This window comes from Amborella trichopoda, chromosome 4 (genome assembly GCF_054954075.1).
Source record: "Amborella trichopoda isolate Santa Cruz 75 chromosome 4, AtrichopodaSantaCruz75HAP2 v2.0, whole genome shotgun sequence".
NCBI lineage: Eukaryota > Viridiplantae > Streptophyta > Magnoliopsida > Amborellales > Amborellaceae > Amborella > Amborella trichopoda.
Genome location: NC_142339.1, coordinates 28215116 through 28287204, shown reverse-complemented (window position 1 = coordinate 28287204; position 72089 = coordinate 28215116). Strand labels below are relative to the sequence as shown.

The following is a 72089-nucleotide window of genomic DNA, read 5'->3' as shown; positions in this document are numbered from 1 at the left end:
CAAGGTGATTCTATTGAACTCCTCCTCGTGTTGATCCAAAGCTTGGACATTGAGCTATGCATCACCGAATCTGAAGCTTGATGAACCTTGTTTCTTCCTCAGTTTCTCCGGTCACTTTCTTCTTCAGTGCAATGAGGGTTCTCAGTCACACCATAGTGTGTGCCATAGGTCAAAATGACGGGGCTGGCGTGATCTAGAACATGTCAACATTTGAGCTCTGTCTGACTTCAGAGGAAGGCGTCGTGGGTTGATAAAGTTACTGCAAAAATACATTATTGCAAACCCCATTTTCGGGACTGGTTTGGTGAAACCGCACCGCATAAAACTCATGAGTTGCGAGGCGACATGAGCCCAAATTTGGTCCTCGAGGGCTCTTCGACGTTCTGAGCACAATGACAGCAGTTTGGTGCCTAGTTGGAGGCTTTATTTTCGACACAATCTTAGCCTGCAGGTGTTTCATAAACTTGTGAGACCAGATTGTCGCCAGCTCTCTCCTTATTCATATGGGCTTATAGAAGTACGTCAAAAATGATGTACAACAACTTGCTCTGATGGATGTTGTGCTTCAAGAGCAGCGAGAAGTGCAGCATTCAAAAAAAATTAACGTCGTAGCTCCTCTGAAGAATCCTTGCCAAGACGTGTTTATTGCCTCTCAATCAATATTTTTTTTCTTGATCACTGGCACAGCGCAATCCTCAAGGGGTGGACCTTGCTAGGCTTTTCCCTTGATGCAGAGGCTACCAAAGTGGTTTTTAATGGTCTAATGCCTCTTTGAGGGGATTTCTCCGAGTTCTGCCACAATCCTTTTTTTGTTTTTGGTGGTCACGATGATGGTCTGCCTTCGGTGGGCTTATGACTTTTTTCTCAACGTGAATTCCTGATGTTCAAGCCAATGGGGGCCCTTCTTGTGAGCTTTATCCCATTCTGACTGAGGAGATCATGGCATTCTAGTTGAAGGTGGCCCTTCTTGTGAACTTTATCCTTATCCAAATAGAAACGCCAGGAGGAAACAAGGTACCTCTTAGCTTACGTCCTATTGGTCTAGTTGAGGAGCGCCCGAATTACCGAGACTTGATAGGACGATGGCCTTCGAGGTAGTCCCATTTTAGGGGACTTCACCCTAGATGCTTGAAACTTGATGGAGGAAGAAAAGGCAGGTAAGATACCTCTTCGACTTACGTCTTACTGGTCCAGTTGGGAAGCGCCCGAATTACCCAGACTTGATAGGAGGATGACCTCTGAGGCGGTCCCATTTTAAGGGACTTCACCTTGGATGCTGGAGTTTGATGAGAAGAACGACATGCAAGGCACCTCTTTGGCTTACATCCTACTGGTCCAGTTGGGGAGCTCCCGAATTAACCAGACTTGATAGGAGGATGGCCTCTGAGGTGGTCCCATTTTAGGAGACTTCACCCTAGATGCTGGAGTTTGATGGAAGAGAAGAGGAGGAGAAGTTTTTTTCGTTTTTGTTTTTTTTGATGTGGCGGCAATAAAGCCAGTGATCAAAAAAGGTGGCACTAGGTCCGAAGAATTTCTTTGAAATGCACTGGGGCCTAGATGTTTTTTTGAAAGGCAATTTTTGGAAGGCATTGGGGCTCGAATGTTTTGGAAGCCACTGGGGCCGGAATGTATTTTGAAGGCACTAGGACCCAAATTTTTTTTAGAAGGCACTGGGGCCTGAAGTGTTTTTGGAAGGCACTGAGGCCTGAATTTGTTTTGGAAGGTACTGGGGGCCGAATTGTTTTTGGAAGGCACTGGGGCCCAAATTTTTTGGAAGGCACCAGGGCCCAATTTTTTATGAAAGGCGCTGGGGCCTAAATGTTTTTTGGAAGGCACTGGGGGCCCGAATGTTTTTGGAAGGCACTGTGGCCAGAGATGAGAAGATTTGGCCCATAGGCCGGAAGAAGGAGGCCTGGTTCAGGCGCCCTTTGCGGACTTTCACCTAAACCGAGTGGATATGGTGCCAACATAGTGGTTTTCACCATATCCTTTATTAGGGCGCTTTTACTCGTGACTTCGAGGTCACATCCACCCATTGATTTCTACGTTTACTCATGGTGCCCTTTGCAGGTTTTCACCATGCCCAGATTTTTTTCTCAGAACTCTTTGACTAATGGCTTTGTGGCCATGCCTGCCTGTCATTTTTACTCATGGCGCCCTTTGCGGGTTTTCACCATGCCCCTGTTTCTTTTTATTGGGTGATTTTACCCATAGCCCCTTTTCGTTTTTGGCTATGTCTGCTTGAAGCTCTTTTACTTTTACTCACGATGGTGGCCAACGTGCCCGGCTTCTCTTTTTCTTTTTTTTTTGAGGGGGAAGGAGGTCACTAATGTAGTGAGCCTCAATGGAGGAGTCTTGAGAGTCTTGGGGGTGCGGCCCTGCCTCGAGTTGATTATAGCAGCTGGTGGCCGAGGCAAGGTATCTTTTTGCCTCTTGAGATGTTGCCCTGAATAGTAGCTTTATTGTGACTCAGGCGGTTTGCGTTCGCACGGGGTTAATGATGGTGGTTTCCGCGGGGGTTGTTAGATGGCGCCCGTGGTGGTGGAATGCTGAGGCACCCACGGGGGGGAGGGGGGGGCGTAGAGTGAAGTGGTACCCACGGGGGCTGGAGTGAAGATGATACCTGGGGGGGTGGAGTGAAGATGGCACCCACGGGGGGGTGGAGTAAGGATGGCACCCACTGGGGGTGATGTGAAGTGGTACCCGCGGAGGGTGGTATGAAGACGGTACCCGTGGGGGGTGGAGTGTAGTGGTACCCGTGGGGGGCAAAATGAAGCGGTACCCATAAGGGGTGGAGTGAAGATGGCACCCGCAGGGGGTGGTATGAAGATGGTACCCACGGGGGGTGGAGTGAAGTGGTACTCGTGGGGGGTAGAATGAAGATGGTACCCATGGGGCGTGGAATGAAGATGGCACTGCGGGGGGTGGAGTGAAGATGGCCCCTGCGGGGGGTGGAGTTACCCGCGGGGGCTGGAATGAAGATGGCACCCGCAGGGGGGTTGAGTGAAGTGGTTCCCGCGGAGGGTGGTATGAAGATGGCACCCGCGGGGGGGGAGTGAAGTGGTACCCGCGGGGGGTGGAGTGAAGATGGTACCCACGGGGGGTGGAGTGAAGATGGCACCCACGCGGGGGTGGAGTGAAGTGGAATCCATGGGGGGAGGGGGGGGTGGAATGAAGATGGCACCCGCAGGGGAAGCGTGCTTTGAGAGGCAGCGTTCGACGAGGTGCCTGCATGCTGGGACGAGGTTAGATGAAAAGTTCCACGTGGATGGCGGTGCCTTGTGCAAGATCCTTTTGCATGATCTGTTGATGACACCAGGCTCGTAGAATGGTGGCACGAGATTTAATCGTGACGCTTCATGAGTAACGCCTGGAAGGTGAGGCATGAGAACGTTTAAATGTCGCGGTCAATGAGGCGCTGTTGTGGTGACACGTGGCCGAGCAGCTGGGCAGCATGGTGCTCAGGAAGCAGCAAGCTTTGATGAGCCTAGGTCCTTTAAAAAGGGGCAAGCCAGGAGAGCGTGAGGGCAGCGTTTCCCCTTTGTGATGAAGTTCCTTTTCTTGATGCTCCTTCATGCACGGAGACTTTGTTTTCTTTGAAGAACTTGGCCGGTGAGCGATGCTCGCTGCGGGGGCTGACTGCTTGACACCGGCCGTTTGGGTGTGTGCGGGCGTTGCGCATCCTTGTGAAGGTATTCGCCCGTATCGAAGCGATGATTGACCCATGACAGAAGGCGATCTTGTTACTCAGAAGCTCATCTATTTGTGCGGGACCCATGGCTTGACACCCACGGTCGTGTAGAAGGCGTTCGGGCCTATCATCCTCATCAGAGGATGGGTTGAAGGAGGAGGCGCTCGTTGTTCTCTTCAAGCCTTACTTGAAGAGATGGACGCAACCTCTTGGCAGTCACCACCACTACGAGAAAGCGGTGGACCCTTGAATGGCAGAGGGTTTATTTTGGAACGGATGTACTTCCTTGTAGTTAGCGGTTTGTTGTAACGACAATTCTGTAGTCCTTTTTTTCACATAATAAAAACCCTTTGTTGCATTGATATCTCCTTGTTTGCCTTGCGCCGCTGTTTGCTACTCCTTTTTTCTGTGGGTCGGCGCAGTCCTTATCCCTGCTGGTGATGGGGCTACAGAATGGTCGATGGATTGCCCATTATGCCCGTGGGGCGATTGTTATTTTCTGTGTGATGGTTGGGATGCCCTTGTGGGTTTTCATCCCAACCCTTGGGGAATGTGTCATTACTTATTTTCGCAAGTCCCCGCATCATCATCGTTTTGTTTTTTTTTTTTTTAGGACCGCTGGGGGTCCTGTATGTGGGCGAGACAAGGAACGAGGTTCACTTGCCAATGAAGGAGAGTGGTGCAAGGGCATGCTCCGGGGACTCTGAATGGGCCCGTGTTGTAAGTAGACCGAGTGGGGTTGGATTGCATGCATGAGCGACGTTTGAGCAGCGGCAGTCATCTCGTTCTCGATGGGCCGCATTATGCATCCATAGAAATTAATGTTGGGCAAGATAGGTGGCGTTGATGTCGTACGATGGTTCGATTACAAGTCCTTAGTGCTTCCTCAAGACTGAGCATAATCTTTCACACGTGTGGCATGTCACTTCGTGTGCTGCTCGTATGACCGTACCTTCGAGACACGTGGTGATTGCTCATGTGATGTTTCGATTCTCACGTCAGTGGTGCTTCGGTGTTCTTTGGTGCACTGCTTCTAATGCTTCGCTTCGTGTGCCGTTGGCATTCCTCTACGATCGAAGGGTGGGTTGCCCGTTGAATGGCTCTTTTGCTGTCTAGCTTTATAAAAGGAGGGGTGGTTGCTCTTTGCTCTCACCCAGGGTTTGCATCCCAAGTAATGGCAAACACCCTTTGCACCTTCTGCTCAAGCCTCCTTTTTAGCATTCGCCTCTTTTTGAAGCAGCACTTTTGAGCAGGGACCATGGCTCGCCGCAGTCCGTCTCCTCCTCCAAGTAATGTTGTTTGTTCGGGTTTGAGAATGTGACTGGTGCGCTGCTCCTGATCTGACCCCTTTGGCTTTTTCTTTTGTACAGCCAAGCATATAAAAGCAAAATATTCATTGATCTTGTCTCCTAGCCTAGCGGCATCACCGCTATCGTCGGACTCTGAGGCTTCAAGGGTTGAGGCAGGAGAGCCCTTTTGCGAGCATTGTGTGACTCCTCTGGATGCTGAGTTGGGGCTTGACGCTCAGCCTCAAGTTCTGATGAAACCGCGATTAAAGCTTTATCAAGTACCAGGTTCCGAGGGCTCGATCCTGGGGTGAATGATCCGTGCCAGCCTCTAGGTTTTGCACGAATGCCCCCCTTTCCGACCTCAAGAGAGAGCTTGAGGCCATCGAGACTGGTGTAGTAGGCTTAGGGGCCACGTATCTTGGAGAGAGGATGCTTGGTCATCTGAAGGACCTATTGAGGGATCTCTCAAACTGGGGTCGGTGGCTGTCCTCAATAGGGTCATGAGGCCAAGGCTCTTTGACGAGCCCACAGCTTCCTTACGTGGGCTTTTGGCAAAGAAACGCTCCTTCCTATAGGAATATGAAGAAGAGATAAAGCGACTCATTGTCAGGGGTGTCCAGTCAGCACATGAAGAGGTTGAGCTCTCCCGTGAGATAGCGAGGGTGGAGGTCATGATCGCCCTGCTTCAAGCTTACGCATCTGCCTTGAGGGATCGCTGAAACTAGAATAGGGAGGGAATGGCCTTATGGTCCGAACGACTGGCGTGCGTGAGTTCGGACATGACAGAGCTCCTGAACTCATTTGTGAGAATAACAAGAAACATTTCTCTCTTCGAGCAGCAAAAGCATGCAGCATTAGATGAGGCGCTGGCGTTAAGAGAGAAGATGCATGAGGCGCTTGACCTTTTTTTACGGTCTCTCCCCTCTTCCTCCCCCTTTTTTTTTACGGGCCTTGATGGCCCATTCGCTTGTATATTGTAACCTCTTGCGCATGTGAATAAAGTGGAGCCCCATTTTTATTCTGTCTATTGTGTCGAGATTCTCTTCCCCATTTTTTTTGGGGCTTTAGTTTTGAATTTTGCCTTCCCACCATTTTTTAGGAATCCTGACTCGAACAGGAATGGCGAATGTGGCGAGTTTGGTTACCTCGAGTAACCAAGGACCTGCATTTGATGGTGTCAAGCTGACATGGCCTTCATTACGATAAAGGGGGCTAACATCCCCTTACCATCGTTCAGACCTTAATTACTAGAAGGATCATAGTCCATTTTCCTCATAATCTGATGGGACTTAGATCCGTACAAATCCACCTGGGCATAGCCACCTCCTCCAGCAAGGGTCGCTCCACCTGCTTGTCTGTCTAGGTATCCCACGAGATTCTGAGACAAAGCTAAGTAGTGGGGAGGGAGCATTTTCCTTTGTTTCCACCTCTTCTTTCCCCATTACCTCAACTTGGTCATGCAGAGTCGGATTCTACTCCTTTGTCATGGGTAGCGGGTCCTGCTAGATGAGCATAAGAGGTTGGTCGGGGGAGGCTGAACCATTCTTTGCTTCCGGGTGGTCAAGCTGAATACCTGACTAGGTAGCCGATAGATCCGGCACACTCCAGGAGTCGAGCCTGTGACAGGATCGTGCTGTAGGTTTATTCTTGCTTCCCTTCTTTCCTGCAGTGGTGAGGGACAAGACTTTGGGGATTTGTAGGGTCTTACCCGATCCCTGCTGGTGTAGCATAGAGGGCTGGTATTGGTCACTCTTGCCTCATTTAATGCACATCACCTTAGGTATCTAGTGTACCTTGAGGTGATTTGGAGGGATGTTGGCCCGAAGGGTCAAAAGGTCACCCTATTTTCTTAGTAAAACAGGTATTTGTAACATCTTTAGGCCGGTGGTCAGTTCCTTTCCAGCTGTCGACGTCGTCTTCCCTTTGGGTAAGGAGGTGGGGATGTATAGGATCTTCATCCCCGCCGCGTTGCGCATCGATGCAGGTAGGGGCAAAAGGGAGGTGGGGATGCTCAAGATCTTTGTTTCCGTCGTATTGTGCAATTGTGCAGGTATAGGCGAAAGGGAGGTGGGAATGCGTAGGATCTTTGTTTCCACCATATTGTGCGATGGTGCAGGTACGAGCGAAAGGGAGGTGGGGATGCACAGGATCTTCATCCCTTCTACGTTGCGAGCAGACGTGGACGCTGACGAGCTTGATCTCGTAATCGTGCTACAGCCAGGTCTATTTAGGGTTTCTATCGGGAGAACTTCTTGCACAAATGCGGAGGGGAAGAATGCTTCCTACTCTTCTGATGGCGTGGGGAGGTTTTCACCAATCGACGTTAGAGGGACAACTTTCCCGCATCTCTGTTCCTCCTAAAAGAGGTGATGCAGGGACTTTGTCATGTCTTCGACATCTTCGTGAAAGGTCCAAGCGGTCTCCCTCAGCTTGGCATCCGTCAGGGATTTTACTGACTGTTCGGACCTTTGAGATTGAGGGGGGTTCGTAAAATAATACTTTGTGTCTGCGTAGTGTGTTTCGACGATCGGGAATGGCCTCTTGTCAACATAGACTGCGCACTGGCTCCCATCCCAATTGTATTTAAAGCACTGGTGAAGTGTGGATGGGACCAAGCCATGCTCATGGAGCCAAGGGAGGCTCAATAGGATGTTGTACGAGGTGTCCGTGTGGATTACATGGAAAAGGGTGGCGGCGTTCAGATCTCCGATCTTAAGCTTAAGCCATATTTGTGCCCACCGGTTTCCTGCCTGGCTGATTGAATCCCTGCACTATTAAACTTGTGGGTTCAAGCTGGTCTATACTCGGGCTGATCCGGGAGAGGACCCTCTTGGGCATCAGGTTCACCGCAGACCCCCCATATCATGATGTGATTGATTGGAAGGGCATGTAGCTCGTCGGACATGAACAACGGGTGGTTGTGTGACCTTTCCCCGAGTTGCAAGTCATCGTCAGAGAATGTAATAGTCATGCAATTGTAGAGTATGGCAGGGTCCACTTCAACTCATTCGACCTCTATTTCATACACTTCGGGGCTAGAGAGTGCTTGGACCAAATCCATTCGGAAGTCTTCGAACAACATAAGGGTGTCGTAGATGCTTAGGAGTGAAGGGAGTTACATCGTACTTGACCTTATCGGCCTCGGGCAGGGTGGCCTCTCGGTGCTCCCTCACCTTGAGGGGGTGGGTGTTGCCGGGATGACCTTCGACCAAAGTGGATTCACCCCAGATGTTGGGGGGATGACAGCCTCCCCAGGAGCCTCAGATGGGGTAGCTCAGCCGCACTGCGTGAGTGGGGGAGGTGCAGTGGGAGTGGGGAAGCACCGAAGCTCTGCCGACATGGTTGCTTGCAAAGGGATGGCCTCCACGCCAGCCTGAGGGGCCAGGGCCACCTGAGGCTGTTTTGACAGAGGAGCGGACTCCGCATGGGGGTGGGCTAGCTCGTGGTTAGGGGTCAGTGGTGGCCTATGATGTTTCAGGGCTTTTGATGGAGGGGCCTTTGATCCAACTTTAGCCTCCTTCCGGACTGTAGGTGCATCCGACCCGCTTGGGTTGTCGTGCATCCCCAGTGAAAGGTCAGCATGTGACATGCCTCATGATTGAGAGGGGAGGCACGGTCAGAACTTGCGCCTGCTCCACTGAAGCAGGCCTGAGGGGCTGCTGGCCTTGCGTCGGCGATGGCCTTAATACTTGAGGGTACTGGGGGTGTACCTCGAGTAACGATCGGACTCGAGATAGCTTTGGGGTCGTAATTTGGTCGTGCAAGGCATTGTGCTTCGCTCCCCGGCTGTGCAATAGTGGGTGGCATTGTGGGCCTTGTCCTTCTTTAAACCGCACGACAGCTTAAATCTACTAAGGCTCCTCAAGGCGGCGGCCTCCACCTTCCGCTACAAGAGAGGGACCTCCATACGCGTCGCTTGTTTGTTTCGTAAGTCACGGTGGACCTTTTTCCATAACCAAAAGCAGCTCTTATCTCCTTCCTGCCTAGCCCGCTCTGTTGACACATGGGCGGAGCTGATCAAATCCAGCAAGGAAGGGGCGGTTCCAAAAGCGACGCCCTCTCTTTTTGGGCTCTACGCCAAGAGTCGACTCGCGCTCGCACAGGGCGGGGAGTGGAGAGGATGGTGCTCGAAGGGAATTCATTCGAGTACCACGTCGTGAGTGGTATGGGAGTGGTGGGCGGAGCGAGGGATGCTCGTCCCTCTCCGCGGCGGGGACTTTTCTTGAACCTGCATGTGTGTGCACGATCCACAGTGGGGTCTGGGAAGGCCACAGGGCAGCTCCCTTGTGTGGTGAGGGACGAGGTGCATGTAACAACCACCCGTTTAGCTGGTGAAGCCGTGAGGCCTCCTAGATGCATGTGTGTTTGCTTGGGGGACTTCTGATTGTCTTGGAAGTCGCGTGTTGGTCAGGGGTCAATCTTTGGGCTGCCCTGAGTCGTCAAAGCCACTATTACTGCGCTCGGGTCGAGAGCAACCCGAAATGGTTTGAGAGACCAAGGTATTCTTCCACCTACCCCGATTCATTATTATGGCGGTTGGGTGGTATGTGCGCGAGGGTGACAGTGTTGACAATGCCCTTGTGTGACGCAGGCGGGGTTGCCTTTTGGCTATCTGTGGCGATGGCAGTCCTGTAAGATTTTTATGACTGGAGCGCGAACACTCTTATGCTGCTTTGGGAATTAGGGGACACACCCGCTCAGATGGCCCTCTTAGAGAAATTACGAAGCCCTCCGGCTGCTTGTCAGTGTAGTTTGGACGGGAGCCCTCTTCAAGCTCGCAACCTCACTCCTCTCACTCTCTCTACACTATTGGGATAGGCTCCGAATGTCCCTCGTCTTTGGTCGCCCTCTTGGAGGGATTTGCTGGCTGCTAGGAGGCATGGGGAAACCTAAGGGTCGAGGCCCGTGGATTTTCTCACGTCCGCAGGCTTGCAAATGGATGCAAGCTGCCGCACGGGCAGGGTCACATGCGTGAAGGTGAGAGTGAGAGATAGAGAGAGGGGTGACCCGCGTGACCGAGGCGCCCACTGGACTGCACACTCAGGGGTATCCTCACTCCCTCAAAGTTTTCTCTCTCTCTCTCCTCTTCAACAGAAACTAGGGGCTCACAAAGAAAAACAAGCTAACAAGCGAAATCTAGCCTTGATTCTTCCCAGCCTTTACGGGAGCTTGAAAAATGGTGTTTTTCTACAAGTGAGTTAAGCTTGCTCATATAGAGGATTCACCAAACGAGGGTGAATCCTCAAAATTCAAGCTTAATTACAAGTAAAGAAATTCAAAACAAATCCAAAAATTAAGCGCAAATGACCAAAATGTCCCCATGATCTTTTGCCCGAACGATGAGAACGTCCCTGTATGCAGGTTGCTCCATCATGGGAAGACCTTGGAAGCTGGGCCTGCAACTTGCGGAAATTGATCACCTGTTTCAACAATATATCTTTGTTCTTCTCTCGGTTGTAAGCATTTTGATTCCCTTTAATCATGATATGGTGGCCTTTTCCCCCGGGGTGAAAGTCCGGCCAGTTTTGTGAACTTTGTTTGCCAATGCATCTTCGAGCTGCATTGTTTTAGCTCCTGGCTCTGCTTGCAAGTCAGAGAGAATGCTTTTGCAGACATTTTGCACTAAGTTTGGGCTGATTTGGTGTCGATTTGTGCATTTTCCTAATTTGAAAGGTTGCTAGAGAAAGGGATTTTGGCAACCGGCTATATTTGCTTCTTTGGAGACTTGGGGACTTGCATTCATCAAACCACAGATTGAATGCAAGAGTTGTACCATAATGTAGCTTTGCGCGAGGTGATTCTATTGAACTCCTCCTCACGTTGATCCAAAGCTTGGACATTGAGCCCAAATTTGGTCCTCGGGGGTTCTTCGACGTTCTGACCACAATGGCAGTACTCTGGTGCCCTGCTGCAGCTGTTAGCATAGGGCTACAGCGAAGAGTCTTTTCTTGGTTCGAGGGCACCGTACCTAGGTCACTAGGCTGAAGGCTTTATTTTCGACACAATCTTGGCATGCAAGAGTTTCATAAACTTGCGAGACCAGACTGTCGCCAACTCTCTCCTTATTAGAATGGGCTTGTGGAAGTACGTCAAAAATGATGTACAATAATAGCGAAAACCCACAAAGGGGGCAATGAGTAAAAATGACAGGTGGGCATGGCCACGAAGCCATGAGTAAAAGAGTCATGAAAAAATAATCTAGGCCTGGCAAAAACCCACAAAGGGCGCCATGAGTAAAAGTGGAAACCAACAGGTGGACGTGACCTCAAAGTCACTGGTAAAAGTGCCCTAATAAAGGATATGGTGAAAACCACTCTATTGGCCCCATATCCACTCTGTTCAGGTGAAAACCCACAAAGGGCGCCTGAATCTAACCTCCTTCTTTCGGCCTTCGGGCCAAATCTTCTCTTCTCCGGCCCCAATGCCTACAAAAAATTCAGGCCCCAGTGCCTTCAAAAAAATTCAAGCCCTAATTCCTTCAAAAAAATTCAAGCCCCAGTACCTTCAAAAAAAAAATTTGGCCCCAATGCTTGCCAAAAATTCAGGCCCCAGTGCCTTCAAAAAAATTCAGGCAACAGTGCCTTCCAAAAAATCCAGGCCCCAGTGCCTTCAATGAAATTATTTGGCCCCAGAGCCACCTTTGTTTATCTAGGGCCTTAGTGCCGCCACGTAAAAAAAAAGAATTCCCCTTCTCTTCTCTTCCATCAAACCCTTGCTTGCCAGGGAACTCTTCAGAGGCCATCCTCCTATCGAGTCTGGGTAATTCGGGTGATACCCAACTGGACCAGTAGGACATAAGCTGAAGAGGTACCTTGCATGTCGTTCTTCTCATCAAACTCCGGCATCCAGGGTGAAGTCCCCTAAAATGAGATCACCTTAAAGGCCATCCTCCTATTAAGTTTGGGTAATTCGGTCGATCCCCAACTGGATCAATAGGACGTAAGCTGAAGGGGTACCTTGCCTGCCTTTTCTTCCGCCATCAAGTTTCAAACATCCTGGGTGAAGTCCCCTAAAATGGGACCCCTTCGAAGGCCATCCTCCTATCAAGTCTGGGTAATTCGAGAGACCCCCAACTGGACCGGTAGGACGAAAGCCAAGAGGTACCATGTTTGCTCTTAACGTTTCTGTTTGGATAGGGATAAATCTCATTAGAAGGGCCCCCGCCATTTGGAACGCCAGGATCTCCCTAACCAGATTGCGATAAAGCTCACAAGAAGGCCCCCACTGGATGGAACATCAAAAGTTCACGTTGAGAAAAACTTCGTAAGCCCGCCAAAAAAAGACCATTAACGTGACCTCCCAAAAATAACGGATTATAACGGAACCCAGAGAAAGCCCCTCAACAAGGCACCAGACCACTACAAACAACTTTGGTTGCCCCTGGGTCAAGGGAAAATCTCAACAAGGTCTACCTATCGAGGATTGTGTTGTGTCGATGATCAAGAAAAAAAACATTGATCAAGAGGCAATAAACACATATTGGCAAGGATTTGTCAGAGGAGCTACTACGTTAAATTTTTTCGAATGTTGCACTTCTCGCTTCTCTCGAAGCGCAACATCTGTCGAGGCAAGTTGTTATACGTCATTTGAGGCGTGACCATGCAAATAAGGAGAGAGCCAGCGATAGTCTGGTCTTGCAGATTCACGAAACACCCGACTAAGATTGCGCCAAAAATAAAGCCTTCAACCTAGTGACCTGGGTGCGGTACCCTCTCACCAAGAAAGGACTCTCCACTCCATCCCTATCCTAACTGTTGCAGCAGGGCACCAGACCACCGCCATTGTGCTTAGTGCGTCGAAAAATTCCCAAGGACCAAATTTGGGCTCAATCGGACCTCCCTAGAGGGGTCTACGCTCATGTGGCCTTGCAACTCGTGGGTTTTACCATGGCACGGTGCAGCTTCACCAAACCAGTCCCGAAAATGGGGACTCAATGGTTTCCGGCAGTAGCTTCGTCAACCCATGTCGCCTTCCTCTGAAGCAAGACAGAGCTCAAACATTAACATGTTCAAGATCACGCCCAGCCCAAACATTTTGACCTATGGAACACACTATGGCGTAACTGAGAACCCCCATTGCTCTGAAGAGGAAAGTGATCAGAGAAACCAAGGAAAAAATAGGGTTCAGCAAGCTCTGGATTCGGTGAAGAATAGCTCAATGTCCAAGCCATGGATCAATGCGAGGTGGAGTTCAATATAACCATCCCACGCAGAGCTCCATTCTGGTACAACTCTTGCATTCAATCCGTGGTTCGATGAATGCAAGTCCCCAGGTCACCAAAGAAGCAAATCCAGTCGGTTGTCGGAATCCCTTTCCTCGGCAACCTTCCAAATTAGGTAAATGCATAAATCGACACCAAATTAGCCCAAACTTGTAAAACGACTGCAACAGCCTCCTCTCTGACTTGCAAGAAGAGCCAGGAGCTAGAACAATGCAGCTCGAAGATGCATTGGCAAACAAAGTTCACAAAACTGGCCAGACTTTCACCCCAGGGGACAAGGCTACCACAACACGATGAAAGGGCATCGAAATGCTCACAATCGAGAAAAGAACGAAGATATATTGCTGAAACAACTGAACAAGTACCGCAAGTTGCAGAAATAGCTTCCAAGGTCTTCCCATGGTGGAGCAACCTGCATGCAGGGATGTTCTGGTCATTCGGGCAAAAGATCATAGGGACATTTTGGTCATTTATACCAAATATTTTGATTTTTTTTTAATTTATTTAATTGTAATTAAGCTTGAATTTTGAACATACACCCTTGTTTTGTGAATCCTCTATATAAGCAAGCTTAACTCACTTGTAGAAAAACCCCCTTTTTCTAGCTCCAATACCCCTAAAGGCTGGGAAGAATCAAGGCTAGATTTCTATTTTAGGTTGTATTTCTTCATGAGCCCCCAGCCTCTATCGGAGAGGAGAGAGAGAGAGAAAAAAAAAAACTTTGAGAGAGAGAGGATACCCCGAGTGTGTAGTCTCGCAAGCACCCCGGTCGTGTGGGTCACCCCCCACCTCTCCTAAGCTGAGTCGTTCTTCCTCTCTCTCTCTCTCTTTCTCTCTCTCTCTCTCTCTCTCTCTCTCTCTCTCTCTCTCTCTCTCTCTCTCTCTCTCTCTCTCTCTCTCTCTCTCTCTCTCTCTCTCTCTCCTCTCTCTCTCTCTCTCTCTCTCTCTCTCTCTCTCTCTCTCTCTCTCTCTCTCTCTCTCTCTCTCTCTCTCTCTCCTCTCTCTCTCTCTCTCTCTCTCTCTCTCTCTCTCTCTCTCTCACACACCTCCGCGCGCGCGACTCTGCCCACGCGACTCCACCCATGCAGCAGCCCGCGTCCATCCACAAGCCCGCGAATGTGAGCAAATCCGCAGGCCTTGACCCTCGAGTTTTCCCATGCCCCCCCTAGCAGCAAGAAAATCCCTTCGAGAGGGCGACCAAGGTGGAGGGACATTCGAAGGCCATCCAAATAGCATAAGAGAGAGTGAGAAGAGAGAGGTTGTGAGCTTGAAGAGGGCTCCCGTCCAAACCTCACTGACAAACAAACAGAGGGCTTCGTAATTGCTTTAAGACGGTTATCCACCCGGGTGTGTCCTCGAACCCCCAAAGCGGTGTAAAAGCACTAACTCTTCAGTCGCAAAAATCTCTCTCATCGTTGACCTCCTATCTGCTAGCAGGAGGGCCCGTGCATCCACCACGTGCCGGACCTCCTCGGTTGTTCGAGAGAGGGTTTCTGCCTCCTCATCCAAAGGGAAACCAGGACCCCACTGACATCAATCACCATATGGCGAGGTTTCCCTTATGCTCCATCTGTTAAATCCTATATTCTTAACTGACAAGTTAAAAGAGTCATATTTCATCTCACCCAAAACTCTTCTAATATCCAGTGGAGAGGTATGCATAGTCCATGAGAGTATGTGCATCTCAGAGTTCTATCTCAAATTGAAACAATTTTATGACCACTTATCAAAGACCGTAAGTTATGATGAACATGTATAACTGACGATGTATTCAGGATCATGTTTCTGTACATATATATCAAACCGCATCATGGTTCTCTCCATATCACATGGATAGGCATATCAGGGCCTTAGGAGTATATGTATCCTTGAACATGTCTCACAGTGAGATGGCTTTCATGTCTTCTATCATCGATCGTAGGTTAAACTTGAACATGCTTTACTGACACGCTATTACTATCATATATTTTATCGGTCGTAAGTCATGACATATAGGGACTGACTAACGAGTCAAGACTCTGAAGGCATATTGGGGCCTCCATGTGATGAATCTTTGGCATATCACATCTTTCATATCTTCATATCATGGTGCATATCTAAGTAGGTGTTAACAAGAACTGTACTTGTATCTTATCGACCGTCTGTTAAGACAATTATTCAGCATGCGTTACGAACTTCACTATATTTTGACATCTTCGTCCTATCAATAGTTCGTGAACATACATAGTCTTATATGGTGACTATGAAACATGTTTTTCACCCAATATATATCTTCAAAGGCCAAGCTTGTTAAGATCATATGTCTTTCATTCAACATCTGTTAAAACAACTTGTCCAACATTCGTTCACGCTTTTATTAATACCTCCATCGAGCATCGGTTTAACACTTTTCATATCGATATCTTTGTCAACCGTTGGTTAGTATACACTTCGCCGTATATGAAGACTAGAAGCATACTCAACCCAAGGCATATCTTTAACCATCCATCTTTAAGACTTTTATCTCCTCAATTTCTATCAAACATTTATTAAAATGTATTTAGCCTTGTATGTAACTAAAAAAACACCCAACACAAGCCCCCTACTTTAATTATTTAGTTATGTTAAAATGTGTTTTTAAGTTGAAATGATAATATTCTTAAAAGAAAAGATTGTGTTATATTTTTGTGGGAGTTAGTTTTGATCAAGATTATATTATCTTTGACTTCCTACAAGTTTTGACAAAGATATTTGTAAATTCTAGAAGGATTTTGACAAATATATTAGTAAATTCTAAAAGGATTTTGACAAAGATATTAGTAAATTCTAGAAGGATCTAGAGTATTTTAAATCCTATTTTGATTAGAATTGGATATGGTTCAAATATTAGATAATGTTCCTAATTGTTCTTCCTTAAATCTTGTTGACTTGTTTAAGGGTTGGATGGCTCAGGTTTTATTCTCTCTCACCTCATAGTTTTTCAAAATTCTTATTGGTCAAACTTTTTCATTAGATAAGCATACCTAAAAGACTTGTATCCTATAAACAGCAGGTGTTTCTCAATTCTCTACACAAAAGAGGCCTCTCTCTCCTTCATGCCCCAGATTTACTCTCTCTCATTTTTTTTGTTGATAGTTCTCTCTCCTCTCACTCGTCAAGGGCGCAAGCCACCCTAAAAGAAAATCCAAGGGGTTGCAAACCATGTGAAAAAAACTCCTAGTTAGGGTTTGATGGAAGAGTGAGGCAAGCCCACCTTAAGAAAAGGGAAGTTTTTTTTTGTGGCATTGCCCTAAATTTGTTCCCATAAAATCCTAATTGTGTTTTGATGCTCTTTAAACCCTAGATTAAGAGGTAGTGCTTATAAAAGCTTCCCATCTCTAAAATTCTAATTAATAAGATAAAAAATTTGTCGTGGTCAAGAAATCAGGTGTGAGGTGTGCTAAGTCCTGTGGGGGTAACGCTATGCACTATCCGATAAGTCTTCCCATCTGTTTTATTTAATTTCAATTAACTGTATCTGTATTGTGATTTTTCAGGGACATAGTTTGTACTTAAATTGATAGTGGAAGATTCTTGGGTTGTGTATTTGTTTTTTTTGCTGTAAAAATAATGGTCAATTTACAGTAGTATAGTGTCGCACTTGTAAGTGGAACTTGGTCTTATTAATAAATAAAAAAGAAGCAATTTTTTATTTTATTATCTTAAATTCCACACAGCTACACCTTCATGTGTGAATAGATTGGAATTCCATCATTTTTCTTGCCATTTAGATAGATAGGTTGCAATGTTTGGAACGTATTTGTCTTTGACATTTACATTAATATTATCATAGACATGATCTCCAAAGGCAAATGCAACAGCCTTCTTATCATCATTTTGATACTCGAATGTCTTCTTTTCTTTTATATTTACCTTGCATGAGAATTTCTAAGATTGAGAATTACAAGTCCAATCTCTAGAAAGGTTGATGTCTATCTTTCTTGTAATATCAGCTACAATTATTTTCCCTAAGCAAGAGATGTAATTCCGCTTTATTTCACATTGATTTTAAGATTCTCTCGTGAGTAATATCAAAACAAATTCTATTATCAAGTCTTGTTCCATTGCAGCAGATCTGAACCCTTCCTTCTCTTCCGTTGGTATGCAACTTTGGAGAATCATGGTTGCTGCCTTACTATGAATCTTATGGAAAGAACGCAACCTGAGAAACTTTGAAGGCATTTCCAGAGATGTTGATTCTCTTAAGATGGATATCCAGCGCACGACAGTCTCCTGGGCCTACATTGTGCTCCCTCTCTCTGTTGTGCCCAATCTTTCTCTCTATGCTTATTTCCGTGACCTCATCACATTTAAGAAGTCTCGCCTGTCACTTCATTGCGTCTGGGTTAAACTCTCGTCTGGCTGGTTTAAACTTAACTTCGATGGTAGCGTTCAAGGTTCCCACTCGGGTGGAGGGGCGATATTGCGGGACCACCAAGGAGTGACTCTCTGGTCTTTATCGGAGACCTTCCATTTCTGTGAAGTCAATGAAGCAGAGTTGTATGCTCTTAAGATGGGGGAGTTACGTCTTGACCCTTCATTCTCCAAGATTATCATCGAAGGAGATACAACTAATGTTATTGGCTAGTGGCGTCCTCCTGCTGCCCTGGAGGCTTAGTGGTGCCATGGATGTGATCTTGTGGGCTTTGAGAGATTGGGAAACTTCCTTCAGACATGCAAATTCTGAGGCCAACACTTTAGCTGTCCTGGCCACTGCATCTTAGGGATTCCTTTGGCTGTCCCTTTGCTTTTATGTTTTGTTCCGGTTTTTTTCCTTTTTGCCTTTTTCTTCTTTCTTTCTTCTTTGTAACTAGCTCCTTCCTTATCTAAATGAAATATCACCTTTTCTCAAAACAAAAAAAGAAAAGTCTTGTTCATGATCTCTATTTAAGTTGCTTTAAATATGAAATTAAAGTAGATCACGTTTGAAAGCTATGAAATTCCAATGCTTTTTTTCTTCTTCATGGTTTGTTTGGATGCCCAACTTCCTTGGTGTGTAATATGTGATATTGACAATCTTGGGCTCCATCAAACTTTGTGTTATTTTAGTTCACATAATGAAGTTCTGATGGACACTAGGTGCGTGTGTGTTTTTATATAGCAGGTTGATCTAGAATTAACAACCCCTCAAAATGTAAAAATTAATGTTAGATTGGGCTATGATGGGTATATTTATCAAAATATAATTATTTTTTATTTACAAAAATTATTCTAATAGATAACTAATCATTAAGGATAAATATGAAATTTTTATGAAAGTACAACGGTATTTTTGAAATTTAGTGTGTTGAAACTTTATTTGTATAATACCCTTGTCTTTTAATAAAAAATTCAACTTTACCTCTTGCGAAGATGACTAAAATATCATTGTATCTTTCACTAATAGTTACACATATACTCTTACTTGATTAACAATATACCACAAAAAGAAATTTTTTAAAAAAAAATTAAAAGAAACACGTAATTAATAAATCTATATTTCACAACTCATTTTGACATAGAAAATTGTTTCACGAGTCAATAGGTGCAAGAGCCTATTGACATACAAATGTCCATCCTAAAGATGGACGTTATCTAAAGTGAATTGTCCATAAATAAGATATGAACAGTGCATAAAAAAATACTAAAAATTATATTTTTAATTTTAAAATTTTATTTTTATTTTCATACTTATGATTATCTTGGCCTAGGTGATGAATCTACAAAAAAAAAATTAGAAAAAAAAAATCATCTAAAATAAATTTTAATGGGGGACACATATGCACATACGAGTCGAGCCGACTCGTAGAAACCATATCCTTCTAATATTAACCGTTGTATTTTGACGAGTGATATCACCGCCTCTAGCCAGTCAAGATATTAGTTTATGTTGAGATAGTCACTCTTTAAGTCATTATCCAAATCTGCCCATCGGGTGATTAAAAATCAACGAAATAACCCTTTACGCTAGCTATAAATAGGAATCAGATTCTGATGACTTCGTAAATATAGATCATAGTAGTTTCTTTCTCATCTCGTATTCGTCCATTAGATTATCCTTTTAAGCTTTGTTGAGAGCCTAATATGCTGCCTCATAAACACCATCATCAAGCCAAAAATTTGTTATGGTAATTTGGGGAATCGGAGCTGAAAAAAAAATTTGCTAGTAGATGTCATAAATCCAATATTCAAATCAAATCATTCGTAAACGTGCTCTTCTATGACAAGTACCAAACTTCCTTATTGACAAAAATTTCAAGCAATAAGAACCATTCGTTCTGAAACCCATAAGTGAATTTGGAATGTGTTTCAAGATTTACATTACATCACAAATCCTAGTCTCTGTTGTTGGTTCTACAACTAGTCTAGAACGACACACCAATGTTCTCATGAATGAAGCATATAGAACTGTTCATGAGGGTCGCCTAAATATCACATTTGTAAGCTCCTTTAATGCTTGAAACCTTATGAGCAGTAGTCGTGCACCACATGATTTCTATGACGATTTAAAGAAGATTGTACCAAAAAGAAATCACTAGATTTAGAGTCTTATAGATGTGTTTTATATTTTGGTGAACTGCATAATATTAAGGGAAAATAATGAGTTCTTGACATCTATCACAGGTTTACTTTGTGAAAAACAAAAAAAAGCACTTTTCAGAGGTTTTGTCTACGACAGCAGCAATCATTTTTGCACATAACAACCACCCATGCACTTCTTTTTCATGGAAAATAAACTTCCTCCAGTGCTCAATAAAGAATAATTGAGCTCCATCCCCAATATGAGCTTATGCGCCCCTACTCTCTCCATGAGAAAGGAATAGTCCAACTTCAGTGCGTGCGCTACTTGTAGCCTCTAAAGTATGAGCATCACAAACAAATCCAATTCCATCATAAGGGAAGAAAGCATGCTGCAAAATTTACATACAACAGATCCATCCAGTTCACATCACAGTAATACAATGCTCCAACACAAGAATCGCGGACTCAAATGAGCTCCCCAAACTTGCTAGTACTTTCAACCAAAGATACTGCAATGGGTTACCTCATTCCGCTGTTCCAGCAATCTTCTTTTTGAGTGCTTCAATGTCTGAGGCTAGTTCCTTCCTGCTTGACTACGGACAAGAAACCAGATTTATTTTATTGAGGATAAGAAAATTTGATGAATAAAGAGATGAACAATATCCCACTGCAATACGTTAAATAAAAGAAAATCAATAATCATTCTCAAGAGCCATTCCCTACCTTAAACAGGAGGTAACGGTATACAAACCATCCGGTATAGCCAAGCCCAACTAACTCCATAATCTTAGGGAGCTGCCAAGGATATCAAGACTGGGTATGAGAATATGTAGACATATTGGGTTTTATGTGTTTTGTTAGGCTGCTTCATTCATAGTGTATTCTAAACATATTCAATATTTATGGACACTGATACCCTTCCTCAATTCAGTAATTTTTTCTTGGGATACTTTAGGTAACTAAGTGTGAAGTATGTTTCCAGAAAAACAAAAGGTGTAAAATAATAATTTCACAAAAATAAAAGTATTTATGGTCTATTGTAGAGAATGACATTACCCACATTGAATATGACATCATTCACAAGGGATATAACAAAACCCACACAAACATAAATTGCTTTTCAAAAACCCTTATGAAGTTACCCTTAAAAAATAACTTTGTATGAAAAGGCAAGGTCGTAAGTGCCTAATGAATTTTTAGTTGGTTAAGGGAGTCCTCCACGAGGAGTCGCTTAGCAAAACCCACACATACACACACACACACACACAAGAAAATCAACAAGGGATACAACTAAAAAGATCACAAGAAACAAACACCGACTGCAAACAGAAGTATATTGGTTAAAAGGCATACCAAGGGAACTGAATTGACTGCACCAATGACTACAGTAGACAGCCAAAGAGCCACCAGCGCGCCACCCCCATAGAGAATAACCGTAGACTTGTTTTCAACTGCATCCCACTATAAACAGATATCAAATCAGAGGAATTCCCTTTTCTTTTTTCTTCTTTTTTCTTCTTTTTTTTCCTAGGCCAAATTTAGAGAAATTATATGATTTACGGGCTAAGGACGACAAAAAAGTATCAATAGTTACATTAGAGAATGACAACCTTCTCTTTCAAATCAGAAAAAACCTCTTCCACTTGAACAGAACTAGATGTCTCTTCAGAAGATGAGGCTCTCACTAGTAGTGAATAAGACCTCCGTAAGTCTGCAAAGAAGAAAAACAATGCCTATCGCATTCAAACAAGAAACCAAGGAGCGAAGAAGTGAACAAGGAAGTAGAAAAGTACAAGTACATATCGCATTCAAACATGATATTTAAGAGGGTCAGAGAGAGAGAGAGATAATGTGTGCTGTGTACATATCCACATAAAAATATATGGTGATAATGTGTGCTGTGTACATATTCACATAAAAGTATATGGCTAAAGCTTTTCAGATTCTACCCAATTGGAAGAGAATGTGTCATACATGCAGTTCTTAATTGCGAAACAGATGGACCAATAAATATGACTTCAAGTCCATCATAAAAACTATGATGGAAGGAAATAGTTGGTAATTCTTATGATTATTACAACACAAGTTACTAGTTAATCCTGGAAAGCCATCAGACCAAGATTTGCCATTAGAATTAAATCCCCTTGGACTGGATTGTAAAAGTACTGTTGAACTTGATAGAAGTGAGACAAATTGAATTCCTGAACATAGTTATGACTTCTTCAAATAATTATAGAAATATTGGACAAATTGCAGAGTTTTGCCTAAAATTGAGAACCAATACATAGACCAATAGATAGTAAAACGGAAGAAAATATTTCAAACAAAGAGTTACCTGACTAGAATATTGAAAAAATAGACATGCCTCGACAGCCAAAATATTGACAATGACACATAGTCAACATCAGACAACATTCTCAAACGTAGATCACAATCACATCACCATATAGACGTCGGGGACTATTTTCCTAAGACTAATATTCATCCAAACTCTCCTTGAAAAGCCTTGGGAACCATTGCAGTTCTTAATCCCAAACCTACCAGCTTAAGATGTCCAAAAGAGTTTCCTTGGGCTGGGTTGTAAGTTTCATGTTGGAGTTGGAGAAGCAAGATGAGCATAGATCTTGAAAAATCTTTAGCAGTCAGGTAAGATGTGTGATCAACAATTGAATGAGGTTTCAAGGATACACACAAGACAAGGGCCAAACATAAAAATGATAATCTCTTTTGGGTGTTTCTTGGCTAGCAATCTTAACTACTTCCTCATTTCTACTCCTATTATTACTAAACTTACATTCTATATCTAGCTAATTTTAAAACCTTTAGATTCTAAAGCATCTTTCCAAGTTCTAACTTTACATTAATGTCGCCTCTAATCTCATCAATCAAAACTATGTTATCCACGAACAACATACACTACAATACCTCATCCTATAGATTCCTGGCTAACTCGTCTATAACCAAAACAAAGAGATATGGGCTCAACGCTGACCCCTGATGTACGCCAACTGTAACTGAAAATTCATTTGTATCTCCACTAGTTGTCCTCATACTAGATAGCGCTCCCTCGAACATGTCTCTCATCATGTCAACATATCCTCTAGAGACTCATTTCATTTCCAACATCTACCAAATTAACTCTCTTGGTACAATATTGTATGCTTTCTCTAAATTAATAAAGATCATGCCTGTCGTATGCTTTCTCCAAATCAATAAAGACCATGCCTATCATAGTTCTCTAAATCAATAAAGACCATGTGAAGGTCTTTTCTCTTTTTCCTAAACTTATCAATTAGTTGCCTAACTAAGAAAATAGCCTCAATTGTTGACCTCCCTGGTACAAACCGAACTGATTTTTGGATACACTTGTTTCATATATTAGTCGTTGCTCAATCATTCTCTCCCACAGCTTCATAGTGTGGTTCATAATTTGATCTCTCGATAGTTCGAACAATTTTGTATGTACAAACTATGAGAGAAATAAACAAAAATATGAGAGAAAAATAAGGTATATCCCCAGCCAAAATGAAACCTCGATTACTCCTACCAACATGCAACTTTTCCTTTAAAACTCCAGATTGGGGGCTCGTAATGCCCCCTTAGGGAAAAATAAGCCCCCAAAGGGAAAATAATGGGCCCAACATTGGCATGTTTGACTCCCCACACATGAGAAAAAATACAAAGCTTAGATCTATTTTTGTCTGCCATAACCCTAAATTGGAGACTTTCTTAACTATAGGGGCCAAATTTGATGAAACAAGTTTCAATAGACTTGATATCAAGGTGATTGACTAATATGTTGCCCAATACCAAGGCTTCGATAGTGATATCAAATTCAGTATTGGATTTCATAGATTATAGCAAGTTGACAACTTATGATGGATTACAGCAGATGGGGCGATGCGAAAATGTGGCTCGATGTGGTCCAGATGAGGGTGCATCACCCCGATGCGGTCAATAAATACAAAAAAAACCAAAATCTCAAAAAATAGGTTAATGCATGGAAAAATATGAAGGTGATTTATGTGATAATCAGTATTTAATTTATTCATTAACTCCAATATTATCGGTTGTCGAAGACTCTGAATCCCCTAATAGATGACATTAGAAATAGAAAGTAGAAACTTGCAACTTGAAACTAACTTTATAAAGGATATTAGAACTTAGAGGATATCATATAATCATAATTTATAAACATTCAAAACCCATAATCACAAATTCGCATTTGTAAACTTTTAACTTACGAACTCCAAAGCAAAGATACATACTACTAAAAGGGTGTGGTTTCCATGAGGTTGCAACCTTAAACAATCTAAGGTGCACCTACAAATTTTATCATAATATATAATTTTGATGTAAAATGTTTTTAGGATTATCTCAAAATCTATTTTTATATCTAATTATAAAATTTTAAATTCCAAAATGGTTAAAATTAAGTAGATCTATAAATATATGAAAATCTTGAAAATGGACAGTGCAGATAATATGTTGTAAGATGCACTATTTCTAAGACTCAAAATCTTTTTATTTCTCATAGTCATACATCTCGATGTCGAAATGATCAATCACAGGGTTTTTCAATATTAAAATAACTTTTTCCGATGGATTTTTTAGGTGCATCCATAGTTCTACATTTTAAGGTTGCAACCTTATATAAACTTTTTGCCTACTAAAATTCTGTGAAGAGTTCAAGATATCTAAAAATTTTCAATATCTTTTCGGCACTAGAAACCCTCAATATGTTGAGAAATCTATGCTCAATGTCTTCAAAACAAAGCCCAAGCTAATCCTAATTGATAACCCAACCAACACCAAGAGCAAATCAACCATTTGTTTTTAGGAAAAATGTCCGCCAAATTATTTTTCCTCTACGTTTGATCCAAAAAAAGCTATATATATATATATATATATATATATATATATATATATATATATATATATATATATATCCTCTCAGAGTTCTATCAGTTCTATCAGTCTCCTCTCAGAGTTCTATCAGTTCTCTCAGTTGTCTCAGTCTCTCTTAGTCTCCTCTGCCTGCAAGCCTTGCAACCTTCTTCTACTTCTGCAGCCTGTCTCTGCAGAAATAACTCTGTAAGCTCTCTGTTACCACTCTATTATCTTTGTAACCCTCAACTACCTCTTTACCTCTGTAATATCTTATTGTTACTCTGCTATCTCCCTACTACCTCCGAAACTCTTTGATCTCTGTAAGTCTTACTGTTACTCTGTTGTAATTGTTATTCTCTCTACAACTTTGTAATAAGGGTAGGCGAAATCACTGTTCATTTTGCGCCTATAGGTGTTGGGAAGACTTTTCCATATATATATATATATATATATTTGTTTTTAGGAAAAACAAATATTTATTGATTCCTTACAGACTATATAAGTAGAGTCTGTCATATTGATTCCTGCTTCAGGCGGTGAGATTGGCACCTTCTTCATTTTTATATTTTCCGGGTAAAGGGCCTTATTTTCATATACATCCCACCATTTTATATATATTGTCTCCCTAATTCTGGGATGTATTCCCAATTATTTGTATAGTTATCTGATATTTGGTAGGACCATTTCACGATCCATGGTATTTGATATAATGCCATAAAGTACATATATGTAGGTCTATTCTTGTACCATTATTGTTGTATTCAATGAATTTCCTCTGTGAGGCTTGAATATTAGGTGGTAATATTTCAATTCCTGATCCCCATAGTTGGAACTAGTTTTGGAACCAATTGGGAAAGTCTCCTATTACTGGTATTTTTATTTGAATGAACCATGTATGGGAATTATTATTATTTTGGAAGGTAAAGACTTTATGCCATGCCTCAACATATTCAGAATATCTAAAATATTTATTATTGAATTCCTCCGTTTGCAACCTTCTGGGCTTTATTGTATCCATATCCCATTCCTTATATGATATTATCTTCCGTATTTGGAATTTGGAGTATGCTATTGTATTAGTATTTTTTCTATAGAAATGGACCAATGTTATAGACCCTGTTTCCAGGAGGATGGCGTCATACCATTCTCGGGTTTTATCATTATTGGAAGGGTGTAGATGATTATTTAAATAGATATTTGCTATTTCATATGGATCTTTATCTTTACGAATATCTTCTATTATTATAGCAGATATGAAAAAGGTTTCCAAAAACCTGGTTTTTTCTCCACCTAAGGTATTAGTTACTGGAATTGGCTCAGGCGAGAATATTATTTCTTGTGCCTATTTTCTAACTAATTGATTTGGGGTTATTGGAGAGGTTACCAAGGTCTTGCTTGGTACTGGGACTATGTCCATTTTCCCTTTCCCTTTGTTTGGTACTATTATTCTCCTGTCCTCCCTGCAAAAACTCACGAGTTAAAAAATCAGGGAGATAATATTTCCTTTAATATGTTCTATTTCAAATTCAAAAGATACCTTGCCATCTGGCAAAAATTTGTTTGGAAACAAGGTTCTTAACATCTTTACGAAGAATATCTTTAGCGGCTTTGCAATCAATTCATATGAGAAATTTTTGGCTGAGCAAATCGCTTTGAAATTTTGTGACACAGTGGACAATAGACAAAATTTTGCTGCGTTTGATTCCAGGCTCGAGAAGTGAATCTAACCAACTGTTCTGTATTTGAAATTTTTTGTTTCAATATTCCCCCTAGTCCTATCTCTGAGGCATCACACTCAATTATTTTGAAAGCATTAGGATTTGAGAGCGTGAGACAGGGTAATTCTTTGGCTTTTATTTTTATTTTTCTTACAGCCGAAGTATGTTCATCCGTCCAATTGGGCGGATTCATTTTTAATCTCTGAAATAAGGATTTAGCGTCAATAGCTAGATCTTAATAAAAATCAGCAATGTAGTTAAGGCATCCCAAAAACCGTTGAAGTTTAGTTTTGTCTACGATAATATCTGGGAATTTATCAGAAAATTCAATTGCCCTATCTATTGGTATTATGCTTCCTTGGAAGATATTGTGTCCTAAAAATCGTATTTTTGTTTTGCACAGACTAATTTTTCTAGCTGAAACCACCAGTCCCGCAGCTTTTATTGCTTTAAGAAAGACGTTTAAATGTTTAAAATGCTGCTTAATGCTTTCAGAAAATATTAAGACATCATCGATAGTTCATATAAGGATTGAAAATATCATTCATAATATTTTAAAACTCTAAGGGAGCGTTTTTTAGCCCAAAGGGCATCACATTCCACTCATATTGTCCAAAAGGGACATTGAAGGCAGTTTTATATTTATCTTTCTCAGCAATTTGGATCTGCCAGTACCCAGATTTTAAGTCAAATTTGGAAAAGATGCAAGCATTTACAAGTCTATTAAGTAGATCCCTTTTATTCGGACTAGGATACCTTAACCATCGCAGGACTTTATTAAGAGGTTTATAATTTATGATCAAGCGAGGAACCCCCCTAATTTATTATCAAGCGAGGAACCCCCCTTTCTTTCTCAGAAGCCTTTTCCACATAGAATACTGAACAACTCCAGGGAGAAGAACTTTTCCTGATAAGTTTTTTCTGCAATAAGTCATCAATTTCTTTTTTGTAAATTTCTAAGAGCCGAGGGTTCATTTGTATTGGCCTGGCTTTAGTAGGTATTTTACTTTCATGAAAATCAGTCTCATATGGCAAAGTTACTATATGCTTTTTTCTATTCCAAAAGGCATTTGGCAAATCAGCACAGACATCTCTTTCTATATCGTCCTTAACATTTTTAATTATATTTTATTTTCAGGGGTTAATAGCTCATCCTCAATTATTTTATATTTTAGCTCTTCTTTGAGGTGGTACGAAAACTTTTCTTTATTAGAAATCGTTTCTTTAATATTATTCACTTCTCTGACTTTGGGTTTTTCAATGAACTCAAATTTTACATTATGGCCTTCTACATTAGCTTCGATTCTTGAACTATCTATTTTCATAGGATATAACTTGTTCAAGAATGGTGTCCCCAGTATTACGAACTGGCTTAATCCTTTTACCATGATAAAAGGCAATTCAAAGCAATTACCATTATTGCAGACTGCAGTATTTAAAAGTTTATAATTTATGACCATCCTACTACCATCTGCTGTATTCAATATTTGAGTTGTTTTACTAAAATATTTTGTAGGAACAAGTCCTTCGTTTTTACAGTTTAAGTCAGCTCCTGAGTCTATTAATGCTAGAGTTTGGAAGCTGTATTCCTTATGGACTATTATTTTTACTAATGTGAACCATTTTTTAGTAACAACTTTATTAAGTAGATTAACAAAATTACCATTTTGTATTGTGCTAGAAGATTCTGGTTCTTCACTTATTGGAGACAAAGGCTTTTTATATTTACTTATAATCTCATCAAATTCTAGCTCCTCATCTTTATTGGCAGAGCTATCTTCTTTAGGGTCAGAGGCTAATTCTAGAATATGTACCTTATTCTTTAGGGTTTTTAATTCATTTTTTACTTCATTGATTTCCTGCCTTAATTCAGATATGGATGGTTCCTTTTGAGTAATATTCTTATCTTCAACTCTCCTAAGAATTCTAGCAAAGCTATAATCTTCTCGAGTTGGAACAAGTGGAGAGGGTTTTTTATTTGTTTTAGCCATGTGGATATACTGGACTAAGGCTTCTCGTTTAGCCTCAGGATTAGTTATTTTATCTATTATATCGATGATTAGATTTTCTTCCTTAGAGAGTGTATTACAAAAGCAATTAGTATCATCGTCTTCTGAATTCGAGCTGCTAAGAATTAAATCCTCATTCTCTATTTCCCCAACCAAATGTTATGTATCAGAGGGAGATGAACTATTAGAAGATTCTTCCTCTATTTGTAGTATTTGAAATAATTGGCTTCTGACATTGTCATCTAATTGTAAAGCATCTATTTTCTTTTTTATCCTGCATTTATTTTTATAATGCCCTACCTTGCCACAATTGTAGCAAACAGGTATTTTTCTTTTTGTCCTAGATTTCTTGAAACTATTTTTGGGGGTGAATTTTTTAGAAAATTTTTCTTTGGTGGAAGCTTTATTGGTATATAGCTTATACCTTTTATTCCTATATTTTCTTTTATCAGATTCTTTAAACATAGGCAGGGTATTGTACCCAAATTGTTCACAGAAATCCCGTCATTCTTTTCTGCCTGTCATCTTTTGTTTTTCCAGCTCCCTTTTTAACTTTAGATCTGTACAGAGAGCAAGCCCTTCTGCACATATTTCTGCTGACACCTCTCCGAGTGTATATAAAGAGTATGGGATTATTCCTCCATGTTTATTCTTTAGTCTCGTTTTGACCTTTTCAGCGAAGAGATGGGGTAAGCCGGCTATGAATTTTTCTTTCCAGTGATCCGATTTACTGTCTTCTCTGGAAAGGAGCCTAGAGAAGAATACATCCCTATACCACTTATAATGAGACAGAGTTGGGCATCTAAGATTCGAAAGAAGGTCTTCAGATCTAGCATCAAGTAACGCAGTACTTCCCACAAAATGGAGAGTGATAGTGTATATCAAGGTATTGACTGCATCACTTTCATTATTGACTATGTCCTGACCATATTCATTTTTAACAACCCATTGCCTTGTAGCAGCCAGTATTTCTTTCTTTTTATTTTCTTCTATATGGAAATCCCACCATCCTCTTAGCCACCAGTAAAACCGCAAATAATGGCTTTAGCTATTTTTTGGTCATGATTCCCACTTATTATGCAAGCGGTTGCGTACATAGTCATATGTTTTACTGCATCGAGTATTTGATTTTCTGACATTCCATCGATATTCCAATTGACAATCGTTCTTCCTGAATATGATACGGTGCTAGTAATCAAATCTTCTTCAAACTGAATATCTACAGGAGTAGGCCTTGGGTAATACATCCTAGTTTGAGAAGTTGGTCTTACTTTTCTTCCGTAATCTATTCTATTTATTTCCAGATCTTCCGTTTTAAAAGCTTCTTCTATTTGTTGTATCTCGCTATTAGATAGGGTTTCTTCTTGAAGTACCATGGCTTCTTGCTAAGTAGCTATTCCTTTTCCCTTTATACTTAGTTTTGCCAACTTTTTTACTAACTCATCAATCAATTCTTTATTATCTTCTTTCTTTTTTATTCCTTGAAGGCTAAACTGTTCTTTACTGAGCTCTGGAGGTAGTTTAAATAGTAAAGCCTTTTTCTTTCCTATATCGGTTATTTTTTCTCTAGGCATATCTGGAGGCTTACCTATCATATTTTCGATTCTTGTTGTATGTTTTCCAATAGTTTGCAGACAAAGATTGGTATAATTATTTTGTTCAATGATATGGTGTATAACATCTATTTTATGAGTGTGATGTTCTGTTTCCTTTGGAATGATTTTGTAAGGTGAGGCTTTTGTCTCAGGTTTTTCTTTTAATGCTCCTTTTAGTTGAAGGCATTTCTCAGGAGGATGGATACTTTGTATTTCTTCTCCTTCATTAGTATAAAAGGTCTGGTATTGGTTTTCTAAAGTGTTAAGTCCAAAGTCTGGAATTGGTATATTCTTTTCTTTCAGGGTGTGCTTTAACCAATCAAAGAATCCTATATTCTGTTTAGCCTTTTTTATAAATTTATTGAACCTTTTATGAAAGGCATCTAGTAATTCTTGAGGGAATTCATCTAGGTACCAATCTCATATTTCTTTATTTTCTTCAGATAAGAAATCATTTTTTATTCCTTCTATATCTATTTTGAATCTTTCTTCCTTTTGAAGAGTAAGATTATTAAAATCTAAATCAGAAGGTGTAGGCTCATTATCAAGAGAACTAGGTTCATATACCCTATATATCGATCGTTGGATATTACTAATTTGCCATTTAAGATAATGGGTGAATACCGAGTCAATCGGAAACAGTTCCTGTACCTTTTTGCTGCTCTTCCTGGCCGTTTCGGTAATGCGGGTCACGACGACTTTTAGTTTCGCTTCCTTATTATCTTTATGGAAAATTTTATTAAGTTTCTAACCTTTAGAATAGTACCTAGAACTACAGTTCACCACTGTAAACTTATGGCTCTGATACCAAGACGGACCAAGATCATTAAAACATTTAAATTCTAGGCTAAGATAGATTTTTAAAGGTACACAAATCTTAAGAGAAGAAGTACTATTAGGCAGGTAACACACAATAATGAAGAAACATCAATCACAAGCCAATTAACATATGTAGCATTTCTAACTTTTAAACAAAGTACTATTTTAACTTGCATAATAAAGTAAACAGAAAAACTCACATATGGCACTTGCAAAAGCTAGAAAACAGTTTCCACTCGTCTGGGCAGTAGCTCGGTAGAGAGTCCCAGTTTCAACCACACATAAATCTTTCTCACAAACACTTTTTTAATAAAATCAGGTTGGAAAAATACACCACCCGATATACAGTAAAGTTGCAGAGAGAATAACAATTACAACAGTACCGAGACAAAGTAACAGTAAAAGTTACAGAGATCAAAGAGCTTCGGAGGTAGTAGAGAGATTGCACAGAGATAGCAGAATAACAGTAAGATATTAAAGAGGTAGTTGAGGGCTACAAAGATAACAAAGTGGTAACAGAGAGCTTACAGAGATATTTCTGCAGAGATGGGCTGCAGAAGTAGAAGAAGGTTGCAAGGCTTGCAGGCAGAGGAGACAAAGAGAGACTGAGAGAACTTTGAGAGAAGACTGAGAGAATTGAGAAAAGACTATATATATATATATATATATATATATATATATATATATATATATATATATATATATATATATATATAGATATAGCTTTTTTTGGATCAAACGTAGAGGAAAAATAATTTGGCGAACATTTTTCCTAAAACCAAATATATATATATATATATAAAAGTCCTCCCAACACCTATAGGCCCAAAATGAACAGTGATTTCACCTACCCTCATCACCGTCCAAAATTCGCACGGTTACGATTGTCCGGTAGTGTTTCATTTTTCATTTTTTTTCTACAAATCGGAATGATCTGAAATTTGGAGCGTGTGTACATCTTAATAAGGCGCACCTAATAAAAATATAAAAAAATAATTCGCGAAAAGCAAATTGACCAAAATACCCCTGAAACATTTCAGGGTATTTTGATCAATTTATTTCATGTAAAATATTTTTTTGATATTTTTCGTAGATACGCTTATTTTTAATTAACACACGCTCCAAATTTCAGATCATTCCAATTTGTAGAAAAAAAATGAAAAATGAAGCACTACCGGATAATCGTGACGGTGCGATAAACTTTGGACGGTGATGAGGGTAGGCGAAATCACTGTTCAATTTCGCCTATAGGCGTTGGGAAGGCTATATATATATATATATATATATATATATATATATATATATATATATATATATATATATATATATATATATGTATGTATTATTTCTTTTTGGTTGGTGGGGGGAAGGGGGTGCCAAGGGGAGTAGGAGGAATGACAAAAATACCCATGCTCATGGGCACTATTTTTGCCCACGAGCTATACGGCATATATGTGCTATGCGGCCACATATACAGTGGGATGCGGCGTATATGAGGGCACATCCCACCAAAGTGCATACGTGCCCCTATGCAATGCGCTTTAGGACAGCGCAATACGAAGCTGCATTTTAAAACAATGGATTACAGTTTTCAAAGTCAAGATCTATGTTAACTTAGGCTGGTTTGACCCCATATCAAACTTTCAAGGGATAGAAAGGAATATATGTTATTTGTTATTTCCAAACTTATGGAAAATTCCAGTCTTATCTATGTGACAGGTGGAAAATGATGAATAAGCACCCAAAATACAAACAATGCACAATAGATATTAATGGCAGCACAGTTATTACAACAAGTACTATTTCCAAACTTATGGAACATTCCAATCTTATCTATGTGACAGGTGGCAAATGATGAATAAGCACCCAAAATACAAACAATGCACAATAGATATTAATGGCAGCACAGTTAATACAAAAAGTACAAGAATGTATGTCACAACACTACAACTTCTAGTCCTAATCAGAAGCAGGTTATCCTACTCTTTCTGGCTTCTGCCCTATAATTATATGATATAATATCTAGCACAGGGCTTTAAAATTTAGTGTGTCAGTGGTGTTCTCTCTCTGTACTTCCTCCCTTTTCACAATCATTAATGTCAAGTCTACCAAAGCAAGAATTTCATCGGCACGGTGGAAAGGAAACATATGCATACTAAAGGACTACACTAACCATGATGCATGCTAGTGGATTCTGAAGTCTCTCTGGAGTTAGGCATTTTGTACCGCAGTTTATGAGATCAACATGCTCCCATCTACTAATACAAACAGAATGATGCCATATTTCCTCGTGCATGGTCCACATCTTGATTAGAGCTTACTGAGTCTAAGTTAATACCAAAGGCAGAAGAAGGTGTTTTTGTAGGATGCAATAAATTATGCATAAAGGTTTTAAGCATTACAGTCCTTTGAAAAGAAGAATAATATCGAGACAAGTCAGTTATGATGAAAATAGACTATACAGGCCACCCAGGTCCATTGAGATTAAAAGGGAGAAGGTGAAGGCATATGAGACCAAAGAAGAGATGTGTCCACAAAGATAATATAATTGTCCATTATCGAGGTAAATGTACCACGAAGAGAATGCAAATCACCCTTTGTCTAAAATGGCATGGCTCTTGGAAGCATTGTTAATCCGAGAAGGAGCTACAGAAAAGGGGCAGCAAACAGTTGATTTTGTATGAGTGGAGAAAGCATCATGAGAGTGAAAGAGCTTTCGAAAATCAAGGAAACAACCAGTGGATTACATATGAGATACGAAAACCTCACCAGAATGAAGCACGTATGGGAGCAATTGATGAAGCAAACCTTGGCTCAAGTGTTAAATGTACAGAAAGAATCTTGTCAAAGGAACTTGATACTGAAAATTTGCATGAAAGACATTGTTGAACCTGCCTGCACCAGTGACATCTCACCTACACCACGAAGATCAGGAAGGGTATGACACCCAATTGATATATGGGTGAGCTGTCAAATTCTCTGTTTAACACCAAATATTCTTGATTGAAATCTTAAAAAGAAAGCGAACTCTTTACCTAGTAAGAGGAGAAGAACAGGAGATAGGCACAAGTTATGCATGAAGAGAAGGAAGCATTGTACAAATGTGGGACATGGATAGTTGTGCCAAGGCGGAAGAAAACTAATGTGGTAGAATGTAAATGGGCTTACAAAATTTAGTGAGGAAACAGATGGAAGTGTTGATAGATTTAAAGTTAGAACTATTGGTAAAGTCTTTAAACCAAGAGCATGCCCTAGATTATGATGAAACAAATAGCCATGATGAGAAAAAGGGCACGGGCACGATTCGTATAGTGTTTCCTCTGGCCCTTGCATATGGGTTGGGAACTAACACAAATGGATGTCAAGCATGCATTTTTACATGAGACCTTTGAGAAGAAGTCTACATGGAGCAGCCTCAAGGATTTGCTTAACCAGAGCCCAGCATCTGGTTTGCAAGTTAAACATTGTGATCCATGGTCTAAAACAGGCTTTAAAAGCCTGGTTCGATAGTTTTTGTGGAGTTGTGAAGAAGCATGGTTTCTTTTGAAGTACAAGTGATCACTCATTGTTCAATGAGCGCGTAGGTCTAAACCATAGTTGTTGGGCACGGGGCATTCCCGGGAGCAGGAGCTGGCTCAGGTCCGCAGAACCGTGGATTGTTGGAAGCTCCTTGTGGTTGGGATCGTCATCCATACGATCCTATATCAGGGGAGTGCAATCCTTGGCATAGGGAAGCATGATTCCATGAGGAAGGAATTGTAATAGTGTGTTTTAAGGGAAAGAGAATGAAGTGTGGATTCACAGTACCCTGAATCAGTGCATATGAATTAGTACCGATTATAGAAAACATCATATGCACTGCAACTTACACTTGAGAACTGTGGTTCAAACCTGCTGGGAATGAGGATCACAATATAGGAATCCACATTCCATCAAGATCCCTAGCTGGAATCGCAGGATCGAGGCTCCAGAGCGGGTCTGTGATCTTTCCTACAAGGTTTCAGAGCGGGTCTGTGATCTTTCCTACAAGGTTCCAGCAATTATGGTCTAAACATTACAATACTTCTAATGTAGATGCTATTGTGTCATCAGGAAGCTGCAATGAAAGCATAACAAAAATAAAAAGGGCTGTTTTGGAAGCTTTTCAAATGAAAGGCCTAGGAAGGCTACAATATTTTCAAAGGTTTGAGGTTGAAAGAACGCCAAATAGGTTGATTTTGCGATATAAATACACTATGAATTTGTTAAAAAGGACCATAGTTGTTGGAAACGCCTAGGAACCTGAATCGTTTTAGGAACCGGAATCGCGGAATCACAACCAGCTAGAAGATTCTTGTCTTGGAAATCGTTGTTTGTACAATAGGAATCACTAGAAACAAGATTCCTAAGTTTTTGAGAATCATGTTTTGACCGAAATAGATCCAAGTATCATCCACCTATGGAATAGAGATTTTGTGCTCCTTGGAATCAGGATTCCCATCTCTCTGGAATTGACACTCCAGGAGTCAAGATTCTTTAATATGCATAATCGAGTTTCCGACATCTATGGAATCGAGTTTCTGACATATGTGGAACATAGGTATATTGTTGTTTCGAATCGTGATTCTAACACATGTAGAATCAAGTTTTTAAAGTATATAAATCAGAGATCCATGCCAATTTGAGATCTAAATTTACAATAATATGGACTATGGAATGCGTTTGATTACCCCTACCAGGAATGAAGATTTCATTTTTATGGAGAAGGAAGCCACAAGCAAATCTTGAGCCTAATCAACTTTATATCCTATATTGGATGTATCTTATTAGAAGGTCTACCAAATTTTAAAGTGAATGTGTTGACTATTGAACTTATGGTCATTATATACAAAAGACATGTATTCCTAAATTGTGATTTTGACTTCATTATTATAAAGACAAAATAGGATTATGTCTACGCCATGGTTTTACTTTTAATTGTATGTGTTGTATTTACCAATTATATTTTAAATTTAAAGTAAAGGCCATCCAGGATGGCACAAGTAAAATAATGAAATCTTGCAACCACTAGAAGCATTCGAAGGAAGATTTCTACTCCAATTGACATGGAATCAAGATTTAATCCTCGCTAGAATCCAAATTCGATATATTTGGGAACGTTTACCTGCAATTAATGGGTTCAAGTTTTCAAAGATGTGTTAGATCGAGATTCTGAAATTAAAGAATCAAGTTTCCTCGGTTCCGATAAATGGTTTCTAAAGATGTGTTGAATTAAGATTCCGAAATTAAGGAATCAAATTCCTTGGTTCCGAAAAAAGGTTTCTAAAGATGTGTCGATCGAGATTCCGAAATTAAAGAATCGAGTTTCTTTGGTTCCGAAAAACGATTTCCGTGAAGATTCCTTAACGAAAACGCGAAATCGGGTTTCAAAACCGGAAACGCGGAATCGGGTTTCGAAACCGGAAACGCGAGGTCAATGGAGAGATTCCGGTAACTATGAAAAGGACAAATTTGCTTGATGCCAAGACCATGGACGCAACTGTGGGACTAAACAAAAGACTCATAGTTGCCGGGTCCCCCAATATAGGTGGTGCCCAGCTCAGGAATCTAGCTCCAGTACTTGGGGTCAGGGATCTTCAAGGGATCTCGATTTTTAAATTTGAGATCTTGATCACCACTATAGGGATCCCGATTCCTACTATTAGGGATCTAGGCACTCTCTTGATTCTTCAAGGGTCAAGGCAATGGAACATCCAAAACAGTTCTAAATTAAAATTACATACAACCATAAGGGGGTAGTGTTAGTAATCAGCATCGCGGTAGATTTGAAGGGTAGACATCCTAATCTTTGTCATAAAGTGAGTGTTTGTATCCTTGGTGCAAAATCTCACTATTTAGTGTAATCTTATAATGGTCACTAGCCAAAGTGATCTCCAAGATCAGATTTCCGATATGCTACAAGTACTTGCACATATCGTACAAAGTAAATCCAAAACTTGAAGGGTAAAAAAGGGTTCAGGGAGCGCAATCTGCAAGAAAGACCCTTCTGGTTGCATTCTACTTCTTCAACTACACTAGAAACATATATTATGTGTCCAACTCTGACACTCGAATGCAAAGTTATGCCCTCCAGAAATTTGGGCCTAAAATTGTGAAGCCGAGGCTGTAAACTATATCTAAAAGGTCAAGGCCGCGCTCAGTACTTGCAGGGTGGCACAACAGAACATATGACTGCACAAGCGCTTTATGGTGCAATTGTGGTCATACAAGCGTGGCTTCAGACGATCCATGCAGCTGCATGCATGCAAAGGCAGAAGCACACACCTTTTGTGAATCCATGATCGTACCTAGCACTTGTGCAGCATTGGAACAAGCGAGGTTGCTCATAAAACCAGCGGCCGCATTCGCACGAACCACCGTACAAGCTCAAGCTAGTGGCCCACATGTGTGCAGGCCACATGTGCAGATTTGCACATGTGTTAGTCTTGCATGTGCCTGAATTGCTCCTGCAAGATCACATAGGACCTCAATGTTGGAGCATGCAGTGAATGTGGACATATAGATTTGCTTCTAGTCTGGTCCACCATGCTTGTGTTGTCTGCGGCATCACTGCGCTAGAACACACAGTCCAAAGCATGCATGCATGTTCATCCACCTCTCCAGTATGGTCAGCCAAACATGTGGGACCACAATACATCTTGTGCCATGAGCTTTTCCAGCAGCCACTGTGACGGCACAAACTCCCCTTTTATATAATTTTTTTCACTTTTATGTGCTTTTGCAGACCCTCCACATAGGTCGTAAGATCTGAGAAGCGACTTGAAAGTTGGACTATGTGATAAAGCACGGTGTCTATAAATTTAAATTTTTCTTTTCTTTCAACTTCTAGATCACTTACAATGTCCAATTACAAATAAAAGCTCTCTTGAAATAAATAAATAAAAATGGTTCTCACTTGCTACTGCTAAAAACAACTCTTTTATTCAATAAATGAACTTGACACATTGTTTTATGGGAATAGAAGAGAACAATAAAAGAAATAAAATAAATTAAGTAAAGTTGTTGGAAATTACCTCAACTGGGCTTAATACACCTCACACCGAGTCTCCTCCTCCAATGATGTTTAGGATCAATGATCAATGTCAAATCTACTAAGTATGGCAAGACCCTCTAATAATGAAAGTATATGGAACTATCTTGAACCTAAGTGCTAAGGCCTCAATGTCTTAGCCTACCTTAAGCCCCCTTGGCTTAACCTAGAGAGGTCAGAGAGAGAGAGAGATCCTAGGTGAGGCGTGCCCCCTTCTTCTTTCCATCTATGAGAGAAAGAACAATAGAAAGAGAGAGAGATTCCTTAAATGGGCGTGCCCCCTAGAGAGAGAAGGAGAGAGTAGAGAGAGCTTAGAGAGAGAAAAGACAAGATAAGAGGTATAGAGATTTAGGGGAGAGGTGACCCCTATTTATAGATTTTCTAATGCTTAGAGTTTGTCACTTTAGTGAGATCAAATCTAGATCATTGCTCTAAAGAGATTTGTGGGGTAAGAGATGTGAGTCATCAATTCTTTAGATCCACCATTAAGATTCAAATGAAGTTGCTAGAACTTTATCCTCCATTTTCTAAATTTATTCCCATCAAATATTCAAATAAGGAAAATGCAATCATACTTTCTTTTTTTAATGGATATTCATTCTATATTCATATAATCTTTGAATAGTCAAATACCTTGATTCATAAGACATACCATAATTTATAATCTTGATTCCTAAACCAAGACAGCTTAACAGCAAATTAGAAAGCCAACTTTGCATGAGAGGGCTTGGACCAAAATGGCAAGCCATCCCTCCTTGTGTGGGGCATGCCACCTTAAGTGGCTCCAAGTGGGCCCCACACAATCTCCATGTTATTTATTATTAAATTAATAATGGGGCCCCCAGCTTTCATGATGGGCCCCCAAATGTTAAGTTCAATTAATAAATGGTTTCTAGATAATTCTAAACAAGGTTTATTTCTCTTTAATTACTTGAAACATTGAAAATTGATTTTCTCTTATATTATAAATCTAAATGGTAAAAATACAAGAGTAATGATCCTATGAGACCCTCCCACACCCACGTGAATAGAACCCCAAAGGATCACTATTAAATTTGGCACAAATCTCTAGAAAAGTTAAGTCCCACACCCATATAATAACTTTTCTAAAGATCTATGCCAAATTTAATGGTGATCATTTGAGGTCCTACACACATGGGTGTGGGAGGGTCTCATAGGATCATTACTCAAAATACAATATCAAGATAATCACAAAAATTCAAATAATCAATCTAAAAATCATATAACATCAAAATAATTAAAACTAAATAATTTTTATGGGAATCGGATCCATATAACTCTAGAAATTATGAATATACTCGAGCACTCCAACTTCAACTGTAAACTACGATCCACACTAGCTTTCTCAAACGGACCCAGTGATTCCCACGACCCACAGGCCACTAACAGACCAGGGGATGCAATCCCAATCTATGGACTACAGGTTCTCCCCCAGAGATGAAACCATGGTCCCCCAGACCATGATACAACCACAGCTCTATGGTGCATATGGGTAATCTCTCGCACATATACATACTTCACCGTTAAAGGTGGTTCACTTTCTGATACGGCTATCTATATACATGTCATGTGATGGTTCGAGAGTGAGGCTTTGGCCCAGTCTCTAACAGTCAACCACCACACACAAGGGTCACACAGTCCCTTGGCTCATTCATCTGAGGGCAACTCCAACCTCATCAAGGGATGACCCACATAACCCTCATCGGTTTATTTCTATGCCCAGGTACTTTAAGTTTTCCAACTGGACTGGCCTAGCACGTCAAGCCAAATCTGAGTATCGACAAATAGCATTTGCCTCGTATGGTCCATTAGAAGATCATAGGACTCCATGGGCAGCATTCCTTTTCTGAATTTGATAGCCTTTTTTCTGTTTTTTATCTCCCTTTTGTCCATACGTGCAGCTACCCCAGGTCTAAAGCTCAATGCTTGTACCTCTAGTGGCCTCATGATTACTAAAACTAATAGTAAATCCCAAGCCTCGTCCGAAACTTCTTGAATTGCTAATGCATATCTTCTTTCTTAGGGTTTCCAGAGAGAGAAAATAGTAAAGGGTTTCTAGAGAGAGAAATTAGAAAGAGGAAACTAGGCGAGAGAGAGAGAGAAAGGAAGAGGAGGGATGAGTCCAAAGAGATAGCCGCCTTTTTGGAGATACACTTGAGTTCCACTTTTTCTCACAGAAGACATCTTTTGATCTCTCTCGACCTCGTTATATATAAATGTCCAATGAGGTGCAATCTTTCCTAAATTGGGTACTATTCCCACTAGCGAACCTTATTCCTAATAGAAATCCTGATGTCCTTTTCTCTGATAACCAATACTGAAAATACCATGGAGACTCTTACACCCAAAGGGCCGGACTCCAAATCCAACAATATAGATTCTGAATCTGATGTTTGCATGAGCTGAATTCTAAAATAAGAAGAAAGAGAGCATCACATAAACCACCAAAAACCTAATCCTATGCACCTTTTATTTTAATTTAGGCAAAAGGCATCCATCACAAAAGTAGGAAACCGTCACAGATACAGAAAAAAAAAAGTATAGGTTTCTACAAGTAGCGTCAGAAGTATAATTCTTCCATGCAAGACGCCATGTACTGATGACATGGAACGAAGGAATGGTTCTTGTGAGCAAAGTCATCTCTCTACACTGAATACATAAGAAAGGCCCTTCTCAAAGCCCAACCTTTTTCATCAACCAAATAAAGGAAGGTAAGTATGTCATACACGACCCATACACTACCCCACAGGGGATCTACGGAGTGTTCCCATGGAGGTTAACTCTAGGATACACTTAAGCTTCATGGAGCCCCTGTTGTGCATATCTTACCATGTATCAGTGTGAAGAGAGCTCTCTCGATTTTTCATATGTCTCTTTAATTTAGGGTAAATTGGTATCTCATCCCTTTCCATTTTCAATTGTGAAACCGCAATATAGAGAGATAAGAAACAAAGAGAAAAAAATAATCAGGAAACAAATAGAGATAGCGAAAGAGAGCACCTGAAAGCTGAGGAGTGGAGATTGGAAAATGGCGTTGAGGGAGGACGAAGGAACCCCGTTGAGAAGAAGTGGGAAGAAAACGTGGAGTAGTTAATATGCCTGCTCCTGCTGCCGCTGCAAATGCCGCCATTGCTTCTCCCCCTCCCACTCTCTCTCCTCTCTCTCTCGCTAAACGCAAAGTCTTAAAGCAGGAAGCAGAAACCAGTCTACGCCCTCTCCTCCCTCCGCTGAATTTGCTTTTGGTCTTTTCTTACTATAAAGTATAAACACGATTCCAAGAAATTGGGCGAGATAGGGAAGCAATGAAAAATTGCCACATGTCAAGTAACGAAATTTTGATTGGAGTTGGCCTATCTAGAATCTCCAAGTCCGAATCAACCCTTACTCCACATCCACAATAGCAAGATAAGGGCCCATTCGGATGGATCCCACAGTGCCGTTGATTACCACAGTTGATGCCAATATTCCATTTTAAACCCTAACAGGCCTGTCCAAAATTCCCCTTAATATGGTAAAGTTCGCTTTGGACCAATGGTTTAAAAAATGGATCGGGCTTCCAAAAAACCTATCTGGTCTTAAGCGAACTTTACCTAAGGAAATCGGGAATCGGGTGAATCGGTCATAATAAAGCTTAAAAAAAATTCGAAAAAATTATTAAAATTCATTATAAAATATTGTTTTTTAGGAATTCAATAAAAAATGAGGGTACTCCATTAAGAATTTTCATGTTTTTGAATGAATATGCGAATATTGATATGTTCTTTCCCTGCATGAACCGCAATTCAGCATTTAATTTACAGTATTTCGTGCTCATCCCTACACTGTTGCTGTTGGGACTCGATATGTGAATAATATGGCTGGGATAGGGTGGCCTCAGAATCATCATCTCTCTCATTTTCTCTTTGAATAATATGGATTAAAAAAAAAAAATAACAAATTTTCAAAAAAATCGATCATGGATTAAAAAAAAAATCACAAATTTTCAAAAAATTCTATCATGGATTACAAAAAAAAATTCGATCATGGATTAAAAAAAAAAAAGCACAAATTTTCAAAAAATTCAATCATGGATTACATAAAATTCGATCATGGATTACATAAAATTCGATCATGGATTACAAAAAAAAACAAACAAAAAAAAACAAACAAAAAAAACAAAAAATTCAATCGTGGATTACAAAAAAAGAAAAAAACAGTTCGATCATGGATTACAAAAAATTCAATCATGGATTACAAAAAACTCTATCATGGGTTACAAAAAAAGCAAAAAACAAAAAATTCAATCATGGATTACAAAAAAAAAAACAAACATTTCGATCATAGATTACAAAAAAAAAACAAACTTTTCGATCATGTATTACAAAACATTCGATCATAGATTACAAAAAATTCTATCATGGGTTACAAAAAAAAAAAAAAAAACAAAAAAATTGATCATGGATTACAAGAAAAGAAAACAAACATTTCGATCATGGATTACAAAAAATTCTATTATGGGTTACAAAAAACCAAAAAATTCAATCATGGATTACAAAAAAACAAAAACAATTCGATCATGGATTACAAAAAAATCGATCAAGTATTACAAAAAAATCTATCATGGGTTACACCAAAAAAAAAAAAAAAAAAAACCGTACGGACTCGCCGATTCACTGTTCGGACTCGCCGATTCCGTACAGTGAATCGGCGATTCACTGTACAGAATCGTCTGGTTCTCTCTAGAACCGGACGATTTCCGATTTTTTAGGCGAACCGGTCCCATTTCACGATTTTCGAGTCGAACCGGGCGAACGCTGCCTAGGACCCATGGGTGTGTGAGAAAAATGAACTTGGTAGCGAGAAAATAATATAAAATACCGTTTCAAACGAATTTCAATTCTGCTCAAAACCAAAAAAACTAGTTGTCAAGTTCAAAACATCTTATGGAGGTTTAGAGCACTACTCACATGCACCATCGGGCTGCAATTTGTATGCAATAGTTATAATTAATTTAAAATTATTATAAAGAATTTTAATAGATTTAAAATACAACATTAATTATTAGGAACTTAAAAGAAAATTTTCAAACAAAATATATTGCCTAGATCTACTTTGCTCTTTTGTCTTAGTGCAATTTCTTTCCTTATGGATCCTCACTCCTAGAAGACCCTTTAGAAGATATCTCAAATCCAAATAAAAACTGAAATACATACTATAAACAAACATTTTTTGCCATATCTCTGCTCTTCGATATTTGTGACTTTAATCAAGCTACAACTCACCTCAAAAGTCTTCTAATACCTCCATTAGCACCCTAAAAATAATTGAAATGAAGAAAAAAAATTATTAAGATGCTTTTTAACCACAAAAAAAAATTTCAGTTCTCAAAAATAGATCTTTTAATCGATTTAGATTTATATATATATCTAGGAAAAGTCTTCCGAGCGCTTATAGGCGATAAGTAACAGTATTTTTGCCTCCTTATATCCACCTTCCTTTCAAATTAAATGAAATCGTAGGGCTCCTATTCGCTTTAAAAATCCCTCGCGCCATCGGCTGAAAAGCTTCAAACCCCAATAAATTTCAACCATACCCCTTCCTCCTGCCTGCTCTGCGAAAGCAGAGCACTTCACTGAGAAGCTCCCTCTCTCTCGCTCGCCATTGTCTCTCCAGGGGACTACAAATGCTCTACACCCTCTCTCGCTAAATTTCAGTCGCTCTCTTTCCTCATTCGCTATAGGAATTTCAGCCATACCCCATCTTCCTACATGCTCTGCGAATCAAAGAGCTTCACTAAGAAGCTCCCTCTCTCTTGCTCGTCATCGTTTCTCCAAGCGATTACAAATGCTCTGAATCCTCTCTCTAAATTCAGCCGCTCTACCTCCTCATTCGCTCTAGTAAGCTTGTTGTGGCTGCTAGCATCTCAAGGAGGCAGCATGCTGAAAAAAACCCAACTCAAGACGACTCAGGATTAGGGCATTGATTTGGAAATTAGTTTTTTGAGTGAAACCATAAAATTCATGTTGAAATTTTAGTTCATTTTCCCTCCTGCTGAAATTTGAGTTCATATATACGTTTTTTTTTTTTGGATTTAGCACAGGAAAGCATAACAACTGTTTGATTGCAGTGCGGGCCTCAAAAAGATGGGGCACTGCATCCAAGCACACTGACACTGGCACTGAATCTGTATGTTGGGCCTCAAGTAATCTACATTTTCAAAAACATTTATCAGGCAGAAATGGGATTATATGCATGTATTGTGTGCATGCATTTTGTGTAAACATTAGAGTTAACGACCATAGAAAAATGGTTTAAAATCCCTCACGCACGAACAATTTCTTCAATTTATAGCATGTAAATCACCAGAAAAATCCTAACTTTCATTTGGAAATATAGTTTTTTGAGTAAAGCCATAAAGTTTCATGCTAAAATTGCAGTCCATTTTTCACTTAACATATATGGTTTTTTATTTTTTGTATTTGTAAATCAATAACTAAATTTGTAAATAAAAAACTATGACAAAATCACGTACCAAAATGGACAAAGATTATAATAACAAAAAAAAATATTCCCATATCACTTATTTTCTATTACTTATTTTCCCTCGAATATTTGAATTTCGATGTTATTAATGTTTGATTTATAGTCTATAATTCACCGTTTCGCAAATTTTATTTTCTGAGTAAAACAAAAAAAAACCCTGCTGAAATTTGAGTTCATATATGTTTTTTTTTGTAAATCAATGAATAAATTTGTATATAAAAAATTATGACAAAATCAAATAACAAAATGGACAACTATGATAATAACTTAAAAAAAAGATTACTTATTTTCTATTATTTATTTTCCCCCAAATATTTGAAATTCTATATTTTTTGAATTTTGAAAGTATTAACTTACTGCTATTTGTTAGTTGCATCAAGATGTTGAGAATCATTTTTGCTTGCAATGTTTGTAGCTAGTTCTCTTTGTTTTGTATGTTCCATTTAAATGGAACTGTGAACCTTGAGTGTGGATATGATATGAAAAAGTTAGTGGTTGTACTATGTCATCTTTTGAAGTTTATAGTCACTTCTCATACATATGGTTGACCCAAATTTTCAGGATTTTGAGAATGAACGATGGTTCTCGTTTATTCTTTTTACTTTTTGGAGTATTTGTATTTGATATTTTTAATTTATAGAATCCATGAAGGATTTTTTTGTTTTGTTTTTTGAAGTATGATTCTTATGTCATATTTATATGTTCTCCCACTTGCTTCTTATTGTTGACCATTAACCCAAACAGGTACACTATACATGTGTCATGGATGCCTCATCAGCATCTCCTTCCACTCCTATCGACATTACTAGTTCAAAAAATGGGCACAAGTGTGGTCTTTATGCTATGGTAGATGAAGCTCGCCATGATTTTCCATTTGATGAGGATATAGTTGCAATAGATGGAGAAGGAGATCCTATAATTATAGATGCAAAAGCAGCCCTAGCAAGAGGTGTAAGTATCGAACCGACAATGGGAATGACATTCAATGATGAAGATGAAGCTTGTGATTATTATAATAAGTACGCAAAATATGTAGGGTTTGGTATTAGAAAGGGAAGGACCATATGGAAACATGGTGGAAAAAATTGGTCAGATTATAGAATGTTATAGGCAAGGCTTTCGTAGTGAGATGTATGATGGGAGTGAAAATGCTCGGCCCCACGCAAAATGTGGATGTCAGGCAAAGATCTACATTAAGAAAAATGAGAATCAGAGATGGGTTATTGCGAAGTTTATAAAAGAACATAATCATATTCTCACAATGCCCAATAAGACTAGATTCATTTGCTCTCATGGAAAGATACCAAACACATTGAAAAAGGTGATTGACACATTGGAATCGTCTATGGCTAAATCTAAGGTTACAATGGATTACCTTATTGTAGAGGCCGGTGGGGCAGAAAATGTTCCTTTCATTGAGAAAGACCTTGAGATTCACATAATTAGAAAGAGAAAACAATTGAAAGGAAAAAAAGGTAATGTTGTTATGAATTGGTTGCATACAAAGAAAGAATTAGACCCTAACTTCTTTTATAGAGTTCGACTTGATGAGATGGAGAGGTTGTTTAGTGTTTTATGGGTTGATTCAAAGTATATGTTGTTATACCAATTTTTTAATGGCGTGGTAACATTTGACACCACATACCAAATAAATGAATACATTATGCCCTTTGGCCCAATCCTTGGAGTTAATCATTACGCTAACACAATTTTTCTCGGATGTGCTCTCATCTTCAATGAGACTACATAAACCTTTATTTGGTTATTTGAGAACTGGCTAGACACAATAGAAGGCCGCCAACCAGGTACAATATCACTGATCAGGCTTTAGCTATAACAGCTGCAGTTAAGATAGTTTTCCCAAATACTAATCATCACTATTACAAGTAACATATCATGGGAAAGTTTAAAACACATCTAAGTCATGCTGAGCGTGCACACCCATTATTCTTAGAGGTATTCAAGAAGTGTATTACAGCCTACACAGTTGAGCAGTTTGAGGCTGATTGGTTGGCTATGATTCAGAAATATAATATTCAAGAGGAAAGTTGGCTCAAGTGGTTATATGGTTATCGCACTCAATGGGTTGATGCATACATAGCCGATAGGTTCACAGCCAGCTTGAAAACCACACAACGAAGTGAAAGGTTCAATAGCTATTTAAATATGTATGTCACTTCTGGTACAGGTTTGCAAAAATTCATGAATGCTATTGAAAAGTTGCAAAATAAGAAGTTCATCAAAGAAAAAGAGAAAGACAGTAAAGATTTTACGTCCACATCTGTTCTAAAGACAACTTTCCTTATCGAGGAGCATACAGCAAAGACATACACTCATAAAGTATTTAGAAAGTTCCAAGAAGAGGTGGTAAGGTCCTCAAATTGCCTTAGCAAACTAATAGAAGGCAATGATGAATTTTCCAAATATAAGGTGGAAGACATTTGCGGTGTGCCAATCCCTCGGATGGTGAGTGTGTTGAAATCCCTTATTCACATATGCTCAAAGTGTTCAACATGAAGAATGTATTGAAGATCCTATCAAATTACATGTTGAGCCAATGGATAATGGATGCGAAGAAGGGTGTCAAAGACAAATGTGGTGTGGTAGTTCGACTATATCTAAATTTCAGAGTTTCATTCGACGTCATGAGCTTTATGACCTTATGAGAACAATTGTGGAGCCAGTATTAGAAAATGATGATCTATTTGAAAAAGTGAAGTTGGGCTTCTCCAAGTTAGCTGAGGAGGTCAATGCAACAAGAGAGTCTTTGTCGAATACTCATGCACCATCAACCTCCATTCATTGTAGGGCCGCCGAAGATGAAGTATGTGGCAGTATTAGATCAGTTGATGCTTCCCCCTTGTACTTGATCCACCATGTGCACGAGCAGTTGGAAGACCAAGGACTAAAAGGATAAAACCTTCATGGGAGGAAGGGCCAAAAGCTTATACATAAAAGAAACAGTCGGAGGAAAAGCCACCCATTGGAAGGAAGTGTAAAGTTTGCAATAAGAGTAGACATAACAGACGTAACTATCCAGTGTAAGTGCTTCTTTGCTTTATGTATTAAACATAATAAGCATAATTGTTTCTATTTAACTTTGGTTTTCATTTATCTTCTGCTTTACAATAGAGCTACTGAGGACCTCAAACCGAGTTGAGGCCATGATAAACAACAGGGCTGCAATTTAACGGAGGACATGACAAATTACGAGACTGCATTCGCATCGAGGATATGGCAACTTGCAAGGGTTCATTTGCACATATATTTAAAGGCATGTAAAAACCCATTTTTGTAGTTGACTTTGGGAGTTATGTGAATATTCAATTAATTTTGTGGGCTTGTAAAAGACCTATTTATAAGGCATGTAAGGGACTTGACTAATTTTTTAAATTTTGGAGACATGTAAATGCCCCTTTTTATAATTGACTTTGGGGATTATATGAATAGTCAATATTCATGTAATTTTGCGGGCATGTAAAGGACCTCTTTATAGGGGCATGTAAAGGACCTCTTTATGAGACATAAAGAACCCATTTGGTGACTTTTTGGTAACATGTGTGTAACATTTCTTTCTTGTCCATGTATATCATAAACGAGTGCAATGTGGGCTTACTTAGATAGTGAAATGCATTTATATACCCACAGCTCTCACTTTACTTATTTTTATATATTGAGCGTTTGATACATTCTCACCTTTTATGGATAATCTGCTCTCTCTCTCTCTCTCATCTCAACCAAATAAATGAGCTTATGTTGTTTCATTGTAGCTGATAACCAGATCTCTCTTTCTCTCTCCCTCTCTCTCTCTCTCTCTCTCTATTATTTTGTGTGTCTAAAAAAAAAAAAAGCTGAATAATACCATAAACCAGAGAATTTGATTCATAAAATATTACCATTAATTAAACAATGGCCAATTACAATCATTTACAAACAACTGGAAAGATACAAGGAGGTTAAATACCTCATGAAATAGGAAACAACCATATACAAATGAAGCTTAAAAAAGGTTAACCCAAATGAACCGACTCAACCACCAACAAGTAATTTATTTCTTTTTGCTTCTTGAAGTTTCACTTTTCCATTTGAATGATGTAGAAAAGGCCGTCCTTTTGAGCATGTATTCAAAAGTCGTATTGATCTCTGAGAATAAGATTGAATGCGTGATAAACTTTTCCATGTGACCAAGCACCTTCTTCATGTATTTGTCGACAATAGATAGAAGATCAAAATGTGGCTTATAGTTTCCAAAGAATATTTTTCATACTCCTTGACTACTTAAAGGCGTCATAGTACTTTAAGGCAACTTGCAAAAATTTACATCTTGGGAGACGCTTATCCAACACAAGGAATTTTGTGATGGGACCATCCTCCCCATGTTGGACAATAGCTGGAAATTTGCAATGCAAATGACCAGAGAACCAATATGCCGGTTTCAGTATCTCGAGCAACTTTGCTGCAGGCTTACTTTCCAAATTTTTCTCCCGGATATGAAATTATTAACAGAGAACATGTCTAAATCTACAAAACAAAATCTAAGAAATCTTGCTTCCTAGCGACTTGATTGCAAGGGAGATATTGATATTATTATGTAGGGATTCCCCAAGTTGCAATAATTCTCACATTGTGTTAGCTAAGAGAATGGAAAGGATGAAGAGTTAGATGGTATTTCATCAGAAAATCCATCAGCACTAGTACAGAAGAAAGAATTTCGCCATATTTTGATAAGAAAGAAAATAAACATATTAGATATCCATACCAAAAGAGTTGAAAACATAGTACATTGTATTGTAAAAAGAAAAAATATAATAAAATAGATTATGTCAGATTCCACATGAAGTATTGAAAACTTCGAATGTAATAATAGGTGGAAATACTGTTGTCGAGCTTTCAGGAAATACTTGCCTTGATAGTTCATTATCAAAAGTTCATAGTCACAATAATCTACCATACAAATGAGTGAGCTACATTAGAGAAATTGCTTTCATGAAATAGTTAGAACACAAGCTAAACATGAACATTTATGCCACCAGATCTTCCTCAATGGTTCAATATGCCTTAACTGCTGGAGGATTGAAGGTTAAGAGTGAAAATAAATAAATAAGGGAAGAAATCATAAGAGGAAGATGATCCCAAGAAAGAACATACTATTACATTCAAGGCATATACTGTTTGCCCAAGAACCCCACTGTTCGATACATTTTGTATTGATACTGCCAAGGTCCTTTGGCAATAAATTTTTCAATCTTAGTTTCATGTCTACTAAGCAGATTTCTAAGAAATTTTGCCTCTTCTAGACCTCAGAAAACTGGCTTTGAGATCCTCCAAGAATTGCTGAATTTTAGATGTAAAAATCTTATTTTTTACTATTTTTCCATAGAGTCGAGAATTAAAAGCCCCTACATCTTGAGAGATTGGCTATTATATCACGAACATTCCAACATGTGTCATTCAAGTTGGGAAAGGATTAATTAGACACATTTCTCATGCAATGCAATTGAGTTCCTTGCGTCAAAAGATGCTCATTAATTGAGTTTTCACATTTTTACCATGCATATTTGATAGAACCTTGGATAATCATCCTAAGAGTACGATTCTCAAATATATTCCTACATCTCAAGGGCATCTGTTCTGGACATACAAGTTGTTGATGATTGCATATGAGGTTCAAATGAAGTGCATACTAGAGCAATATGTAGTGTTCTATTGTAAAATCTACAGCATTCGAATTCATTCGACAAATGGAACCATCTACCCATCAGAAAATTTCACATGACAAATGCTCGTGCATTCTAGTTATCGTTAGGCGGTATAAGAACTTCAATAAGTGACCAATTGAGATCCATATTTTGTAAAATCGCCAAAAAAATCAGTTATAAGATTTGAAATATTCAAACAAGTGCTCTTGAAGATGAAAAGTGCATTGCAAAATAATTATGTTTATCCCGCTCAAAGATTTGAAATAACAGTCTTATCAATTCTCCAACGCCAAACCCACTCAAAGAAAAACCGTGTACCTAGAGAACCAACTTTACTTTGGGCTTGGACAAATCAAATATATTCGCTTATCTGTTTCATGGAAAATCTGTGGAAGAATTATGTTGTCTGTAACTAAAAGAGTGAAATCCATGTGTATCTGTAATATTAGCTTCAACCCACATGAAATTTATATCTCAACTATAGTGACTTGCACAAATCAATAGAAAATTTTGATTTTTAGATGGGTTGTCCTTCAATGACCTTGGTTTATTTGACTCTCTTACATTGCAAGTGCAATTGCGTTCAAACTTCAAGTTTCTGTTCTCTGTGGTAATCAAATAGGATCCCATTAGGTTTAGGCATATGCATGGATTCTCATCCATATGAAAAGCACACAAAATATGTGCAGACATTAATGTTTTCAATAATGTAGGATCCAACTGTCAAGTCAATCTGAAACTGCTCAATGATAAAAGGATCAGGTGTTTCAAGTTTCTTGAGCAAGATGGTCCATACAGGTTGTGTGAACCTTCGGCACACGTTTGACTGCTTCAACTGACTTTGCCCCCCAAACTTCTCTATTTGTAGAAGTTTGTTGAAGAAGCACTAATGTTGGACCGCACCTATGTTAGTGTTAGGGTGAGGTTTTGGGTTTGTCTATTGGCTCTGATGCCATAGTCACTTCAGGAAATTGGATTGCGAAACTTTATTTATTCAAGGAATGAGTTAATCGATCTTTGTATGTAATTAACTCATGCACAAGGACCAATACCCGTCATTGGTCTACGTATAGAAAATAAAAGATTCAATTACCATCTTAACATCTGATGTAGGCATCTATGTTCTAATCTTAGTACCAAGCCTATGTTCCTTTATAGACTCGCATATTAATTGGTAGACTTTATTTCATATTTTCAGCCACTGTTGCTCTTGGGTCTTTAGAAAGTAAACAATACAATCTGCTGAATTATGAGGTAATACAACATAAGCAAATACTCTCCTATGAATAGCTATAATGTAAATTGTTAATTTGTTTTTATAATCATGTGCAGCGCACTAAATATACCTCAGGTGTAAGTACAAATTACCTCTCTCTCAAAAAAAACATTTCCGTCGAATAAGCTCCTTACAGTTCCCGTGGTTAGTGATGCCAAGAGGCCAATCATGTAAAATAAATATATCAATTGTCTCCTAAATTTGCATGAGCTTATAAACATCATACTGACGCACATGATATATAGACCGAATGTCATTGCTATTATAAGGAGTCCTCTCATAATAGCCTGCTCATTTGACAATATACCAGGTTACTTCAAGGGAAATACATGTTGAAACAACCACACAGCCCCCAATGGAATTTTAAGGAAATCAAAAGCCAATTAAAGCACCATACACAGCCCCCAATGGAATTTTAAGGAAATCAAAAGCCAATTAAAGCACCATACTGCTCATAATCAAAACAACTCTCAGCGAACATGATGGAACAAATATTGAGCAGAAGAGGAGCTAACCTTACTACTACAAGAAAAATAATAGATGGTGCAGAGTATTGCAAAATGATCAGTCAAAAAAGACCAAAAAAGCAAGGAGGGAAAAATGAACTGAAATTTCAGCATGAATTTTATGGTTTTACTCAGAAAACTCAATTTCCAAATCAAAATTAGGATTTTTCTAGTGATTTACAGACTATAAATCGAAGAAATTGTTTGTTACTCACCGATTTCAGTGCCCTAATCCTGATTCGTCTTGAGTTGGGTTTTTCTCCGCATGCTGCCTCCTTGAGATGCCAACATCCAAAACAAGCTTACTAGAGCGAATGAGGAGGTAGTGTGGCTGAAATTTAGAGAGAGAGGATGTAGAGCATTTGTAATCCCTCGGAGAAACGATGGCGAGCAAGAGAGAGGGAGCTTCCCAGTGAAGCTCTCTGGTTCGCAGAGCACACAGGAGGAGGGGGTATGGCTGAAATTCCTAGAGCAAATGAGGAAAGAGAGCGGCAAAAATTTAGAGAGAGAGGGCGCAGAGCATTTGTAGTCCCCCCGAAGAGACAATGGCGAGCGAGAGAGAACGAGCTTCTCAGTGAAGATCTCTGCTTCGCAGAGGCAGGAGGAAGGGATTTGGTTGAAATTTATTGAGGTTTCAACCAATGGCACGGGGACTTTAATTCATTTAATAACCAATGGCACAGGGCTCCTATTCATTTAAAGTGAATAAGAGCCCTACGATTTCTTTCATTAATTTCAAAAGACGGTGATTATAAGGAGGCTAAAATACTGTTACTTATCGCCCATAGGATCTCGAAAGACTTTTCCATGTATATATATATATATATATATATATATAACTTTTTCCAAACTCTTTTTAAGCATTTTTGGAGGTCAACATTACCCTATTTACCCTTAAAGCCTTCTCTAAAATAATGAAAAAAAAACCCACAGCCTTGGACACCCGCACCCCCTAGGCGCCTACCTAAGCAAGCAGTGCTATTGCCCGGAAAGGGGCACCTATACCTAGACGGGCGGCCTAGATTGGCGGCCTAAGGCCTTTGGGTGCCTATGTGTGTAAGCTAAAGCCCTTTGGGTGCCTAGGCGTTGGGTGGCCCATTTTTAAAGCATTCATCTAAGTGCACAAATTATCACAATATCCCCAAGTCAATATTCCCAGCCCTGAGTTGGATAATTTGAGAAGTTTTGAACAGATTTTAAAGACGTACTTTTATTTATGAAGTGTTCTTTAAAAATACATCCAGCAGTTGATAAAGGGATTTCTAATCCCCTTTAATTCTTAAGATAATTTAAGCTATTTAATGATGAGCAAGTATATTCTAGTCGCTTGGGAGCACAGTATACATTGATTCCCTCTGTCAAAACACTTACATAGGATAGCTTTTTATTTCAAATTTTAGGATCCATCCGATTATGATTAGAAGATTATTTTCAAAGAAAAAATTTTGGATTTTAAATTCTTAAACATCTAGACCAATCCCACCAAAAATTAGATGGCTCCAGTGAGATACCATTTTTTAGGCATATAGTGTTCAAAAGTTCCCAAAATTTGGAATGTAAAAGGCATTCCTAGGGTAAGTTTTGCCTAAAGGAGTAGAAGGATATTATACTCCCAGGAAATACTTTGACTTTAACGACATTTTCTATATTTCTAATATTCTGATTTTTATTCTCATGGGTGCCTCATTTTTATTCCCAGGAAATACTTTTGACTTGAATGACATTTACCCAACTTGAATAAATAAGGGAACTCCCATCATGTGGCAAAGGCCTCTTCCACATGGTTCAAGTAACAAAAACTCCCTGCGTGTTAAAATTCACAACCATGAACAAGGACAATTTAGGCATTTTTCAAAAATAGTTTTTCAAGAGATATTTCAGCAATAAAATTAAGAAATAAAAACCCCAATATCGATTGATATGTTTTTTACTCCCTCACTAATATTGTTAAGGAGGTTTTTACCCTAATGATTTAATTTGGAATTTTAACCCTTTAGGTTATATTTTCCTTATAAACTAAATCGAGGTCTTTAGACCCCTTTATCTGTGAGGACCCAACATAAAAAATAAAGCTAGCGTCATTAGAGCACATCAAAAGTGAAGATCGGCCAAATACAGGAGGCCCACCCGTATTCCAATTGGGCGAAGCCGGTGAGGTTCTCGCCGCCATGCCATTTTCATATCTTAGTTCAACCTTCAAAGGAATGTTCGTGCTGAAGACTTCTACTAAATCCTGGTTCTCCTAGTTTCATTCTACTGCACCAAATCGTGAGCTCGTGAGAAGCAATAACATAAAACAAGAGGGTAGTTGCAACAAGCAAAGCAAAATCCATGAAAGACACATTCAAGACATATACTATGAGGTGCACGCCCAACCCTATGTGTCATACTGTCAATTGGGGTTACAATTGCAAGTAGCTAATTCCAGAGATATACAATAAGCCACCCCCCCAACAGCACACTGTCAGACTGTCAGGTGGGATTACAATTGCAGCAACTATGAACCACAAAAAAGAAATGCAAAATACTTCCTCAAGTAGGGATGAATTTAAATCATTCATGCCACAAAGAATAGGAAAACCATCAAAAAAATTAATAATACAAAGAATATCTTGATCATAAGCCACCGGTTGGAGGATATTCCATTGAGGTACTTGAGTAGTGCCCCTTGTGCTCCCTCCACGTTAGCCAATGTATCATCCATGTTCTCGTCAATCCTGCCAACTCATATCCAATTCATATTTTTCCAGAAGGCATCTTGACCCTAAAATACTTTTACATGAGAGGGTGCATATTTTATGAGAGAGACATCAGAATAGCTGAAAACAGGCTTCAAGATAGGAATGTTTGTGCATGTGGATAACGCATGTTGTAGGTGTACATCTTTAGAGAGAGAGAGAGAGAGAGAACCTGATAGCTAGCTCGCCTTGCTGTGAGACCATGGTGGCCAACTGGGTGAAGATATTGCTCAGCTCCATAATGGTGGACTCCACATTCTGCAGAGCTTCCGCTCTGCTCTGCATATAACTATCTTGTAAAGGAAGCATTTGCTGCTGCTGCTGCTGCTGCTGCTGCTGTCCAAATGTTTGAGTTGGTGTGGGGGGATCCCCATTCCTTTGCCTCCTGGTACATGGATGAAATATAAGGCCATATTTCAGAGACCACCAACAGAGAGGAAATATTCATAGCATGTCATATCACCGTGGAAATAGTTGTAACGATGATGATGACGATGAAGATGATGATGGTGATGTTGAGCCATTTGCCCATGGAGGAAGGGGAGCAGCACTTGAGGAAGGAGAAGGCCTTCCTGCCAAAGGGCGTTGCCGGACAAAGGGGTTCCCCGAATCCTTTGCAGTAGTGGAAGAAAAGAGTTGCCTTCTGTTTTCATGAACCTTCAGGTTCTGAAAAATGCATCGAAAAACTTCAAGCCAAGGTTTCCAAGACAACACAAGCACAGTAATGTTCCATCTAACTACAATTGTTGATCAAAATGGTGGCAATGGCTTTTGCCTAAATTTTACCTCAGTTCTCATGGTTAAAACCTCCTTAAACTCTTTTGTTGCGCTCATCAGGCGGTTCTTCAAATTATCCACAACCGTAGTCGAGTGGTTGGTAGTGTCCTTGGAGATAGACCCACTTTCATTTTGTGAATTGCAAAGAAGTTGCAGGTCCACAACAGCGGAATTTAAAGCAGTAATATCCTGTTTGATAACTGCTGTCAGCTCTTGTATCTCCACAGTGGGATCATCAAAAACTGATGTTCGCTTTGCCACTGCAATGAATGAAATCAAAAGTACTCGTCAAAATGGAACTTGCATGTATGCCACAGTATCAAAATAATTGGAGGGAAACAACTTAATTATCAAAGACAAAATGAACTTGGATGTGTTCGCTAGAAAGAAAAAAAAGATACTTGACTTCGAAAGGAAGTTTGACTCCAGGGTTACAACTTAGCCAAAGAACAATGAATTTGGGAAAATCAAGATGTACTTGTGGAGCATACGAGAGCTATGATAGCACCTATTCAGATAAACAAGAGATTCTGCCTAGCCAAAGGACAAAATGATGCCACTGGTGACCTTCTAGCATCTGGTAGAGCTGAAAGTTCTCTGAAATATAGGGGCCTAGAAGAATTAAGACACACGGAAATGCTATCAGGGGTGAGCCATACAGCTAGGGTGTACGTAGAATGAGAACCCAGTTTAAGAAGGATATACGAATGTGATTCAAAAGGCATTGCTTTAAAATGCGGCCGCATAATGCCTTGTGCAGCCACATGCCGTTATGAGGCCCGGAGCGCATCACTCCAAGTGTGCTCCAGGTCGCATATGCAGAGAAATGTGATGCGTGTATATGCAAGAGCACACCCCACATATGCAGGCGCATTGCATCACGAGTGATATGCCAGCATATGTGGCCCACGCTCATGCACGGAAAATAAGCCCACGAGCATGGGCAAAATTGTCTTCTTTGCACCCAAAGAAGAGGAAAGAGGAGGGAGGGAGGGACGAGGGGGGGGGTTTGTTTGTTAGTGGGGATGCAACGGTGGTGGTGATGATGCCTAAAAATCCTCAGCTTCAGATGTGGGAGATGCGCATTCATATGAAGAATCATCATATGATTTGTCTAATTGAGAGTTGAGACTTGAGAGTCAATTATCTTTTGTTTTTTCTGTCATAAACTATTAGTCATTGCCTCTTTGAAGTTCAAGCTTTAAAGTTCATAATTTTTTATGCTTACATAGAGTTAGAAATTTTGGATTTTTTACATTAGATGAAATAGAGTTCTTTGTTTTACATGTTAATTATATTGGACATTTAAATTATTAAAGATTAGAAGTTACAACAATTACTCTATTACTCTTTATCAGGCTATCAGGGGACTCAAAAGTCACAGACAGCTAATATATTATAAATTAAAATACCATCACATAAATCACATTTATATTTTTCTTTCTATGCATTATTATATGTTTTAGATTTTTTTTAATATATTGACCACATTGGAGGCGAAGCGCCCAAATCTAAACCACATCGCTGCGTCGAACCCCTGACCACATCTAGTCTACATCAGGCATTTTAAAACATTGTAAAACAGGTAGTTGCAAACTGATAGCAGCTAGATGGAACAAATGAAAAAGGAAACAACAGAAAAAAAAAAAAAAGAAGAAGAAAGAACTAAAATGGGTATAAAACCTCATAACAAATGTAGCGTTGACCCGATCAAGTTGCAAACAAAATTCATGAAACATATTCCCCCATCAAATGAGAACAAAGATTTTAAACTTTCATATTCAATCATACTGGAATAGGTTTTTCAAACATTTCAAGTATCCAACTTAGTTGGACAAACTATACATAAACAAGTCATCAATGACCACAATGCATTACGTTTTGGGAAAAGGTTCTGAACAGTGCCACCTAAAAACATATTGATGGCCTCCTCTTAAGGACATCCACCTCCGTCCCTCCCACCTCTCTACCACCGCTACTCCCACCTTGCTCTTCCTCCCAGCCTTCGTCATGGAGCTTCTCAGCCCGCCCCTCATCCCAACCCTGCCCCCCCCAATCCTTCCTATCTGCTCACCCTTACCCACCATCTCCGCCTCCTCTCATATGTACAATCTAATTACAAGGAAACCCTTTTCTAAATGGGAAAGAAGTTCCAGATTACTGAAAATAATTCATAATGATTTTTGCGATCTGAGAGACATACAGACCCGTGGTGGAAATAAATAGTTTCACTTTTATATATTATTTCTCAATGTACACCTATGTTTATTTGATCAACAAAACTTTAAGGCTTACAAAACTGAAGTTGAAAACCAATTAAATATTAAAATTAAGATTTTCATAAGTGATGGAGGTGTTCAATATTGCTTCATTGGCTTTACTAAATATTGTGAAGATAATGGAATTATTCACCAAATTACCTCACCCTACACCCCACAAAATGATTTAGTTAAAAGGAAAACCGCACACTGGTGGCTATGGCAAATTCCATACTCATCAATTCAAACCTCCTTGCAAATGGCCAGCCCACATGAGTCTACTTTCCCTCATCTTATCACCTATTGGAATCACCCCTAAGTTTTTAGGCACCCATCATATATTGACTATTAACAAATTTTAAATAACAAAATTTTTCAAATAATGTTTAGAAAATTTCATGCATTCCATAAAATTTTGGCATCATTATACCATCTGACTCATTAAAGCGTGTCAAAAAACTTAGCATGCGACTTGTTAAAGCTTGCATGGGAATTCGTGATTGTGTGTACAAAATATACAAAATTACAAATATACTTCAAAATGAAACTTCATTTTTAATGCCCTATGTTCAAATTCGTTGGAATCGAACCCAATTCTCTGATTCTCACTATCTCATTGCACTCATTTGAGGATTTACTCTCTCTCTCACGCTCACCACACATTTATTTCTTTAGCATATTATTCAGATGACATTGATGCAGTAAAAAAAGTGAGTACAGTTAACATGTGAAAGAAAATAAAGTAATACTTATTTATTCAGTCAAAAAACATAATAGAGCTTTAAACTATGTTTACACAAGTCCAACAATGTGCTTTATACATTACAACTTACAAACATGTAATAATGTGCTTTAATGTTTAAAGTAACATTACAAGCATAAGTTTTATGGGGGAGAGAGAGATATTTGATTTTGTAACCTATATTCCAAATATCTGTGATTGATATTCCTAAAAATTGGAAGTGAGGCTCATATTGGTTGAATCACGGGCGTATGCACCTATGAATCGCAAAATGTGGTGAGGTGGAATCAGATTCTAAAGACATCGGAACGAGATTCAAAAAATGCGTAATCAGATTCTAAAGACATCGGAACGAGATTCAAAAAATGCGTAATCATAATTCCTAACTTCCAGGAATTGGGATCTATGGTGACTCCTTCATGGAAATGCAGAATCACGATTCTGAACTAGAATCAATAGCTAGGGTGGACGTCTGGACGATTCCAGTAACTACAGTTTGACCTTATTGCACGCTAATATTTTACAATAAATTGTTTCGTACCATACTAGGATCTTCCGGCTAAGGTTACACTCCCGCTCCTAGAAAGTGGTTCATGATTTGGGAATGGGAACATGTTCCAAAGTGTTTCCATACTCTTCGGAACATGTTCCCTATTTTCTCGGGAACTCTTTCTGCTAATGTTGTTAAGGAAGAGCACCCCTCTTCATTGGAATTCACCATTGGGTACATTTAGGATGCACCACGAGGTATAGTTTGGATACGAAGATAGGAAACATTTTAGTTTTAGCCCAAATAGGAAAGAGAATTAAAGTGTCGAAATCCTTCAAAAATTTATTAAGTTCGTGCCCCAAATTATGTTTTTTACCAATCATATTTTCTCAGACTTCATATCAACAGCTTGTTCGAAGGAACCAAGTCGAGTAACGTAGCAGAAATTACTGCAAGATGTTAAATTCTGGCTGTACAAAATAATCCTACATTCTGTAACATGCCCAAACATATGAAGTAGATGGTTATTTTATGATATAATTAATATTTATTTTGATGAATTGACATAATTAGCAATACATTCATTACTTCAGCAAAAGAAGTAGTACATTTGTTTTACGGAGACATCAACCCAGACTAGATACAACCACATGTAACTTGTTTTTTCCACTTGAAAAATTGGCTAAAGATTGGCAGCTCGTATTGATCCATGCTCCAAATTAGGGTAGACATTAGATTGACATCAATGCCATCAAATAATTAACCTGAGGACATTTCACGACAACCAAATACAATAAGGTAGAATGCCACATATTCCTTTTTTTCTTTGGCAAGATTGGCCCTGGTTTTGCTAGTCCTGCTCCATATTATTACTCCAAAAAAGCAATGCCATTAGGTTCCTAGTTAGACTAATTGATACGCTTACTTGTCATACGTATATTTCTCACTCATTGGCTTGAGATAGACACACAGGTTGACAAATTACCACTCATTTCAATGGACAAATCAATTTGAGAGGTTTCTACAGGGATACATGGACATTTGTATATACCAATGTTCAAAAAGACAGATTCGGGCGCCTAGGCGGGCGCCCAGAGATAGGGTGCGTCCCCAAAATTAAACCCCCCCCCCCACAACCCTAGATTAAAGACCTAAGTCACTAACTAGTACTTTACAATAAGACTTCAATGAATAACTGAATATATAAGACATTTTAAGACCTTAGTTTCACTTTCACATGACACATCTCCCTTTAAGACATAACATAATCAATTATTTATCAAATAAACTAAAACAAAAAAAGTAGAATATCAAAATAAGACAAATTGTAAAAATAAAGAATCAACTATTCATAAAAGAAAAAGATATATGCTCAATTTCATCGTCCAAGTGAGAAAACATTCAATAAATCACCAAAAAAATCAATCTTTGAACTACAAATATGTAAATATATCGTAAAAGAAAAAAAAAAAGTAAAAGAAAAAACACATGATTCATAACATAATATGTTGTAGCAAAATAAAATCAAAACCCTCTTTCAAATATAATAATATTTTAAAAATATCAATATCAAAATCAAATCGATGTTGGTATAAACCTCATCTATTGGGCCGCCAAAAGTTCTCAAAATCAACTACTAGAAGCTCCAAATCCAACCACAAACTATTGCCTCCGTTTTGGGAAGAAATCAAAAAACTAAAAAATTTATCGATCTTTCGATAAATCGCAAAAGAGTGGTTTTTGGGGGGTTTTCTCATCCTAAAGGCCACGGATTTTCTATTGGGGATTTAGAATACCCCCTAAAACCCTTCTCCCCCCTTTTTAAGGGTGGGATTTACATTTTTTACCCTCACCGCTTTTCCGACTGCCAGCAAGTTGTCACGGGCCGGCGCCTTGACCACCTAGGTGGGCGCCCAAAAGCAGGACGCATAATGACCCTGCCCAGGCTGCGCCTAGGGGTTTTTAAAAAAATTTCACCTAGTGACCGCCTAAATGGTCGGGCCACTGAATTTTCAAACATTGGTATACCTACCTTGCCGGCATCATACCGTATCAACACAAATATTAATACAGAAAAACGCTAAGCCACTTGTAAGTATAATATGACATGATCATACTGTATTGACACAAATACTAATACAAAAAAAAGCTAAGCTACTTGTAAGTATAATATGACATGACTGTGAAAATCATAACATTAATAAACTGTAAATATAATATGACATGACTGTGAAAATCATAACATTAATAAAATATAATATTATCCATTAAGTTATGGTATAAACATCTACGAATGTATTGGTTGCACACATTTCTGCACTATACAAGCCATAATATGTAGTACTCCTATCCAAATTTATGTCCCTATTCTCAAAAATGATCCCTATTCTTCATATTTATGTTTGCATCTGTACCCATATATGGCAGTTTAGGGTTGCTTCAATGTCCCACCTTATATAAACTATATTCGTAAAATTATAAGGATAATTGTTGCCATCCTTTATGCCAATGTTGCTATTACCCCTTAGTTATGGGGATCACCTAACATGGGTGGCAATCCAGCTCCAGCAATGCAATCACATGCTCCCGGCATAGGATCGCCATCCAACTGCAATTCGATGTTCAGAGCATGATCTCAAGCCAAAGGCGTTGACCAATAAGCTAACACACCGATATTATTTATATTTCTAAAGGAAAAGCAGCAATAAATGCCTATCCATCAAAAGAACGAAAGCAAGTACATTAGTAATTATTCAAAACCATGTTATGCAATGTTGCCACATATGCAACCAGAAGTGCATCACTCCAGAACGAATATGCGAAAAATGGTGATGCACCTGCATATGAGGCCCATCACCTCCATATGAGGGCACATTGCATCTCGAGCAATGCACCCACCAATGCGCCCACTGCTCATAGGCAAAACATATGCCTACAAGCACGGGCAGAAGTGTCATTTTTAACCACAAAAAGGGGGGGAAATGGTTTGAGAGGCTTATATAACCATCCCAAAAGCACCGAACCATTTTACATGGTTTTAAAGTGATTAAAAACAAAAAATTCAAACTTTGAGTATTATTCCTGAATCCAAATTTTTTTAAAGAATTAGGGGGTTCTTTGGGATAACCCTTGAAATTGTCTTGGGCACTATTTGAAGGGTAATAATAGTGATGATGATGCCTTTGCGTTCTCGGCTTCAGATGTGGTCGATGCACACGCACACAAAGAATATGACTAGTCTGATTACGAAATGAGAGTTAAGACTTCAGAGACTTGAGAGTAGATTTTTTTTTTATTTTGTATGTCGTGAACTTTTGGTAACTCTGCCATGGCTGGTCCCAAGTCAGTCATGCTAGTCCCAAACTCGAACAAAGGAGTTTGTTAGGTTGGCAACCATCATAAAACTTCTACCACATCTTCCGTGAATCCCGACCTAGAAAAACAACAGTTAGGAAGGACGATTTGGTTTAAGTGGAAGGTTCTAAAGGACAAGGGAAGGCCCAAAAGGGTATGGATGGAAGTAGGGAGAAGATATATGGTGACTTATGATCCAACTGAGATTATGGCCCTTGATAGTGCAGAATGGTGCGAAACAAGATTCGTGTAGCCGACCCCAAATAGTTTAGATAATGCTCTAATAATGATGATGATGATGATGATGTCATGAACTTTTGGTCTTTGCCTCTTTTGAGTTTAAACTTGAAAGCGTGGATGTCTATATAACATGTATTGTGACTGTGAACTATGAAAGACTTTTGGTCATTAGATGTTATGTTAGGACTATTTGGCAAATCAGGTTTTAATTTTATTTATATAATTTAGTGTATGAGATGGAATAGTTTACTTTATCTTACAGGTTGAAATGTCTAATAGGGATTAGAGACAACATGCTCTTATTCTTTATCAAGCTATCAAGGGACCCAGAAAACTAATATATTAGAGATAATTAATAAAATTAAGCACCTACTGACTACAGTTACATAATTCATACATTTATGTTCTTCTATGAATTATTATATTTTTTATAATTTTTTCAAATTTTAAAATTTATTGCCTATATCGGAGGAGATGTGCCCACATAGGACTGCATTGAGCCACATCAGATCCTTGACCGCATGCATCCTGCATTTTAAAACACTAAAATTCTCAAAAGAAAAAATTTTCTTTAATTCGCATCAATCACCAAGAGACTTTCAAATTCAATGCTCCCAAAATCACATTTAATGTGGGGAATAGTGGGTCCAACATTTGTCACAAATGGTTATGGAATTTTGAACCATCATGTTTTCAAGGGAAAAATTTGTGCTAACCCCCAAAAATGGCATCCATTTCACAATATCCCCTACCAAATTTTAAATATCACGCTGCATTAAGCTTTCTAAAAACCTTTCACCTCACGCCCCGCCATCGATACTTCCTCAAATTTTTAATTTAAACCCTTTCAAATGCCACCCAAAAACCCCCTTTCGACTTCCCGAATCCTCTTTGTCACTTCTCTCCCTGTGCTCCCGGTGACCTTCTCTCTCTCTCTCTCTCTCTCTCTCTCTCTCTCTCTCTCTCTCTCTCTCTCTCTCTCTCTCTCTCTTGCAAGCTCCATTCCCCTTATCACTCCATTCATCAGCCGCAATACAAGAGATGAACACAAGTTGCATGGCCATGGCCAAAGTTTTGACAATGAAGAGAGGTTTCTAAGGTCTGAAACGATAGTGAGCTCAGGAAATTGAGGATGAGATTTTTGGGGAGCATCAAGTGCAATCAAATAAGCCCTAATATATTCATTGATGATTGATTCCTTGGCTTCTTTAATCTTGTAGGCTGTTGTAGAAATGGTTTCTTCCTCCAAGGGCTTAGCTGTGGTGAAAATGGAGGCCATGACATCAGCATTGCCAGTAAAGTCAGCAGAGAAAGGAGGCACCACTTTGGTCCTTGTGTCCATTGAGAAAGAGAGAACAGGTACGATGAGAGAGATAGAGAGAGAGAGAGGGAGGATGAGAGAGAGGGGTGCTCCTTTGGATTGTGGCTGATGAAAGGAGTGAGAAGGAAAATGGGGCAAGAGAGAGAGAGCGAGAGAGAATTAGTATGGAGAGGGAAGGGAGAGATGTGGCAGAGAAGGTTTGGGAAGTGGGCAAATATTGGGTAGAAAGAGAAAGGGCTGAAATGGGATAGGGGTTTTGTGTGGAGCATTCAAAAGGGGTTTAACTTAAAAAGTTGGGCAAGTACAATGGTAGGAGGTGAGGTAAAAGCTTTTTAAAAGTTTAATGCTACATGATATTTAAGAGGTTGGAGGGATAATGTGAAATATATACCATTTTTTTTGGGGGGGGGGGAGGGGGGGTGAATACGAAATTCCCTATTTTTAAACAAGTACAAGAGAGAGAATGATTCTCTCGTGTCTCTTTATCTTTCCCCCTCTCTGCATATCTATACTTATTTGATTGATCTATCTCGCACTTTAGTTTCTTTTTCTATTGAAATGAAGGGAATATGTGAAGAAAGGGCTGGACTTCTATGTGATTTGACAAAAATAATATCCTTTATTATCATTAACCCAATGAAAGATCAAATAAATATCTTCCTTATATTGTGAAGGACTTACATATAGAAAATAAATAAATATGAGACACTACTCTCAAATTTTATTTGAGTGAATTTATGGTAAATATCATTAATGATATTTCAAGTATCTTAATTTTGCATATAAATAATTTTAAAAAAAAAAAACTATGATTGAGCTTTTATATATTGAAATTTCTCTAGTTTTATATACCTATTGTATGGGTGCCTTCGGAGCACTCTCAAACAAGGGAACGCCTGCCAATAACAATACCCTGCTCCTCCACATCCAACAACTATACAGTATCCTAAGGGATATGTAATCATTTATTCTCTCATGATTAATGATATTAAATCTATTCTCGAGAATGCTTCAGTACCAAATCATCCTTCAACCCTTCAAGTATACCATCATCCCATAACTCACCAACACCACCAGATAAGCTGGTCCAGCATGGCTCTAACAAAGAAGGGATCTTAAATAAGTCCAAATGACTACTCCTTGTTTCTCAATCAATCTGCAACTATTTAGGGAGAATAGAAGTGTTAACTCTTCGTTTTCATTACTACAAACTTGATCATTTGCATCACTACTGATAGGTTTGACTTCAAAATCCTTTTACCCTACGTCTAAATGAGTATAGATCGCCATTCATTAAACCCATCGATGTTTCCTTTTCTATCACCTGATTGGTCCAAAATCACTTAATTAAATTCAAGAAACCTAGGATAAATTGCATTAACCATCTCATTATAAATAGGCTTCGAATTTATATTCTTTAGCCTACAAGACTAGAACTCATCTTTGCCACTCACTTAGTGCTTAAATTTCCTCAACCTACACTTCACCCACCTTTCTCTAATTCAAAACATATCTTTCATGTCTCCTATAATCATCAACTCCTGTCCAATGTCCCTATCCCTCGTCACTTTCCAGTTCTTCATTGATTTCTCTAGAAACACATCTTTACGTAATTTAAATCAGTTATCCCATAATAGAATCAAAGTCTCAAGGACATCCAATAGAGAGTAAGATAGTAAGCAAAAAAAAACCACTAGAAGCAAACAGGATATTCTGGACTTCAGTAAGGATTCTGGCTGAATTCCGTGATACGTATTAGGTTCATAGAACTGCAACAATAAGCAGCAGTAAGTCATCTCAATAGTTTGGAGGTCGGATTGCAACAAGTTAAACCAAATATCAGTGAAATACATCTTCCAAACAAGGATCCAAAAAGTAGGAGCTAGATACACCAGAAATTATAGCCAACTTGTACTTTAGTGGCCTCATGATATATCAGTTTCACAAGGTCTCACAAGAAATCCATGAGCATATCTGTTAGATAAACAGAAAAGGAAATATTTAACCACTCTAGTGAAGCAAAAAATTTAAAAGCTACAGCCTACAGAATCAACTGAAGGAGCTAAGAAGTTCAAAATCTAGCGCAAAGCTATCGCTTATGCCATGTCAACAATTGGAATCAAGGATAGAAGTATTTTATTTTCATAAGGAACAGTGTGTAATGGTTATCATATCATACAAATATAGGATGTGAACTAATTTATGAGCATAAGCTAATCCATTTACGGTTATAGAACTTGGCTAACTATACTAGAATTGATCCTGGCTGAAACTCACCTAAAATAATTATATCACCAATACACGAGATATTTTTCTTTTATAAGTAACAAAGAAAAATTGTGTCATCCAATGTGCTCAGAGAATGAGAGTGACTTCGATTGCTATGATACATAATGAAAATAACAACATTTAGCAAATGCGCATCCCTGAACACAAACAACATCTAATGATGTACTTGGATTGTCTGAGGCATTTTTGGCCATTCTGGAGGCTTTCTACTGTTCCTATTTGTAAGGGATATTAAAGAGAAATAAGCTGGTATAATATTAGTATTTAGCTATGATATACAAGCATTCAAGTATGTGTGCTTGCACACAGCACCCAAGCCTCATGCATGCTTCTATTGTGACAGGCACAACACCCAGTTTGCATTACATGAGACGCAGAACATAAGAGCTGAACATGCCCAACATCATAGCAGCTGTAAAATTACAAGCACTATGCACAGCTTTCCAGCTCATATTAGATGAGCTTTGTGTCATAGCATAAGATTTCAAAAAGATGGAGGACAACATGACAAACATCGGACTCTTAGCTCAACCTTATATCAATCGTGAGCTTTACCACCCATTCCAGCTCAAGTCTACCAGGCATAAAGAAGTAAACACATCAGAGAAAGAAGAAAATACTAATTTTCTTCTTTCTCTGATGTCTTTACTTCTTTATGCCTGCTAGATTTGACCTGGAATGGGTGGTAAAATAAAAATCAAAAAACTATTTACACAAAACAAAGAATGAAGAAAATTACTTTAGATTGCAGTCTACATGTTATAGATCAATGAAACAAAGGTATGCCAATCAACACATTTTAGTGTCACACCCAACATCATGCTGAAACAAGGAATTTCAGCATATTTATAATCTCCAAAAAAGAGACCAATCACATGAATGACAAAATCCAAAGAAAATTGGTCAAGACGATCTACTCAGCTAGGTCTCAATTCATCATCATAGAAAGGAATGGTAAAAGGAAGTCACAAAATTCAACTCACATTTGGCGAGCTTTGAAAGCTTCTGAGATGTCTGATGAATGCCAAAGCCGATCTTCGACGCCCTCTTGTTAAACTCTGACTGGATCGAGACTGCAGATCTGGACGCCTCCACCTTCGAAGAACTGCTGCTGGCAGGTGCATCAGGAACCGAAGAGAACGACTTCTTCAGCCGCTCTGCAACTGTATGGAACTCTGCCGTCCGATCACGGTAAGAAGACTGAGAAGACTTCATCACAATTTCTCAAATCAGGATCCTCTCTCCGCAAGTTCAAACAAGACACAAAAAGCTGCAGTTTCTCACACTAGAATCTAAAAATCAACAGATGGACGCATGGCTGAAACAATTCAGATGAATATAAGATAGAGGTAAGAAACCGCCATTATGTCGCTGCTGAGACCGTGGGACCAAAACGCCAGATCGGAACCACAGATTTAATGTCTTAAATTCAGAAGGGTCTTCTTCAGAAGGAAGGAAGCTGAGACAATAGATCTGATGCAAAATGGTAGGATACACACAATGGCGGCAAAATCTAGGGCATAGTATCATCGCCTATGACAAAGCAAAGCAAAAATTGGTTAAAAGAAGCATCTTGTAGAAGGAGAAATGTGAAGAGTGAATTAGCCTACCTGCTCACGAAAAAATGATAACGGGGCACGCAGTTTGGAAGAAGTGTGATGCTATTATGTTATGTTATATACGGTGTTGTTGGTTTTGCTGCACTCGTCCCTTTTGAAGAGGGGAGGGACACCTCGGTCTGTTCCTCAACGCCACCACCGCGAGGAAAAATAACGTGCCATCAATTCACAAGGGGGACCTGACAAAAAACTACACTCAACCCGAGTCCCACTGTCAACTTTGGAAAAAAGAGTTATCTAAGTTTGCAACATGTAGAATTAAAAAACAAAAAAGCCCCCCACCACACTCTCTATGCAGCTTACCCAATCTAATTTTTTCTTTCATTTTTTTTTTACAAAACGCACTTTCTATACAAATATTTGAAGTTTTTTAAACGGAAATACTTTTTTTCGTACACAAAAATCATTTTGGTCAGATTTGACATTGACTTTTGGAGCGCACCATCATATTGTCGAAGCCCACAAGTGCCGAACCACCCTAAGACAACTACAGGACCGAAACTTGAGTACTGTTGGACTGCCCTTTACATAGTGCTAGAGCCTTAGAATCCAATAATATCTACTACCATATCACCCTTTACAACGCACTTTATACAATGCCGAAGCCCTACTGTCAGACCGCACTTTACACAGTACTGGAGTCTTACTGCCAAACCACACTTTACATAATGCCGAAGCTCTACTGCCGGACGCATTGTCGAAGCCCTACTGTCGGACGCATTGCCGAAGCCCTACTGCCAGACGCCCTACTGCCGGAGCTCTACTGTCGAACCACACTTTACATAGTGTCTGAGCCTTACTGTCGAGCCACACTTTACACAGTGCCGAAGCCCTAGTACCGAATGCACTACTGCCGGAGCTCTACTGTCGAACCACACTTTACATAGTGTCTGAGCCTTACTGTCGAGCCACACTTTACACAGTGCCGAAGCCCTAGTACCGAATGCACTTTACGAGTGCCGAAGCCCTACTGTCGGACCACACTTACATGTCGGAGCTCCTATTTTGGTGGGACAGAGGAGAGAGGCATGAGTAAGATAAAAGTAGACCACATTTACATGTCAGAGCTCCTATTTTGGTGGGACAGAGAAAAGAGAGGCATGAGTAAGATAAAAGTAAGGAAGGGTAGTTTAGGTATCTTTTTTATTTTTTTATTTTGGTGGGGTATTTGCATAGAAAGTATATTTTCGAGAAAAAAGTGACAGAAAAAGTTAGGTTGGGGGTAAGTTGTATAGAAGGTGTAGTCTTGGGGTTTTTTATAATTTTTCCTAATATTAAGGCTAAAAGTTCTTTCGTATAAGATTTTGAATCTAAAAAACGCTACATCTTAGCGACACAAGATGGAAATTCATTTTCAAGATTTTTATATGTTTATAGATTTATTTGATTTGAACGATTTTTGGAGTCTAAAATTTTATAATTAGATATAAAAATATATTTTTAAAAAATTTATACCAAAATTTTATCCTATGATAAAATTTGGGGGTGTACCTTACGCGAACCACACCTATTAAGTTTTCAAAGGAAATTTATTGAGAAATCTCATTAGTTTACAATATTTAATATTGGGAGTCAATTAAAGGATCAATCCCCATTCCAAAAATCATCGCATGAACACGGATTCTACTTTAATCAAGTACTTCCTCAAAAAAAATTAAAAGTTCTTAAATGGCCAATGCTTGGAATTAAAAAACTAGAATTATAAGAAGCGCTTTCATAATAATTAAAATGAGGAACATTAATTGGTATAGCTATCATTTGACAAGAACATCATGTCAAATGACATAAATACATACCTCTTGTTCTTCCTTATTTCAAATAATGGTCAATAGCAGCATGTGAAATCACATAAATATCCCTTGTTATTCTTCATTTCAAATAGCAAACAAGCTATTCATTATTTCTAATATTTGACAAGCACATGTATTTCTATCATTCTTTTAAGGCCTCTTTGAGAGTAAAATTACCATGCTGCCAAAATCATCTGGGCTTCCCAATATAAAAACAGGGGCAATTTAGGATCTTGTTTTTTTTCTATCCTCTTTTAGGGTAAAAGCACTATAATGACCATAATTTTTGGGCTTCCTACGATAAAAAAAAGAGCAATTTGGGACCTTATTTTTTTTAGGATGTACCTGACTGAAATAAAAATTTAAAAACAAATCACCAATGCAATTTGTGATCATTTGACTACTTTAGTGATTTTGTAAGGAGTTTCAATCCCTTAATTGATACTTTCCTATTTAAAATTTGTCTCGTGTAATTTTTTATTTTGCATTCAACTTTGAATTTCTTATTTTCTTTTTTTATGTTGTATTTTTCATTTGGATATTTGACATTGGAATTGAGGTCTTTATTTGGATGTTCGAACGAAGTTTATGTAACCAAGCCAGTTCTGACATCCATTGTCTCAACCAATTCTTCACTTTAAAATAACAAGTAAGCTAGATTGGGCATCCAATTTTTGAACTTGGCTATTTGATTTCTTGTGTGTGTTAGAGTATATTGGAAGCCCCAAGCTTCCCATCGTGGATTCCAGCCACCTTCTTCATCAATCAAAATTTGGGATGTTTTTGGTAAGCATTTGATGGTGAAATGTGTGGTTTTTCTCTGCTATGAAAATAGTGTTAAAATGGCTAGAAAAAGGGATTGTAAATGGTATTAAAAAAATGGACTATAAATCATATTTTCATTCCTTTTTTTTTATTATTTTTTGTGAGTTTTAAGTGTAATACTATTATTAATGTTTTTAAGAAATTTCCATTGGTCCAAATCCGATCATCTCAATATTTACTTTTTCAATACTAAGGAAAACCAAAATATTCAGTTTCCTTTTTATTACTATCAATTTATTGGGGATTGATAGGTAGTGGTTCGGTATGTGTTCATTGTGGTTAACTATGTGCTCCATTATTTCCATCTATTTACTCTTCTTTTTTCCCTTGCTGGATAGGCCTGGACTAGCAAGGATTTATGTTTCTAGAGAGCGTGCAATCTATTGTTATGGGCCTCGAGTTCTTGGAATTCTTGCCATGTCTGAAGCAATTGGTTACCACCTCTCCTCCTCCATTTTACTTAATTCCAGTTGTTAATTTAGTATTCAAATCAGAAAATCAGAAGACAAGTGTGTATTTTCATTAAGTTACTTCAAAGAGCTTACGTACTAAGAAATTGAATATTTATTATGGTCAATATTTTAAGTATTTACATAATTCACCAGTAGTCCTGTTCAACAAGTGTCATGGTGGTATTAAAATTGAGATCTAAGGATTTAAATTTAAAAATATAACATAATTTGTAAGAATGTGATTAATATTTTTTGGTATATATTAATGAGTGAAAAGACCTTCATGTTATAGGATGTATATGTTTGTATTGGGTGAGTGTGGCCATTAAAGGCCTTATGAATACTTGTAATAAACATTTTGATATAATAGAACATGAATTCAATGGGAATGCGGTCCCTCGTGGACTATACTAAGCATACATGTTTGTTAATACCGGACTGAGCTTGATGAACTAGGCTAGACAGTTCGAAAAAACCTATGTTACCTGAGCATGACAAACTATCCGATAAAGGTTCTAATAGGTCATCTCTTGATGAGGTCGGAATATATCTGAATGAGTGAGCCGAGAAACTGTGTGACCCTTGTGTGTGATGGTGGCCTTTAAAGACGGGGGCTAAAGCCTCATCCATGTACCATCACACCTCATGCATAATAATAGCCGTTTCGGGAAGGTGAACCACTTTTTTGGGTGAAGCTTATGCATGTACGAGAGATACCCCGACGCACCATAGGAGATGTAGTCGCATCAAGTCTAGATGACCTTAGAACGTCTCTAGGGGAGAATCTGTTATCCACAGACTGGGATTACGACCTATTGGCTCATCGGTCGGACTTTGATGACCTACTAATGAGCCTCTGCATGGACTGTGGATCATGGGAAACACTGGGCTGGTTTGATAAAACAAGTGTGGTGAATTTGGAGTGCCCCAATGTTTATTGATTTAATTCCTAGACTATATAGATCATTTTCCTATCTAATGAATTTAATTATATTTGTTTTATAACATATATCATATTAGAATTTTTATTTGAATTTTTATAAATCTCTGGATATTTTATTTATCAAATTTGGATTTATAAAAACAAATATATTGATTTTACAGTGATTTAAATATTCAAATAAATTCTAAAAATTCTTTTATTAAAATTTAAAATATTTAAACTTACATGGGGGCCCATTGTGCACATGGGCCCACCATGGTTTAATTGGTGGGGCCCATGAGATTCTCTCATGGGTGGCATGCCCCACCCTTTTAAAAGCTTTCTAATTTGCATTTTCTTGAGATAAAAGCAACTTTTGACATGGGAGGTTAGTTGCTGTATGTTTTGAAAAGAAATTAGCTCGAGGA

At 39.0% G+C, this 72089-nt stretch overlaps 2 protein-coding genes and 2 long non-coding RNA genes across 5 annotated transcripts; all 4 read right to left on the bottom strand.

The window, feature by feature from the left end:
* Positions 1-19758: 19758 nt before the first annotated feature.
* On the bottom strand, positions 19759-41070 carry LOC18421758 (protein CURVATURE THYLAKOID 1A, chloroplastic). Of its 2 annotated transcripts, XM_006826563.4 has the most exons (6): positions 40842-41070; positions 21331-21431; positions 21074-21181; positions 20444-20515; positions 20244-20313; positions 19759-20109 (listed from the first exon to the last, which is right to left on the bottom strand). In XM_006826563.4, exons 1-5 carry the CDS (start codon positions 40969-40971, stop codon positions 20245-20247), a joined length of 480 nt encoding a protein of 159 aa, XP_006826626.2. In that variant the 5' UTR covers positions 40972-41070; the 3' UTR covers positions 19759-20109; position 20244. The 2 variants fall into 2 exon arrangements, with proteins under 2 accessions (XP_006826626.2, XP_011620369.1); XM_011622067.3 differs by having other exon boundaries at positions 19759-20313.
* LOC148782390 (uncharacterized) lies at positions 32097-40835 on the bottom strand. Its single transcript, XR_016054359.1, has 2 exons — positions 33521-40835; positions 32097-33397 (listed from the first exon to the last, which is right to left on the bottom strand). It is a non-coding gene; the product is annotated as an uncharacterized LOC148782390 (long non-coding RNA).
* Positions 41071-48239: 7169 nt separating the features above from the next.
* Positions 48240-52443, bottom strand: LOC110006493 (uncharacterized). The gene is made up of 2 exons (XR_002279507.2): positions 52060-52443; positions 48240-48506 (listed from the first exon to the last, which is right to left on the bottom strand). It is a non-coding gene; the product is annotated as an uncharacterized LOC110006493 (long non-coding RNA).
* A 1765-nt stretch (positions 52444-54208) lies between these two features.
* Positions 54209-67537, bottom strand: SYP32 (syntaxin of plants 32). The gene is made up of 5 exons (XM_006830124.4): positions 67037-67537; positions 55369-55619; positions 55046-55248; positions 54755-54967; positions 54209-54561 (listed from the first exon to the last, which is right to left on the bottom strand). The coding sequence occupies exons 1-5, from the start codon at positions 67266-67268 to the stop codon at positions 54402-54404; spliced, it is 1059 nt and encodes a 352-aa protein (XP_006830187.1). The 5' UTR covers positions 67269-67537; the 3' UTR covers positions 54209-54401.
* Between the last annotated feature and the right edge of the window lie 4552 nt (positions 67538-72089).

Bases quoted from the DNA above. Each gene is read 5' to 3' on its own strand.
- LOC18421758 (XM_011622067.3), bottom strand. From the start codon at position 40,971: ATGGCGGCATTTGCAGCGGCAGCAGGAGCAGGCATATTAACTACTCCA. The intron at 20,516-21,073 runs GTATGCCTTTTA...TATCCTTGGCAG, and splicing joins CAGTCAATTCAGTTCCCTTG to CTCCCTAAGATTATGGAGTT. The intron at 20,314-20,443 runs GTAGGGAATGGC...TCTTGTCCGTAG, and splicing joins ACCGTTACCTCCTGTTTAAG to TCAAGCAGGAAGGAACTAGC.
- SYP32 (XM_006830124.4), bottom strand. From the start codon at position 67,268: ATGAAGTCTTCTCAGTCTTCTTACCGTGATCGGACGGCAGAGTTCCAT. The intron at 54,968-55,045 runs GTGATATGACAT...TCCATGTACCAG, and splicing joins TCGTTACAACTATTTCCACG to GAGGCAAAGGAATGGGGATC. The intron at 54,562-54,754 runs GTTCTCTCTCTC...ATGAGTTGGCAG, and splicing joins CAAGGCGAGCTAGCTATCAG to GATTGACGAGAACATGGATG.